A 68,210-nucleotide genomic window follows, 5' to 3' on the forward strand; every position below is an offset into this window, starting at 1 on the left:
AAAAAAAAGGCAAAAAAAAAAAAAGAGCACATTTTTTTGGTCTACTTTCTAATGCAAATATCTTAAAATAACAAAACTAACGTACAAGTAATTTTTCAGCAAGATAAATGTTTTGTTATACGTGAAATTATGATTAATTTTCTTAACATTTGTTGGGCTGGGAAGTGTGGGAAGCAGAGGTGCAAAAAGTGGGTGTGCAGTGTATGCAACGCATAGGGGCGCTGCACCAGAGGGGGCGTCAAAACCCCGTCTGGAGGCGGCGGCGCCCCGATGATGCCTTCGCATACACCTCACCGCGCCCTTACCCTCCTTCACCTCGCGCACATGTAAATATAAATGTAGCGAGTTTTACCTTTTCACATGTCTTCGTCTGGGGGGGAGGGGGCGTTAACATACGGTCGCTCATACGGATATAGAGCGACCGTATGTTTTCTACGCTCCTTCACCCTTATGTACCTTCCTTTGGGGGTTGGGAGGGCCATTTATGTTTTCGCATCCACCTGAATAATATGTAGTTGCGCCCCTGGTGGGAAGCAGCAGCATGTCAAACATGTCATTGATAAGATGGCGTCACTCTTGTGATGCAACGTGTCTCCATTGCAGTTTTGCAATGATACAACCGAAAAACCATGCTAGCGCAAAAACATTTTTTAGCTGACATTGTTGTTTTTCCCTGAAGCAAATTTATTTACGTAATTCCAATTTGGGCAATTTTATGGATAATGGAAACGAAGCTAGAGAATAAACACAAATTTTCCCCCTACAACTAAACATTAAGAGCCCTGGGGCTCCACAAGGTCGTGTGTTCAGCCCACTGCTGTTTACGTTGATGCCTCCACTCAGGACGTGAAACATGGATGAACGAGGAGGAAGTCGGGCAGCTGTAGGGTTCCTACATGGGAACAAAGTGAGGACGCTCTTCTCTCAGTGACTCCACTGGTATCGTGACACAAACCCGTCAGAGAAGTTCTGAGGAAACTGAAACAAGCGTCACTTCCAACTTCCCCACGGCTTTCCACAGAGTCTCGTAGTGACGAGCTGGATTTTACCGGGTTACTCCAGCTTTGAAATGTGAGGCGACCACTGCACTGCAAAAACACAAAACCTTAACAAGCAACTTTGGTCCAGTTTCTGTTGCAGATATCCCAGTACAAATAAGACAAAACTGACTCACACGTAACTTTTCAACAAGTCATTGGAGCTTAAGTCAATAATTTTATAACATTTTGTAAGTAAAATAATCTGCCAGTAGAACTAGTATTTTTACATGATATTAAGGAATTAACTTGGCTCCAATAGTGCGCTAAAAAGTTCCTTATTAGTTTTGTCTTATTTTATGTGCTCTAGGTTTTGTGTTTTTACAGTGCATATTTTGATTTCTCCGTGATTAGAAATAAACTTCAGATAGAAGAAAAATTACCTTAAAATCTCTGTAAATAAGTAAAAATATAAATAACTACAATGGATGCACAACATTGGAATCGGCCATGTTAGTCTTTATTATATTTATATAAATAGATACATTTTTAATTTATTCACCAAGTAATGCATACTGATCAACAAAAGAGATAACAGGCAATAAATAAGACAAATAAAACAACATATTCAGGATAAACACACGACCAAATGTTTATGTGGGTTAGAATATGTTTTTCCTTTATCAGTTATTTCCTGATTATTAATATTTCAGCCGATTTTGATGTCCGATACTAACTCTGCTGTTTTGGCCAATATTTGATTTTTTTATTTAATTACTCAACTAATCGTCAGAATAACTGATCCACTTTATTTTATTGTGTAAAATAATAAACTGTTTTTTGTCTCATTTATATTCTCCAGCTCATTAAACCAATTATGTCAAGCAAAAAAACACGCTGGGTAAATCCAAGTAAAGGTTTTTAAATGATGATTGGTTTTATTCGGGCATGTTAAAGCTGCGTGAGAAAAAGTTATTGCCCTCCAAGCCTTGTAAGAGCTTGTGCCATCCTCAGACGCAAAACATCGGCTATTAAATGTTTGTGACGCCTGGCGGTGAGCAGCTTACCGCCCTGCAGAGACGTTTCAGCCCAGGCTGCTGCAAAACGCCTTTAACTCAACCAGGGCGGCTTCCTGGGAGTCGGACGTCGACCCAGTTCGAGTTTAAGGTCACAAACGCAACAGTGTAGCCAAAAATTATCCAAGAAATTACTCTAGTGAGAGTAAAAAAGTGTTTGGTAAAAAGTTTAACCAAGGACTGAGTGACTGATCAAATCATCAATCATTTAATATTAAAAAATTACATCATCAGACAGATCAAAATACAAAAAGTCAAAAGGGGATTTTGGTATTTTAAGGACCAAAATGACAATAATTCATTTAAACAGCAAAAAATAACAAAATCAGGCAACAGAAAATGTCTCCAAATCAGTTTCTTTGAATGAAAAAATTTAGAAACTTTAACAGAAACTGCAGGTGTGTTTCTGTGTCTGGTGGATTTCTGGTTAAAACACATTTGTTTTTCATTCAGTGAGGAGAAAATCCAGAGATTTTACTGAAGTGAGAGCAGAAATACTTCAAAATAAAAGTAAAAATACTCCTAAAGGTACATTTTTCCAAAAAGATGCTAAAGTACATGTAACTAGTTACTAACTCTGTTTTCCTCATTCGGCATCAAGTAACTGATGCCAAATTTATTAGAGTAGTAAAAGAATAAATAGTTTTATACACTTAAGAAACATTTAAAACAGATTTTAAAAAAGAGAACAGCAGTAAAACATATTGAAATGTTGAAAGGTACCAACTTGTTCTTACAGCCACTACAGCATCGTTTAACACAGTACTATTCATGTTACTCTGGTTCCATTTTCATCCATAACTCATATTTACATTTCACACCTTTCCAGTTTTACCTCAGCAGTCGCATTAGTTTGGTTTTTTCTCTGCCCTGTGTATCGTTTTTATTCCTGAATGAACACAGACCTTTTACTGCTCCATAATGTGGCACCAGGCCGGCGTTGCTTGGTTCCACTTTATGGAGCCATAAAAGAGCCGGCGGTGGAGTCCTGCAGCCTGCAGCGCCTCAAGGCTCACCGCCGCTCCAGGTTTCCTCCATCTGCGGCTCTCGCTGCGGTTCGCCGGAGTCCAAACCCTTAGAAACGACTTCACACGCCGGCCCAGGCTGATGGCAACGTGGCTCCTCGTCTGTCCTTCAGTTGCTTTAGATCAGAGACGATAAGTTGCTGTTTGAGGTATTTGTAGCTGTTTAAGGGATTCGTTTTGGTTCTCACAGTAATGAGAGTTGGCACTGAACTCTTTCTGCAACATAATCACAGCTAATTAAGACAGATTTATATGATGGAGTATTAGGGCCAAAAAAATAAAAACAATTAGATTACGAGAGTAAAGTCATATTATGACTTTACTCTCGTGGACAGACAGAGGGCTTTTTGGGGGGGTTTTTGGATTGCGAACTCTTGATTTTCAGAAACGGTAGAATTCATCTTTTACTGAGACATATGTCTCAGTAACTTCATTACTGAAGTTCATTCTATTTTATTTTGACTTCTTATAGTATTTTGATTTTATTCTTGTAATATTCAGACTTTCTTCTCGCAATATTCCGACTTTCTTCTCGCAATATTCCGACTTTATTCTCGTAATATTCCGACATTATCCTCGTAATATTCCGACATTATCTTCGTAATATTCCGACATTATCCTCGTAATATTCCGACATTATCCTCGTAATATTCCGACTTTCTTCACGCAATACTCCCACTTTCTCCTCGTAATATTCCAACTTTATTCTTGTGATTTTATGACTTTGGTGTCTTTATAGTCTGTTCTTGTAGTATTTTTTTCAGTGTGGTCCTAATACTCCGTGGTAAATTTAGTAACGGCGACAGTCATATTTTCTATATTTACTCAGAGGCTCATGTTGGTGTAAATATAGAAAAATGCAAACATGCATCAAAGCTGCAGGCAAATCAGCATCAGCGGCTCATTTTCCCATTTCCTCGGTTTTGTAGAGTTAACTCTTGAATGGTCCAATGAGCGCCATCAGAGTGTAATGAAGCATAAAAAGAGTGTCAGTCAGAGGCTTCTTCAAATTTACTGTAACACAGACTGCTACAGGAGGCTCACAAACATCAGCATCTCCGACAAGTTACAACATTTCATTCTCTTTAGCAGAGTATTTTTAAATTAAATCTGCTAGTAGGAAAAAACAGTTTAACTGCACCACTGTATATATTTTGTTATCTGGTTCACATTTACTGCCGGGCAATAAATCAACTGTAAATGCCAGAGCAGGAGAGTTTATTATCTTATAAACTCTGTTTCTGTTTCACTACAAAATAATTTATGCAAAAAAGCAGAAACTGAAACCCACTCAACTTACAACCCAGCTCGACTAATTTCAATGTCATTTGTTAAAGATTAAGCTTTGAATTTGCATTAAGTAAATTATTTCTGCAGTGAAGGTTTTTTTATCTGAATGTGTAATTTAAAAGCATGTGAATGTGTCTGTGGATGCAGGCAAACGGAGAACTGCTGCGTCAGGAGTTTGTACATCGACTTCAGGAAAGATCTGGGCTGGAAATGGATACACAAGCCCACAGGCTACCTGGCCAACTACTGCATGGGGTCATGCACGTACATCTGGAACGCCGAAAACAAATATTCCCAGGTAGGAACTAAATATGAAAATCACAAGAACAATCATTTTTAGGCTTATAAGCAGGCTTTACATCACGAAGAGCCAATGTTGGGTTTATAAGCTGCTCTAAGTAAATCAGATAAACAGCAGAGGCTCATCTGGCCTGTTCTTGTTCATTCATTCACATTTAATTCATTTTTTCAATAAAACTTTACAGATTAGCTTTGCAAAGAAGCCTTAAAAAGTGACTGAGTTAGTGCTTTAGCAGCCTAAAAAAATCGTACAAACCAATTGTTTAATTCCCAAATTTGGTAAACTTGTTTGATTACTTGTTGAAATGTTTTAGTTTTATCAAAGGATAAATTGGCTACAATTTTATTAATTTTGGGTGATCAGCAATTAGTGAAAATCAGGATCGGCGGGTCAGACTTTTTAAAGATCGGTGATCGGACAGGAAGCTGCGGCCGGCAGGGTGAGGCGGACGGACACATCTTCATCTTTAGAGCTAAATATTTTACAGATAAATATTTAACAGATTGATTAACAATGATTCTGCTTTCTTCTTGGCTTTGGAGCAACTAGAACCATAGATATCAACCCACTTTTACTCAAACAAGAAAATAAGTTAGAAACTGTCAGTCCTTCTTGTAACACAATCGTGCAAAACCTACAATCATTAAACGTTGTTCCTGTTTATTATTGAGCAGATTAACTTAAAAAAAAGAATCCAAAGAGTTTTTTTTATTATTTTTGTGGCCCTGAAGTTCTTTAATTTGGCCCTGATGGCAAACAGTTTGGATTAACAGGAGCTGCTGATCTGTTCATGTTTTTGTGTTCAGCAGGTTCATTTAAACTTTTTTGTGGGATTCCTGAGATTGTGTTTCTGTTTGTTTTGCAGATTTTGGCCCTGTACAAACATCACAACCCCGGCGCGTCCGCCCAGCCGTGCTGCGTTCCCCAGACGCTGGAGCCGCTGCCCATCCTCTACTACGTGGGAAGGCAACACAAGGTATCAATACGGCGGGTATTTTTAGATGTTTACGGAAAGTTACGAGGTGATTTACGGTTTATTTCTGCCTACAGGTGGAGCAGCTGTCCAACATGATTGTTAAGTCCTGCAAGTGCAGCTAAAAATACGCGGTGGCACAACGCTCTGCGTCTTCTGGAAACAAACAACAATGGAGAATGTTGTTTCGATGCCCCAGAAAGGACAATGTGATCGTTTGAAGTGGATCTCCAGCGCTTTTTTTAAAGACTTTCTATTAAAATAATCAATATTTTTTCTGTATTTCTATTCAGAAATAAACAACAAAAAAAGATTTCCCCTACTAGCATAATTTAATTTATTTGTTGTAGAACTGTCTCAGCTGGAGATGAAAAATGACTTCTTACTCAAAGTTTGAACAGGAAAAACAAGAAAAGCACAGAAGGACCAAAAATAACCCTGATGGAAGAAGTTCTGTTTTCACAGATGGGACATTTCCATTTGTCACAGCAGCTTCCAGAGGTAACGGCAAAACGTGCCAAAGCCCAGGTGGAAAGCAGAGGTTGTTTGGGAATTTCCTGGAAGATAATACTGCTGCCAGTGCTTTCCATAAAAGAGAAGAAAAACCCAAAGGGATTGTCCATCCTGGGAAAACTCCCTGTGCCTGAAAGGCCGGGCCAGTCGGACAGCATTTCAGAGGAGCTGTCCATCTGTTACGTCATGATATTTGTTTTTTCAACATGTACAGCGTTCCCACCACCTCCCTGCGTTGTCAGGAAGTTTCTGCCAATAGCTTCCTGGTCCGTGAAGGTGACGGGTGTGAGAGCGATGACACCGTGTGGCGCAGCGTTTAAGACTTACAGTCTGCATGTTCGCTTTAGATGAAGAGGCTCAGGTTAGAGAAGCCATGCAGGCTTGTTTTGTTCATTCAGTCGTCAAGGTAAATTATTGCCTTTTTGTAGTTTGGAAGTTTTCATGTTCTTCTGAAATGTAAGTGTTTTTAAAGAGTTTATTCTCTGTTTTGCTTTGATTTAGCGATAAAAACATATTTTTCACTTTTCTGTGTTTTTACATATGAAAAACTGTTTGCAAATAGTAATTGAAAAAACAAATAAACTTTTTAAATTATGGCATTGACTGTATGAGGATTTTGTAAAAACTTCATCATATTCCAGTGATACGTAAACATGTGCATATCACATGTTCCTCAGAAATCTGAGGAAATGAAAAAAGGAATCCGGAGAAGAAAAATCTGAATTCTGGGAAAATACGTGGAAATCGGGGAGAAAAATGATCAGAATCCTAAGAAGAAAAATCTGAATCTTGAGAGGGGGAAAAAAAGATTTCTGGGGGGAAAAAGTCAGAATGATAAGGAAAAACATCAGAATATTAAAGAAAAAACAAAATTCTGAAAAAAAAAAAAAAAAATCAAAATTGTTAGAAAAAGTCAGAATTCTGGGGGGAAAAATCTGAATAATGAGAACCCCCCACCTCCCCCCAAAAAAACAAAAAAACAACAAAAAACTGAATTCTCAGGGAAAAAATTCAGAAACACGACTAAAGAAAAGAATCAGAATTCTGAGAGGGAAAAAAATCCAAAATTGAGAAAAAAGTCATTCTTTTCAGTGGCCCTACAATGAAAAAAAAAGGATTGCTGCTGTCAACAATTAGAAATGCAGTTCAGTGTTGCACTGGAACTTTTAATCTGGTTAGTTTGCAATAATGTTTCCAATAAACCTTAATAAAAACAAAGTGAACTCTATAATGCTTCTTTAAGAACAATTTTATTAGCTCTTACTGTCCTTAAAATGCCCTCTTGATGTTTCTTGGGAATACAAAACCAGTTCGCTGACACTGAATCTAATGTCTTCCATTGGAAAATCCGATTCTGACTTCTTTTCAGGAAAATTCAGCATTGCTTTGGAAACGTTGGATTTACTTAGGAAGAGCGAATGCTGTTGGACAGAAGCGAACTGAGAAAAACAAAACGTGCAGCTCAGTTCCTGGCACTGCCTCTCCCTGAAGGGATTCATGCCATCCCAACATTTTTTTCCCCATCCGTGCATCTCTTCCACCCCCACCCTGCCAGCCTCTCCTCCCCAGCCCTCTGTACTCAGAGGATTACTGTCAGCCCATGGAGCTGGATTGGGAAAGAAGCGAGCAGGTCCAGACCCGTTTGTAAGTCCCAGACTTAAGGGCAGTGACTGCATGGAAAATTAAACACTCACACTGTACACATGAAAACACAGAACCCACTGACACACAGCCGCGGCTCCACCGCTGCACCATTAAAAGGTGTTATATGTCAGCCAGTAGCTGCCTGTCCATCGGCCGTAAAATCTCGCCAAGTTCGAATTACAGAGATAAATTCACTTAATGGAAACACGGCAATTAAAAAAAAAAAGTTTTTTCAATACGTTTTTATGATGATGTGGTTTTTCAACTGTATTTAAATTGGTGTATTTTGCAAAACTGCAATGGAAACTCTTTGCATCACACGAATCATAAGATCAACAAAGAAAACTACAGGAAGTAATAAGAAGGGAATGGCCCAGCATAAACAAACTTCAACAAACGTATTCATTTGTAATTTTAAATGCTTTTCTTATTTAATGGAAACACTACAATTACAAAATTGTATTTTTTTGTGAAATATCAACAAAGTTTTGCACAAAGTTATAAAGTAAATGCAGATAATGAGTGGCATTAGATGTAGCATTAGACTTTGAGAAATATTTATTTTAATGTAAAAAATTATACTGTAATAATACTGCGGGCTGTTTATTTTTTATATATTTAAATAAAATATTCTCACATGGACGTCGCCATGTTGCTTACGCTGCAATGCATTCTGGGTAAATTAAGTATGCTAGCTCCGTCCAGCCAAAACAGCGATGAGCAATGTCGTTAAACCGTTTCAAATTGAACCGGAGCCGGTGGAAATTGATGGGAATGTAGATATCACCAGAAGAAATGAAGATGAAGAAAACCAAACGGAGGAAGAGGAACGAGCTGGCCTAAGAAGTTGCAGGTGTTTGTGCTGCTGCTGCTGCTAACTTCAGCTTCATAAACAAAACAATGAATGATACGTACCTCTGGTGGGACTGCGTGATCCGGTAAGTGGTTCTGTAGCTCTATGTCCGGTTCGGTAAAAGCTGTTATGGTTTCACATTCTACACCAGCGGTAGTAGCATTAGCTCCGTTAGCATTTCAAAGAGCTCCCAGTCTTCCGCTCACTTCGGTGTTTCGGCGCAACATCGGTTTGCGCGTGCGCATTTCCACAAGGTAGAATGGATTGTTGGGTAGCACAGGTAGTCAGAACACCGGCGGCGGAGTTTAGGAGCTTTGTCGGCACGGTTAGCTCGTTAAGGTAACCATCACCTGTTAGATCCTGCATCAGTTTTGTACGTACAAATGTAGAGAGAATGTAGAAACTCAAATAGGCTCTTCGGAAGTTGTGTCCGGCTCTTTCCCACTGCGCTCTTCTTCTTCTTGTGGGAAGCGATCCAGAATCACCTCATTTATTTTTTATTTACAGCCAATAGCGACACAGTGTGGCATTATTAAAAATTACACCATTCAAATGTAATATCATAAGTAATAACTCAAAAAGTTAGCCTTCCTGTGTTTACTCTGTAGATTCCAGTACGGCATGCTGGGTCATGAACCCAGCATGCTTTGCGCAGCTGAAAAAATGGCGACCTCCATGAGTGAAAAACAAAAGATAAATAAATAATTATGAGTTTTTAGTTAAAAGGAAAATTACAATATATTTAGGCCAACATGTTCAACTAATTGTGGATCCTGTTAAGCTGAGTTTCCACCGACCATAAAATTCTGCAAATTGGAATTATGGAAATAAATATTCTTAATGGAAACAAAGCCACGTTTTCTGATAAAAAGTTTTTGTGCTAGCATGAGGTGTTTTTTTGGTTGTATTGAAATTAGTGCAATGGAAGATGAAGAGGACAGGAAGTGGTAGGAGGATGATGGCGTTGCACGATTTTTAATGACTTATTGCATGAATAAACATATTCGCGTGATTTTAATTGTGTGTCTTATTTAATGGAAACACCACAATTGAAAAATAGTTTTTTCAAGATTTGTATAACGTTAGCTGCGTTTCCATTTCAAATGTGCACAAAATTTTAGTATTATTCTGATCATGTCTGAAAAACACAATTTCACAGTTGTGATGTTTCCATTAAATATGAAACACAATTAAAACGTGAATAAGTTTGTTCATGCGATAAGCCATTAAAATCACGCAGTGCCATCATCCTTCAACCACTTCCTGTCGTCTTCTTTGTATTTTCCAGCAGTAGTAACATCTGGTTGTTGATCACGTGACTTGTGTGACGCGAAATAGGTTTACATTTCAGTTTAGCTTAATAAACACATTTTCAAACAGCAGAAAAACCACCTCATCCAAGCGCAAAAACATCAGTTTTTTAAGATCGGTGTGTTTCATTCAGCTAATTTATTTAAATTTGCGTATTTTTAAGTGAAACCAAAGTGTTGTACATGTGGAAACGCAGCCAGAGAGTGTCATGGAGGTCGCTTTGTGTTGATCCTGTATCTTTGGGGTCATGTTACCACTAAATTAGGGTAATTTTCCTCCCACTTGGTGCTTGTGGTGAATGTTCCTTTTGGGCAGATAAATGAAGACGGATGAAACAATTTTCTTAATTTTTTTGACAGATGGGTTGCCAGTTTGAGATTTGTTATTGTTGTAAAAGCACACAGTGTGCTGCCATCTTGACGATCGGGATGTAATTGGTGAGATAAAGAGTTGTTTTTCCAAGAAAACAGGATCATTACCAAACCCCTAACAAGGAAAACACCAGTTTGATAGGAAGACCTCAGGATTACAGTTTTAAAAATGGCTGGACGCCCCCTCCGCCCTACCTCCCTTCTCTGGGAGAAAAAAGCAGAGCATAAAGGACAGGAGGGTCGTAAATCTTTCATGTTGTTCATCGTGCGCTCCCCGAGGGAAGGTAAACTCGAGTTGGCTCGTCCTTCCGACCAGTGTTCGTCTCTCAGCAGCTGCTTCCTCCCAGGCCCTGCAGCATTTCATGGGACCAAAACGAAATGCTGACTTGACATCTCCTCCCAGAAAAACGCACTCCGTCCAAAGAGAAGTAAAAGCAACACTTGCATTCACTAAAAACAAGAGAAAGAGGTAAAGTGCATGGATCTGGGGTCAAGCAGGTGCTCTCTCACCGCTAACGCAATCCACGTGCCGACTTTATACGACTACATGAGTAACCAGAAAATTATTCTGTTGTTGCTTTTCATCACTTTTGACATAATTGGTGCTTTAATTACCACCATGTGGCGTGTTTCATCTGGCTTTACCTACAAAACCTCAAAGGTTCAGTTCACATAATGACATCTGCACTGTAAAAACACAAAATATCACAAAGTATTTTTGTCCAGTTTCTAGTTCAAACATCTTAGTGCATTTGAAACAAGACAAAACTAACTTACAAGTAGCTTTTCAGCAAGATATAGGCGCATGTTTATAAGTATATAATTACTTAGCAACTACTTAATATTGATGAAAAGGTTCTAGATCCACTGGTAAAATATTCCACTGTTGCCTAGCAAGCCCAGCCCGTAACCTAGCAACCCAGTTCTAGTTCCACTGGTAAAATATTCCACTGTTGCCTAGCAACCCCAGCCAAGCCCAGCCCGTAACCTAGCAACCCAGTTCTAGTTCCACTGGCAGATTGTTTCATAACATGGGATAAATGTCTTGTTACAAGTCAAATAATTTGGCAATGAAACAGGTACTTTTTCATCAATTATTGACTTAAAACAAGCTCCAGTATCGCTCAGAAGTTACTCGTAAATTCGAACCCTGGACATAAAAGGAATCTAAGATATTTACTCTAGAAACTAGACCAAAATTACTTGGTAAGATTTTGTGTTTTTCAGCGTGAGTCTGTTTTTCGTTTGTTTTTTTGCAGTGCGGCTCTTTTACATGTTGACTCAGCAGCTCGATTCGGTTGCATGTAACCTGATTCGGTTTGTCAAACGCTGTTTTGGGTTCGGTCTTATTGCACCGTGCGTGACATTTCGCGGGTCTGGTGTAATTCCTGACTGATTTAATAACAGACGCTGGTGTCCTGCTGCTGCGCGGCTTTAAACACACACAGCTGCTCCGATCCATTGTTGTTCCAGGTGCACAGCGTCAACAAACACGCATTTCTGCTCCCAGTGACAACAGTCACACCGGGAGGAATCACCGGGAGAACTTCTTTTAGTATGTTTGAAACAAAGCACACAAAATGTTAGGCAAGAAAACTTTTGGTTTGTGTTTTCAGTAGCAGTGGATGAGGATTAGTACTCATTATACTGTCAGATGAAGCGGTGGCTGGTGAGGGCCGTTGAGGGCCTGATGTCATGTTGTCATGACAACAGGGTGTGGCCTCACGTTGCACCTGGATTCTGTCCAGGTGAACACCTGCACTTCAAAATACAGCAGGTAAAATACTGGGTGACAATTACAGAGTTATATTAGGGCCAGAAAAAAAACCCACAGGAGGAGTACATTTCCTGTCTAAAAAAACATGAACATTTTCAGACTGACTTCAAACATTTGCTAGGAAAAAACTCAAAAATTTTGAAGAAAAAAAGGAAATTTCTGAGACTAAAAAGTTGGAAATCTTAAGTCAAGTGTATTAAAATATTTGCACTGGGAACTAGACCAAAAATACTTGGTGATATTTTGTGTTTTTGCAGTGCAGGTGTTGTACGAACGCTCCTCCCGTTGTGAACTCTCCCACACAGGTGAGCCACAGAGGAAACAAAAGAAACTCACTTCAGAATCCATAAATAAAGTTTGAAGGGCGCGGGCAGATACTCTGCTCTCCACCTGCAGCTTCGCCGCCGTCCTGCAGCTGCAGGTTAAACTCTGATTTTATCACAACCTGAACCAGCAGAGCGGATCTCTTCTTTGTGTCTTTGCTCCCGTGTTTTACTAACCTGCCAGCTCTTTGAAGATTTACCCGCTTATTTTAGTTATAGTCCTGAAATAAACATGCGACATGAAAGGGGGAGACGACAGCCATGTGACAGAATGACATGTTAGATTACGGTTTCTACCTTATGATCGAACGTTAAGCAACATACTGATGACAAATGAATAATGTAAAAATGGCATTATGAGGAATAAAGTTGTACATGAAAAAAGTCACAGTATTATGAAAAATCCTGCTGAAATAAATACTAGACATAAATTCAGATTTTATTACAGGAATGAAGTAGAAATACTGCAAGAATAAATATGAAAATAAAGTGATGATATTATGAGAATAAAACCAAAATAATTTGAGAACAAAGTCATACAAAATGGTACTGCGGCTTTATTCCTGTAATATCCGGACTTTATTCTCGTAATTTCACCTTTTTACTACCTTAGCATGGCTCTAATACTCGTCATGCTACCTTCAACATTGTGGGGGAAAAAATCACGTCCAAATTGAGAATCTGAGGGGAAAAACCCAGCAGTGAATTGTTCATTTCCTCCTTGCCAGGTGGCGTCCGCGGCCTTTTGTCGTGGGAATAACCAGTAGCTAACATCACAGCAGATCAAAGGCGGACGGGGAAACTTAAGAAGCCCTTCAAAGTAAAAAACTACAAAGAGAAAGTATGATGCACCATGTGAGAGTGTCTGACTGTGCTTAAAAAGCTCGCAGCCTGATTCATTTTCTGGCCCTCTCTGAGAAATGTTTTCTAAAAAAAGAAAGGTACCAATTAAACCCCAGGACCGGCTCCTTCTCACGATAAGGCCCCACCGTTTCCTTCCTTCTCCGACTTTCTCCGAATCCCCAGACCCAGAGGGACGGATCCGACCCGGTAAACAGCTCCCTCGGTAATAAACAGAGCGCACAACAGAATAAATGCTGCTTGCTCTCCCTCAGACAAATATGCCTCTAAATAACTGTTTAATTCGAGAACGCAGTGGGAAACGACGACAGAGTTCAGCTTCACTGGAAACACAATCAGGAACAACTTCTTCTTTTGTGTGTTTAGTTAAAAATCATTTCATGTCACTCTAAGTCGTAAAAATTAAAGCCAAGAAAAGCGGCTTTATATGAAACCCAGTAAAAAGCTTCTGCTGCTAAATCTAACACAAACAAGGTGGAGATTTGGGATGTTAGCAAGAAGAAACGTTTGAGTTTAACCGAATTAAAGCAAACTCCTAAATCAGCTTTGTTTTTATCCAATTAGCCAAAATGTTTACCAAGTAAGAGTAAAAAGGTATTTGGTAAAAAGTTTCTTCAAGTTCTCAGTAACTGATCAGATTATCAATCATTTAATATTTAAAACTGACATCATCAGATGGGCCAAAATATTAAGTTAAGTGGAAATTTTAGTATTTAAAGAACCAAAATGACAATAATAGAGTTGAGTTTGACTTTATGTAATAAAGATTAAACAGTCATATACAAGCAAAATAAATTTAAAACAAAAGCAAACAATTTATTTAAATAACATTATTACAGACTATTAGCTAAGAAAATAAAATTTTATAATTACGAGAATAAACTTTTACAGAAATAAAGTCATAATATTCCTACTTTATTCTCTGATTATTTCAAGTTTATTTTTGTAACATTACAACTTGATTTTCGTAATTTAACTTTTTTGTTTTTATATAAATTTCTTACTATGGCCCTAATGCTCCATTGAACAAAATAATGTAATGAGGCAAAGGAAAACATTTTCCAAATAAATTTCTTTCTATATCAAAGTATAAAGTAAGTAAGAGAAGCAATACTTCATAATAAAATTACTCAAGTAAAAGTAGAAAGTACAGCGTAGTCAAAATACTCCTAAAATACTCCCCCCCCTAAAAGTTACTAAAGTAAACGTAACTGGTTACATCTCTGGTTTGTGTTCAACTTGAAAAGTTTCCTCTTTTTAGATCTTCTTGTTGATTCTGATGCAAAAGCGGTGAATTTATTGTTTTTGAATTAATCGATGGACAGAGAAGACGCTTCAATGGAAGCAGAGTCAGTAATTTGCAACCATTGACAAGAATCTGGCAGCTGAGGTGCGTTTCTGCTGCTGCTGTTTGTCAGGTTGGTTCACATCTTTTATTTTGGCAGGAAAAAAACAGAAAGGAGGAAAAGAGAATAAAGTGATGTGGAAATAAAAGTATTAAATGACAGAAACAGAACCACCATGAAAAACTCTGGAGGAGCAACAAACTGTGGGAAACAGGTAACAATAGAAAAATGTATGGGAGACGATTAGGGCCAGAATTGTACGACGGAATACAAGGAAAAATTAGAGGAGTAAATTTTCGCAAAAAAATCTATGAAAGTCATATTTGCTTGAAAATTTGCAAGAGCAAAAGATGTGATATTTACGGCTGCGTATCAGGGCCATTGTAGAGAAAAAGAAAAAGAAGAGGAGCACATTCCTGTCGAAAAATATGAGACTAATCTCAGAAATGTTCTATACAAAACAAGAAAATTCCCGATTTTGAAAAGCCAAAAATTTACTAGAAAGAATTCTGAAATTTGCAAGAGAAAAACATGAAAATTTCTGAGTTTTTAAAAGTCAGTTTTTGACTTTTGGAATTTTTTTTTTTTCCAGTTTCAGAAATCAACAATTTTTACCTTTTGAAACTCTGAAATTTCCAAGTTTTTCTCTAAAAATTTCTGAGATTTTTTTTGCCAGGACATGTACAATTTTTTTATTCATCTATCTAAAACTGTTGTGCACTCTCATAGATTTCTTAATGTTTTCTCATAGTTGAAACATTAATCTCATAATTATGAATTGTTTCTCATAATTCCAACTATAATCTCTGAATTCTGACTTTTTCCTCACAATTTTGACTGTTTTCTCAAAACTCTCAAAAGTCTCACAATTATAAAATTTTTCTCAGAATGTTGACTTTTTACTCATAATTCTCACTTTTCTCATAGTTCCAACTTTAATCTCAGAATTCCTTTTTCTTTTCTTTCAAAATTTCGATTTTAATCTTCTGAGATCAAAAGTCAGAATTCTTTGAGGTTTTTTGTTTTTTTCATTGGCCCTAATCCTCGTTCGTAAGAATCCCACATGGAGCGTTGAAAATATAAAGTGTATTAAACTGAATGCGCTGCAGATGTGTGGGGATCTTGACTGGAGACAAATAACAGAAGAACAAACCCGGATGACTAACTGAAGTCAGACTTCATAGGATCGTGTCATTCGGGCACAATGAGCAGATTACCAGCAGGTGTTTGGAAGCGTCGGCAGGATCGGCTCCAAACAGCAAATTGGTGCATCATGGAAGGCAACTGGAGCTGCAGGTGTGAGACCTTCCTGCCTAACCTCTGCTGCTCATGGACTCTCTGATCCTTTGGGTTTTATCTCAGGCAGTGGTGGGCGATGTTAGCTAACCAGTTAGTTGTGCTAGTCATAAAACACTAATCATGAACATTTGTTCCCCTAACGAACAGCAGCTAACACTAAAGCTCTAGTTTCAACCATGTTGATACCCAGCAATGAGTCAATAACATGTTTACTTACAACAGAAACTTTCACTCTTAGTTTTATAGTTGTTGAATTTTGCTAATTTGCTAACTGAGCTCCAGTTCCAAAGCACGCAAAACCTCAGGAGAGTAATTTTAGATTTTTTTCAGGTCAGAAATTTTCACATTTTTTTATTCAGAGAAATTTCTGAGTTTAATTTCAAAATTTCTGAGATTTTCCTGGCGGATTTTAGACTTTTTAAACTCAGAAATATTCATATTTTTTTTCTAGAACATTTCTGAGATTAATTTCAAAATTTCTGAGTTTTTTCTATCAAATTTTCATTTTCAGAACTTTTCACATTTCTCCTCCCCAAAAATTCAGAATTTTTTCCAGTAAATTTTTAACTTTGCAAGCTCAAAAATAGTAAGTTTTTTTTCTAGAAACATTCTGAGATGAATCTCAAAATGTTTGAGTTTTTTTTTCTTGCAATTTTGGAACTTTTCAAGCTGAGAAAGTTTTAGCTTTTTCTGGAGAATTTATGAGATTAATCTCAAAATCTGAGTTTTTTCATGCTATTTTTTTGACTGTTCAAGCTCCAAAATATTCATGTTGTTTTTTTCTAGAGAATTTATGACATTAATCTCAAAATGTGAGTTTTTTCTAGGAAATTTTAAGGTTCAGAAGTTTTCACGTTTTTTCCCCCAAAGAATTTCTGAATTTTTTCTAGCAAATTTTCAACTTTCAGGCTCAGAAATATTCATGTTTTTCTCTAGAACACTTCTGAGGTTTTTTTTGACCTTTTCAAACCCAGAAATTTAATTTTTTCCTATAAAATTGACAGTTTGATGGAAATTTACTCCATTTTTGACCCTAATATGCTGCCGTACACAACTGATGCTTTCGCACAATATAGATTCCCCCAGCCTTTGCTTAGCCGAGCTACTACTTATTTTTTGCCCCAACATTTAATGGCCTGTGTGTTTCATTGTGCTCTGAGTCCAGGCTTTTCCTCAGCACGCCATCCCTGCTGCAGTCTCTTCTCACCATCACCTGCAGCAGCAGCAGCAGGATCAACGTTCTGGTCACCAGCAGCACCAGTAGCCGCTTCCTCTTCCCCACCAGTAGCTTCCTTGCCACTTCCTTTGGGTTGCAGAGCTGCTCAGTGCCAGGGTCCTCTGCTCCATCTGCACATGCGCAGCCCAAGAGGGACTCATTCGGGGTTTCTACAGATCCTGGTGCCTATTCAGCACCAGTTTGATTGTTTCCACTGACTCACACTGTAGCTCTGATGTTGTAAAACTTCGGTTAAAAAAGTGCATCAGCCTTTTCTGCAAATTTTTCTTCGTCAGCATCTCCATCTCCATCATCATCATCATCTTCTTCTTCATCCTCTCTAGTATAGAGTAAAAATTAACAAGAATAATAAATGATATATAATATTCATACCATTTAGGATATTCTACACACAAGCTTTATTTCCATCAAACACAAAATTGTGCAAATTCAAATGACAAAAATAAATGTGATTAATAGAAACAAGCTAATTTCTAAAAATCAAACATAAAATACAAAACTCACATTTTCTATCTCGTTACATACAAATGAGGCTAATATTGTCCGTCCAACATCGCCCTCTAGAGGGGATACAGAATGACACCAATTTTGAAAAAATCTTACGGTTTTGCGCTGAAGTGGCGTTTCAGCAATATCGAAACACTTTTTTCGCATCACACGAGTCACATGATCAACAGCCGGATGTTACTTACTACTGGTGGAAACCACGAAGAAGACGACAGGAAGTGGTAGCAGGATGATGGTTTGATTTTGTTTTTTTTGGCTCCACCAGTGTTCTCACAGCAAAACAGTTCAAAAAAAGTTGTGTCATTTCAAAATGTTGAGTCCATAGATCTTCTGTAATACGGCAGACTACAATTTCTCCAAAATATACGAAACTGCTCCCAAGTAAGCGTTGTCCTTCCAACTCATGAATAAGACGCTGACATCTCTTCTGGTGGCTGATAGATGATGAGATTAACCTCAGAGGTTTTTGAGAAAATAACTGATATTTTTCCAGCAAATTTTATTCTTTTCAAGCTCAGAAATGTACTTGTTTTTTTTCTAGAAAATTTCTGAGGGTGTAGCTGCGCTTCTTTTACCAATGTGTGCAAATCTTTGTTGATATTCCATTGATGTCGGGGGGAAAAAAAAACAATTGCTGTGTTTCAATTAAATAAGAAACACAATTAAAATCACACACATTAAAAATACACGCCATCATCCTTCCTCCACTTCCTACTGTCTTCTTCTTTGTGGTTTCCAGCAGTAGTAACATCCGGTTATTGATCATGTGATTCCTGTGATGCGAACAAATGTGTTTCAATTTCATCTATTTTGACATGGCTGATTTAGCACAAAAACTACATTTCAAAAAACTTGTTTTATACATATGCATAAATTAGTGTTTCCATTGATCAAATTTATTTTCACAACTGCTGTGATTCCATTAAGTATGAACTGCAATTAAAATCACACGGAAATAGCGTTGCTCACCTAATAAACCATTAAAAAACATGCTGCGCCATCATCCTCCCACCACTTCCTGTTGTCTTTCTTCTTCGTGGTTTCCAGCAGCAGTAACATCCTGTTGTTGATCATGTGACTCCTGTGATGTGAAAATAAGTGCTTCAGTTTCAGTTTTAGGAAAAACATCTATTTCAATAAGGTTGATTTGGCATAAAAACATCTTATAAAAAAGTTTTTTTTTTTTAAATTAACGTGTTTTAATCAAATTTATTTTTGTAATTTCAAACCTGCAGACTTTTATGGTTAATTTAACGCAGGTTGTGTCACTAGTCAGGTAGACTTTAACACTAAGCACAGGCAGGCAGTCGCCTCATGTTTACACCTAATATTCAGGTTTTGGGGGTTTGATGGAGCTCAGGGTCTGTTTTACGTTAGTCAGCCATGATCTGTGGCCTCCGGTGTCAGCGGCGCTCCCTGCCGTATTGATGGGTGAAAGGGTTATGACAGCAGAGAGAAAGCCTCTCCTCCCCTGCCTTCATTCAGAGGGACATTAGGGTCAGCACAGCCCTCCCTTTCTTCCCCTCCACCAGCTCTGAATTCCCCAATGAACAACACATTCCTCCCTCCCAGTCCTGTTTATGACATCCATCCTTTGAAGCTGCATGTGAGTTTTTTTGTGTACGTGCACGGCTGCATGAGTGTGTGCTGTCTCCGAGCAAATTAACGCCAAAGTTTCAGCGCCGCACACGTGCGCTGGAGCATCGCCTGCAATCGTGCACACCTGCGTGGATTTGATAAGGATGCACAGCTGTGTGGCAGCTGTTTCTCGCTTTGCAAAAATGGAGGCTATTCGGGTTGCAGAGAGGGAGAGTTTATGAAGGGTGGAGGAGAAAGCTGTGACTCATCCGCAAAACTTGGGATGCACTCCTAAAAAATTACAGAGTAAGGGTGTCGAGACAAAGGAAAAAGTATGTTTTCTTTGTAATTAAAGTTGACCTAAAGAGGGTGGAGGTCTGTTGCACTGCAAAAACACAAAATCTTACCAAATATTTTTTGGTCCAGTTTCAACTGCAAGTATCTTAGCAGACTTGAAATAAGACAAAACTAACATACAAGTAACTGTTCAGCAAAAGAGTGGAGCTTGTTTTAAGTCAATAACGCCTTAATACTGATGAAAAGGTTCTAGTTCCACTGGCAGATTATTCACTTAAAACATGGAAAAAATGTCTTGTTATAAGTGAAATGATGGGTCAATATTGATTTTTAAATCAATATTAAAGGGGAGATATCATGCCAAATTCACATTTTGCATGTTTTTGTGTTTCACTTTGGGTTTCTTCTGATTCTAAAAACAAAAAGTGCTTAAAAAACACACAGTCGTTTTTGGAAATAAATTGATGTTTTTTGGTGCCTTGAAAATGAGTTGTTAAAAAACCTTCAGATTTTAAAGTTACAAGTCAGCAGGCACAGCCCCGTTACCTAGCAACCCCAGCAGAGTTCCGCCCGTTACCTAGCAACCCTAATAAAGCCCCGGCACGTTTGGTCAGCTGGTTTTGTGTGCTGTACAGTGGCTGCTGGAAAAGACAAATGTTTTATCGTTGAATTATGATTCAGAAACCACTTGCTGCATTCATTTTGGCTGTGGAGAAGGCTACACTAATGCTTTTCTCAAAGATGTACGTTTATACAATTGCGCATCTGTTTGCAACCATTTTCAGGTGCGAGTGTAAACAATGAGTTGGGGGGGGAGCGTGGCCACAATGCAGCTTATTTGGATTTAAAATGACAAGGCGCCCTAAAACAGTTGAAAATAGGCAGAGATGAGCAGATTAAAACCTCATCCTCTAAGAATGATTTCTGTGCCAAAAATGTAGTAAACACATTTTTATAACCCATAGATCTATTCTAACCTGCTCAAGGAAGCATAATATGTCACCTTTAAGGAATTACCTACTTAAAACAAGCTCCTATATCTTACTGAAAAGTTACTTAAAAGTCAGTTTTGTCTTAGTTCAAGTGTTGTAAGATGTTGTTAATAGAAACTAGACAAAAATATTTGGTAATATTTTGGTGTTTTTGCAGGGTGGGGAGGTGGAGCAGCGGCAGAGGTCAAAGCTAGCTGAGTCATTCCTTTACACCCATTTCCTGTGACTGGGGCACGTTGGGTGAAGTTCTGGGTTTGGTTTATGTAACCTTTCTGATGCACGCCCTTCCTACAGAGGCACGCATTGTTATGCATATGTGTGTCGCATGAACTCATCAACCTGCTGTTTATTTCAATTTAAAATAAATCAGTGAGGCTATGTCGAAAACAGAAAAATAAGTCCTAAATCAAACGTCTTGTGTATCTACATAAAAACCACTTTGCAGTGAATAAAGATATAATTCTGTGTTTGGTGATGGATTCAATAACATTTGAACTGTCTAAATATTCTTCCTTACAATTTTTCCTGCATACTTATATTGAATCTGGCCCTGCGGTCGATTCAACATGCAGAGACCTCCAACTTTCCATGTAGGAGTTCTGACTTCAGGGGATGTTCAGTTAAGTTTTTCCAACTTGGGATTCGGAAAAATATAATATCTTCCCCCGTTTGGAGTTGCCAGCTAAAATATTTTTGGGAGTGATCACTTTAATGGGGGAAAAAGAGGGAAAAAAAGTCAACTTCCTGTTTGCAGGCATGCTAACAACAACCACTGCACAACTTGCTGCTACTTTTAAATTTGCAATGAAAAGAACTGAGAGTCCAAATGATAAGAAGACGTTTCCACTGATATCTCCGTCATCCAGATCGCACAAATAAAAATAAAGTTATCAAGTGTTTGCTGAGGGAATTAACTTTTATCTGATTAAAAATCCAAATTATGATTTGAAAAGTTATCAAATGAGAAACCAGGACATCATGGTGTAAAATAAGGCATTTAACTGAGCAGCAAGTTCAAATGAGGTAGAAATAAAATGAGTTAAAATCAAATCGGATTCAAACAAGTGAAATTAACTTCATTAAATTAATTCTGATTTCTTTTACTAGAGTTGATGGTTTCAACATTTTGCAGTTTGAGTCTCACACCAGTCGTCAACTGGAAGGAGATGAAGATCTGTGGCACAGACTAACAGTTGTCTTAATTAGTTAGCATTAGCTTCTGCTAGTTTTTTTATGTGCTTTGTAATTTAGCATTTGCAGAGCTAAGAGTCATACTTAGCCAATATGTGGTTACTGAAACTGTTTGGTTAGCAGTGTCCACCATTAGCAGTAAATTCAGCTGATTTTATTGCCATTGCAACCATGGCGACCATTTTCAAACATAAAAAGATTATTGTCTGATCTTCATCTTTAGAAATGGCCGCCATCTTGATCTTTTCAGTGGCTAACAGGGTTTGTTGTTGTTTTTAACAAAGCAAACCCCTGGGGACAATAACTGGTATTTCCATTGTATTCCAGTCTGTCCTAACTGGAAAAACGTGGAATTTTGCAAAGGAAAACGGAGCAATATTGCCACAACACTGATTTATAACCATAAACTTTTATGACAAACAGTGGTTAGCCAGAGAATTATCACTGTAAAAAAATACAAAATGGATCAGGCAGTTGTTTCTGGATGGCTCACAAAAAACAATCATCATCATCATCATGATCATCATCATGATCATCATCATCATCCAGTAGCATTAGCCCATCTCACAATGTTTTTCTGAAATGAGTGATTGTGGAGACAGACAGAGGGAGAGATCCTTCTCCGTGTGTCAGGGAAAAGGCACGCTTTGGTCTGGCATTCAGGATCCTGAAAGCATGATTTGTAGCCGTAATTGAATGTTTTGCTAACGTGGTTTTGCTGCTTTAATTTAGATCAATCATCTTAAATACTTGCTCAACCACTGATTTCCATCATGCTTACTTTCTGTATGTAATAGTTTTGCTTTCGGGTTCTTTTTCCTGCGCTTCAAGGCGTTGAACAGATAAATCAGACTTGACAACAGCTTCCACATGGATTTAAAAATAAAAAAGGAGGGAATAGTAAAACAAAACCTGGATTTTGACAGTATAATTAACTCACAAATTTGCTTTTCCCCTTTAAAACCGGACTCAGTTAAGTTGAATGTTTGCCACTGTGGTCCAGTGAAACAAAAGAGGGTGATATCTGCTTCTTTTTTCTGTAACGACACCTGAAGAACAGATGTTTCATCACCTCGTGTGGTCCTCGTTTTCTCCGCACCTACGCGTGGATCTGGAGCTTTCTCCTCAGCCTGGCCACCCAGGAGAGCAGGATATGAACTAATACTTTACAGTAAGGAACTCCACTCCCTAGAGATAAAAACCGAGGCGCCCGGTGATGAGTCTGGAAGGTACCCAAAGGTCTACCAACAGTCAGAGCTAACCTACAGGAAAGTCCACCAGCAAAAGCAACAGGAAAAGGAAACTCTCCCCCCACAACATCCTGGATGTATTTGTGCTCCACAGCTAGAATTGGCATGCTTCGTTTAGGACACAAAAACAGCTGCGTTCCAGTTTCTCTAAGTGTGAAATTATTTGACAGTTGGGAAAGTAACGGCTTCAAAAACACAAAATCTTACCAAGTATTTTTGTCTGGTCTCTAGTGCAAATGTTTTAACTTGAAATCAGACTAAACTGACTTGCAAGTAACTTTTCAGCTAAATATAGGAGCTAATGTATTAATATTAAAACACTTACAACATGAGAAAAATGCCTTGGCATAAGTAAAATAATCTACCAGTGAATCATTCATTAAAACAAGCTCCAATATCTTGCTGATAGGTTGGGATTACTTATTTTCATAAACATTGACTTTTAAAAAATCAACATAAAGTAATTATTGACTTATTATATTGTCTTTTCATCAATGCAGATGAAACAAAAACGTTTTCATCAATATTAAGGAATTATTCACTTAAAACAAGCTCCTATATCTTACTGAAATTTTTATTTAAGAGTTTGTTTAGTCTTGTTTCAAGTGTAATAAAATATTTGTGATAGAAACTAGACCAGAAATATTTGGTAAGATTTTGTGTTTTAAACATGCAGTTGAAGAATTGTCTTTTAAAACATAAAATTTTTACTGTAGATTTTGTTCCTGTAAAATGTTTGATTCTGAGATTTTAGCTTTTCTTACTTAAAAACTTTGAGACTTTCATTCTACAAATTACTTCGGTATAAAGCAAAAACTAAAAATTTTACTTGGTATTTTTAGTCTAGTTTTAAGTGAAAATATCTTAATACACTTCAGATTAGGGATGGACAAAATGGCTGAAAAATGGATTACAATACAAGCATTTCATATCAGTGGATATCGATAAATATTTATTCATTTTTTTGTTTTAAATATCTGAAATACCGCCAAGCCTTTCCTGTTTTATCCAGTTTTCACTCTACGCCGTTGTTTTTTACTTTTAAGCAGTTAAGAGACACAGTGGGGAAACATTAAACTGCTTCTGCGTCAGTTACTCAACAGGCTGTTGCTAGGTAACCAAAGAGTGAGCGAGTTGCTAGGTAACCAAAGAGTGAGCGTGTCAGTTGGTGCCACCAACCTAGCTTAGCTAGCCGTGAGAGGCTGAGCTGTTAAAGTACATCTCCCCGTCTGGATCGGAGTTCAGTGAATATTCTATAATATTCTATATGTATTATCTATTGATATTGATCACATTGTCTATCGCTATAGATATTGTGATTGATTTATTGCCCAGTCTTACTTGAAAGTTTCCAGCAAAATATAAGAGCTTGCTTTAAGTCAGCAATTCCTTAATATTGATGGAAAAGAACTAGTTTTACCGGCAGATTGGTTTCCCACTTATAAAAAGACATTTTCCCCATGTTGTAAGTGAAATAATCGTCCATATTTGCATCACTATTAAGGAATTACTGACTTAAAACAAGATCTATATCTTGCTGAAAACTTACTTATAAGTTAATACACTTGAAAAATGACAAAACTAAGACATTTTCACTGGAAACACAAGAATAATTAGTAAAATGTCGTGTTTTTGTCATGTAAAGCTTGTTTCGAACCCTAGTCTGGCCTGTTGATGTCTCACCGCATCATATTTGAGCTTCTCACACCATTTCAGACGATTTTTCCTGCCATCGTTCTCTCTAAAAACTGTCTGCAGGGTCGTATCTTTCTTTCATGTCCAACAGTCATGAAATGGTCAGAGTGTGTCGAACCAGACAGCCTGAGTCACTCATGATGCTGTGTTTGCTTTTTGTGGGAAATCTTGACCATGTGTTGTTCATTGCTCATAAACAGGAGAAACAGAGGCTGTGAAGTAAAATAAACTGGCCACAACATGTCGCCGCTACTGTCAACTGCTAAACGGGAAAAAAAAACAGGCCAGATGAAAGGAGAGCGGCTTCTCTGCAGACTCAAGGTGGGCGTTTCTAAAGAGCAAACACTGATTGGATCGTTCCAGCAGCAGAAACTTACAGAAATCACTCTTCTGCTGTGACTGCAGTAAAAAGTTACGGTTATGGTTACACTTTCTTTGTCTCATGGCAAGTTTAAGAGACTTTATTTTTGCACTTTTGTATAATTTTATCACGTTTTTGTTCCTTTTTAACTACTTATGTCAGTCTTATATTATTTCAATAACCAAAACTGACTTTGTTTTTAATGTAATGGTAAAGTATCAACATTTAGGCCTCCTTATAAGCCTTTAGATATTAAAACAGTACAACAAAATATTAGGGGAAAACTAACAAAATAAAATGTAGAAAGTATTACGAGAATAAAGTCCTGGTTTTATTAGATATTAAGACATTTTGCTCATATTATTACAACAGCATATTAGGAATTTATTCTTGTAATCCTATGACCTTATTATTTTTATTTTTTTCTTGGTATGGACATAATACTTTGTCACGGAACAGTGTTATTTACGTTGATGCTTTTATTTTGAAATGTAACCGGACGTTGTCCGTTTTAGAGGCGGGAAGAGAAGCTAATGTCGGACAAGCTAACACGATCTGTCGGCCGTTATTATATCTAAGTTTAACTTACCCACAAGTCTTCCTACACCACTGGTTACAACAGCAAGAGCAAACAGATAAATCAAAGTTTGATGCCATATAAGTGAGCTAGCAATATTTAAAAAGAGAAAGAACCGAATGACAGCCGTTATTTCGTTCGGATGAAAAGGCTGCCGCTCTGTTTATGTGCCACTGTCACTTTGATAAATAATCCTCCTGATTCATGGGCTCAGCCGCTGGACGGCTCTACCTCTCTAGCATGCTAGCACAGCTGTAGGATGTGGGAGTGACACGGAGTTTGTTACCTCCAGGTGAGATTAACGCAGTTTTAAAGAAACACTGAATACAAAACTATCAATCAAAAGCCTGTTAATGTTGGAGCTGAAAAGGGTAGAAAGAACATCTTGGGTTATGCAACAGCGGCCACCCATGATGCAGCTTTTTAATGCTTTCTGGCAAAAGAAATCACAAATTAATCCAAAAATTACGGACACTTCCGTCTGATCTAACATCATATTTTATAATTGGATACAAAGTGCTGCCAAAAAGTGTAAAAACCTCTAACTCTTTCATTTAATGCATTTTATTGGGATTTTATGTGATGGAACAACACAAGTAGAGAATACAGATGCCTTTTTGGCTAACTTTGGAATATGTTGTACTATGTATTGTACATTTTGAAATAAATAAACAATAACACCAACAAGCATGTAGATGATGAAAAGGAGAGGACTTAGGATGGAACCTTGGGGAACTCCGCATATAATTATATTCAGCCTAGATGTGCAGTTACCTACAGATACAGAAAAGGGTATTTTTTAAAGGTCTTTTTTTTAACAGTAAAACACTACAAAACCACCATAATTTCAGTGCAAAAACATAATCCTACCAAGTATTTTTAGTTTCTACTTTAAGCATCTTACTACACTTGATATAAGACAAAACTTACTTACAAGTAACTTTTCAGCAAGATACAGTAACTGTTTTAAGTCAATAATTTCTTAGTACTTGTTCCACTCGCACATTATTTGACTTACAACAAAATGTCTAGTTGTAAGTGAAATAATCTGCTAGTGAAACCAGTACTTTTTTCATAAATATAAAAAAATTATTGACTTATATTAGGTTAATATTTCATACTGAAAATTACTTGTAAGTTAGTTTTGCCTTATTTCAAGTGTACTAAGATATTTACACTAGAAACTAAAGTAAAATACTTGGTGAGATTTTGTGTTTTTGCAGTGCTGTCCGTACAAAATGATTAATGTTCTCCTTACACTGCAAAAACACAAAATCTTAGCAAGAATTTTTAGTCTCCTTTCTAGTGCAAGTATCTTCTTACACTTGAAGTAAGTCAAAACTAACTGACAAGAATCTTTTCAGCAAGATAAAGGACCTTGATTTTAAGTCAATAATTCATTAATATTGACATCTTCATGGCAGGAGTGGCCATGAAGATGGATCATGTTACCAAGTGGGAGGATGAATAGGCGGGAATCAAGCACTGAACCTTGGGGAACACCCTGGTGTGGATGGGCTACAGTTTACAACGATAAACTGTTACCGGTTTATGAGGTAGAGCTAATATGGAGCTAAATTGGGGCCATAAAATTTGTTCAAAAGAAAAAAGAATCAAAATTTAAAAATTATTTTGAAACAGGAAAAAAAATATCTTAAAAGTAGTTTTGAAAATTTCTTTCAGTTTCCAAACTTTTGTTTTTATGTTTAAATTTTTTTTTTTCAGTTTCAAAAATAATTTTTTAGATTATTTTTTCTTATTTTGACTAAACTTTATGGCCACAATGTAGCTCCATAGAATAAAACCAAGACAGCAGTTTTAAGTATAAAAATACTAATTCAACTGGCTTTTTATAAGTACCAATAGAACTAGTATTTTTTAATCAATATTAAGGAATTATTGACTTAAAACAAGCTCCTATCTCTTTCTGAAAAGTAAAATTTTAAGTTAGTTTTGTCTGATTTCAAGTGTACATAGATATTTGCAAATATATCTTGTAAAATTCTGTGTTTTTGCAGTGTATTTCTAGATTGAGATTAAACTACCCGCAGTTGGACTCTACGTTACTAACCTTAAAAGGAACTTGGTTGGACTAGATTTTATGAGAGGAATCAGGTTAAATGCATGCCACACTTTTTAGATTGGCCTATCTCAGGGATTCCCAACTCCAGTTCTTTAATTCTCCAACACACCTGCATTAAATGGCTGAATTCATTCGTTCAGCTTTGTTGACGCTGTGTAATGAGCCGTTCATTTGATTCATGTTCTCATAAAATTATAACAAAATACATGGAGGTGTGTGATTGTAATGTGACAAATTGTGGAAAAGTTCCACACATTTTGGAAGGGAGTGTACAAGTGGTTCTGAAAAACAATGTGAGATCATTGGAAATGTTTGCTATTCTTGGATTAATTCGGGTGTTTGTTGTCGCAGGGAAATGAAGAGTTGCATCGTGGGTGGCCGCTGTCTATTAATACATCCCGGATGTCACCATCTTTCTTTCCTTGTGCCCACACATGTCAGCCTTTTCAACTTGAACGTTTACAGCTTCTTGATTCATGCCGTCTATTTCACATCCTCCAGTTCCGTCTATCTGCTGTCCTTCGTAAAAGGTTCTGTCGTTCTCTCTCCAACCACACAGGCATGGGTTTGCTTGCCTGAATTTCTCATTTCCTGTTTGGGGCGTGTATCCCATCCCTTGTTCTCATGCCCAGCACACATCAAACACAAAACTGCTGCTGGACAAAAAAGAGAAGAAAGAAAAAGGCAGCAGAGGATATGCTAAAGGCATATAGCTCTGAGAATGATGGCTAAATAAGATGTGATGGTGTGAGTGGTGGATCAGAAAATCTTGACCAATGACACACAGAAAAAGACAAAACAAAAGAAAGTGGAAAAAGGAGGTCATAAATGCAAGGTGGTTATTTACTTACAAAGTCCAAATAAGGCAAAAAAAATCTGCAGAAAAGATGAGCTCATCCTGCAAGATGGCTTTTTTATCCTTATCTAACTTTTGAGGAATGTGGGCTGATTTCACTTCCCATTGTAATCTGCTTTTATTTCGTGTAATTATCTGTTCAGCCGGTTCTTTTTTTAAATTTCCTGTGGTGCCAGTCGGTTGGATGAGAGAGCTGCTTGAAGTTCAACAGCCCAGAAACTTTGTCCTCCGGTCTGCTTCACATTTTCACCATGAAGAATCATTTGCAGTCGGGCTGTGTGTGGGCTCAGAATCAAATATGGAGTCATGGCTTAAGAGGCTAACATAATTATCCTTGCTTTATTAGTTCAAGAGTCCTCTTGACTACTTCTTTGGGAGGGAAAAAGGGATTTTTAAAGCATTTAATCATCCTAGTGACTAAATAAACTGAATGAAATCCACTTGAATTGATTGATAAGAAATGTATAATGCTGGATCATAAGTTTATATGGACCAAATAAAAATATATTTTTTTCGAACTATATGAAGTTAAATCAGACTAAACTTTTCTTGTTTTCGGTTAGTTAAAATCACCAAAATTATCTCTATTTGCTAATTGCCAGAAAACCTTGCAAAAGGATTATTTTATAGATATTTTCTGTGACTTATTATTAAAAAACATGAAGCATCATCATCCTCCAACTACTTCCTGTCGTCTTCTTCTCTGTGGTTCCACCGGTGGCAACATCCGGTTGTTGATCATGTGACTTCTGGGATGCGAAAGAAAAGGTGTTTCCATTGCATTTTTGCAAAAAAAAAAAAAACAACACCTCAATCTACTGCCATTTTTTTTAATCTAAAAATGAATGTTTTCTACAAAATTGCTGTGTTTCCTTTAGGCAAATTTATTTCCGAAATGTCAAATTGTGCAGTTATTTGGTCAATAGGTACACGTTTGAGTTAATTGGTTACGCAAGAACTTTGAGTTTGCTGTCTATGTCACCTGTAGCTTGGGAAAAATGACTTGTTATAAATGAAATAATCTGCCAGTGGAACTAGAACTGGGTTGCTAGGTAACGGGCTGGGCTTGGCTGGGGTTGCTAGGTAACGGTGCAGTGGAATAGTCGAGCAATGTGTAGGGCTTATTGACTTAAAGCTAATTTTTTTTGCTTGAAAGTTACTTTTAAGTTAGTTTCGTCTCAATTCAAGTGTACTAAGATAGCTAGACTGAAACTACTTTGGAAGATTTTGTGTTTTTGCAGCGTTGCTTTTCCAATATGATACTGCTGATTCTCTCCTTTTGCTGCAAAAACACATTTCACCAAGTAGTTTTAGTCTAATTTCTATTGCAAGTATATTAGTAAACTAGCTTACAAATAACTTTTCAGCAAGGTATAGGATCTTGTTTTAAGAAATAATTCCTAAATACTGATGAAAATGTACTTCTACTGGGAGATAATTTCCCTTATAACAAGACATTTCCCTATAAGTCAAATAAGCTGCCAACATATTTGCACTAGGAACCAGGTCAAAAATATTTTGTGAGATTTTCTGCTTTTAATGTCAGTAAAAATTAAACACTTCCAGTTTCAGTTAGCTGCTTTTATTGCGTGAACTCGAGGTACCGACCTTATTTTAAACCCCCAACAGCCCTGCAGGAAATGTAAACAGAAGCTGAGCAAAACGTAAACATGAACGCTTTCTATACGCTCGTCACATCCCCGCCCTAACCGCTCTGCTTCCAAGACACACAGGGCTTTTAATGTGGAAAGGTAAAACGGCAGCAGGTATGCATCACGTTTCTTTTTCCACTGACATAAAGTTTCCAGCTCCTCGTTCTGCTGACTGAACCCCTCCGTGTGTCGTGTTAACGCCGACGGAGGCTAACGCCGATCGCTGGAACACAGACATGGGATTTTGTAACAGCGCAGAGCTTGAGCAACCGCTGCAATTTGTGAGTCAGAAACAATTGGACGTAAACGCTGGATTACTTTTGAACTTGTAAACGCAGTAAAGAAGAGGGTGGAGTCCTTTTTTTTAATTCAGATTTATCTTTCGTTTGGCTTTGAAATCTCTGCCCTGCCTCTAAGAAAAACATGTGGTTCAGATAAGTGCAACCCCCCCCATGCAGATTCCCTGAAGTCAAGCACTCATTAGTGAATTACTTGGACAGTTGGGAGGGAGGCAGAGGAGATTGTTGCTATCTCTGCCAGGATGAAGCAACATTTAAAAGGGTGGAGGAAAAGAATTAGGGGCAGTTTCCTCAGTACTGAGAACTTAAAACTCTTACAGATCCTTACAAAAGTCTACATGCTAATAAAACCTTTTCAAATGTTGCCAAAACAACAAATTCACCGTATTTTATTGGGTTTTTTTTAAACAGATATGTGGTTTTAAAAGGATTTTAAAAGTTAAGTACCTGACTCAGACTTTTGTTTGTCTTAAACTGAATCAAATCCAGAAGTACACTGCAAAAATACAAAATCTTAACAAGTATTTTTGGTCCATTTTCAAGTGCAAATATCTTGGTACACTTGAAATAAGACAAAACTAACTTACAAATAACTTTTTAGCAACATATACAAGCTTGTTTTAAGTAAATAATTCTTGAATATTGATTAAAAAATAAGTATTAGTTCCGCTTTCAGATTATTTCAGTTATGACATGGGAAAAATGTCTTCTTATATACCAATTTTTTGGACTAGTTTTCATAGTGTGTAATTAAAAAAAAACTTCATCCAGATTTTAATGTTAGTTTGTGGTCAGTTTGGCAGTGGGTGAGGGGTGAGGAGTGGATATTAGGGTTTATGTGTTTATCATCTGCACAGAAGAGGAAATGGAGGCCAAATAGCAGAGGACCGAACACTCAACCTAGAGGAACACCCTGGGATAGAGGAGCTATGGACGAGGAGCAGCGGCTGATGTCGATAAACTGTTGCCAGCTCATGAAGTAACACTAATATGGAGCTAACTTGAGACCATAAATTTGTTCAAAAGAAAAAAGTTTGAAACTGAAAAAACCTTGAATCTGGAAAGAAGTTTTGACATTTTTTTCAGTTTCACATCCTGTTTTTCAGTTTAATTTTTTTCTTTTAAACAAACTTTTTGGTCCTAATTTTGCTCCATAGACTAAAGCCAAGACAAGTATCAAAGCTCAAGGTCCACTGGCTTGTTATAAGTGGAAAAATCTGCCAGTGGCACTAATACTTTTTTTGTCAATATCAAGGAATTATTAGTTCCTGTGTGCTGCTGAAAAGTTACCTGTAATATAGTTTTGTCTTATTTCCAGGGTAAGAAGATATTTGCACATGAAAATAGACAAAAATACGATTTAGTGTTTTTGCAGTGTAAATTTCTCTAGTTTAATGTTCTGTATTTATTTATTATTAAAATCCTGAATGCATTTATGGCAGGAATGTCCATAGTGTGGCTATGGGCTGTTTGAGGCCCTTTGGATAATTTTGTTTGGTCCATAATCCAAAAATGGTGTGAATTTGTGAATAATCCGAGATTTTTACAGAAAAATTAAATCTTAAACATTTATTTATTTAGAAAGACAAAGTATTTTCCTGTATTAGCAATGTTTCTGTTTTCGTTTATTTCACTTTGCTAAAACCAACAAATGCTGTACAACTGTGGTTACAAAAGTTTAAAGAAAATTGAAAAAACAAAGTCAATAAACCTCAAAAAAATCTTTGGATGTCATTTAATACAGCAACTGTGCAAGACCATGTGTATATTTAGGGCCAACAATGATTAATAGATTCCAAATTAAACTACTTTGCTTTATTTAAATAGTAAAGATTTAGTCTATTCTTGAAGAGATGAAAACAACAACTGTCTTAAGAAATAAATCTTTAATTTAAAAAACGAAATGTTGTCCTGGAGTACTCTCTGCTTGACAGTTTTGACCCCAATGGCCACAAGTTTGGGCACCACTGATTTAGGGGACAGAATACAAAAGCACTCCGCACCTTTCAGTATCATTTTCATGATTCTGTGTTCTCACGCAAAGTCCCAATAAAATTAATGTAAGTTTGTGGTTCTAACATGACAAAATGTGGCGAAGTTCAAGGGTCATGAATACTTTTGCAACCTACAGTAAGATAATACATAGTAGAAAGGTCTGGAACGAGCCCATGTAACCGAATCCTCCAGACTCTCTGAGACTTCATCATTCACTGGCCCTGGAATGCCACTCACGTTCACCCTGACCTTCATCTGCTTCTTTCTCTGGTTGCTCGTATATCTCCGTTCGTGTTTGTTTTAACTTTCTCAGGACCCCTCCAAGGCCCATGCGTCGCCCCCCCGTGAGGACAGCCCTCCCCGGAGCCCCTCTGCTTGCTATCCGCCAGCCAGATTTCCTCTGCCAATCCCCCTCCCACACCGTCTCACCCACTCACTGTCTGCGTTTACCGAGGCTGGGACGTCAGCTCGATCCCAGCCGACCTTGTTGTGTTTTCCTTCCTCCCACCGCCTCCCTCTGTGCTCTATGGCAGGCCGTTATAGCATAAAATATGCTGCACTGCGTTTACGTTCTTAAGGTGGTGGATTAGGGACATAGAAGAAAACAGGAGAGGTAAATTTATGCCAAAAACAAGATTAATATCAGAAATTTTCTAGACAAAAACTTGAAAATTTCTGAGTCTTCAAAATTTAAAGTTTGCAAGAAATCATAGAAATGTTCAGATAAATCTCAGAAATAAAATTGGAAATTTCAGTTTAAAAAGTTGAAAATGTTCTCTCTCTCTCTCCCTCTCTCTCTCTCAAAAAAAGATTAGATTAGATTAATCTCACATTTTCTAGAAAAATTGAGGAAATTTCTGAGTTTGAAAAGTTGAAAATTTGCTCAAAAAGACAGATTTCTTTAGATTAATCACAAAAATTTTCTAGAAAAAACTCAGAAATTTCTTGATTAATCTCAGAAAATTTTATTAAAAAAAGCTCAAAAATTTCTGAGCGCCAAAAGTTAAAACTTTTCAAGAATAAATATCACAGTATTTCAAGAATAGTCATAGTATTACGATGTTATTCTTGTATTACTTAAACTTTTTTCTCGTAATAATGTGGCTTTATTTTTGTAATATTATGACTTATTTCTTGCAATACTATGACTTTATTCTCCAAATAATGACTTTATTCTTGCATATTCACTTTTTTCTTGTAAATCTATGTCTTTATTCTCAAATTAATTTGACTGTAATCTTGTGATTTTATTTTATTTTCCTAATATGGCCCTAATATTCTGTCATAATTACGTTATTCAGATAAATTACTTTCATTTTGGTCCCTAAAATACAAAAAAAAAAAAAAAACGTTGCAAAAATAAATAAATAATAAAACCGTTGTAAATTACAGATTGCTAGACAAAACCGATTTTATGTTAAAACAGCCTGCCATACAATGGCTACTAGTAAAAGCATGACAGAATTACAAGCTGCGCGGCTCAGAAAGAGTGACGAGTCAGGGGCCACTCGCAGCGAGAGAAAGTGGACTCACTCTCTGGGTTAGCTTTCCTACGACAGGCTTCGCAGTGAGTCACTCCGGTTTTCGCTGTTTACACAGTGACATCTCACTGGTGAGTCACTGGACGAGACTGGACTGGACAGCATCCTCTGTGACACACACACACTCCTCTGGAGCGTGTTTCATCGTTTGAACTTCTAACCCTAATCACAAAAATACACTAAAACCACAAAACCCAAAATCTGCAGAAGGCATGTCTGGATTCTGACGCCACAGAATGTTTGACAACAATATCTGAGGGATAAAAAGAAGCAGCTTGTCAAGGCTGAATGTGTTTCTTCTTAAGGTTGCGTGATGTCTTTGCTAACCAGTAATGAGAGGCTGGATGTGCGTCAGAAGCCATGTATGGGTGAGTAAAGTCGTGCACCTGTGCCACGGCTACTTTCTGGTTTTATTTGTCGCTTACGCTGGGAAATTTCCACGCAAACATCTTACAACATTGGAGGTTTTTAAAAGACGAACAAAGTGAAACTGAGACCCAGTGTGACATGAAACACAGTTTTTAGTAGCAGAAATTTGTGGCTCTTGGCCTGATTTTAAGTGGTTAGTCCAGGGGTGTCCAAACTTTTACCACACAGGCCAAAAATGTTCAGGGAAAAGTAGCAGCAGGCCAAGAAATAAAAATTAACCAAAATCACACAAATAAAGTCGTCCAACTTTATTATTTTCTAGAAAATTGATTTTATTCATAGTAGAGCCAAAAAGAACAAGGTTTTTTCTGTATCGAAAATACAGACACAGGCTAACCCGTAGCATCTGCAGTATAGGATTATGCTTATGGGTGCCAGCTATCCAGGGGCGCCATAAAAGGGGCAGGCAAGAAAAAAAGTACTTTAACTATTCTTTCTATTAAAGATTCAACACCAACTTAACTGAACAACAAAGAATATTATTTTTAATAATATGTATTAATAATATTAATAATAATAAGTGCGTTGGTTGGTTCCTTCCAACTAAGCCAGTCCTATAGCTTAAAATTTAAGTTGTTGCAGTTAGTTAATCAGGTGACAGTGGTTTGTATAGATAAGTTAATCTGGTGCCTCTCCAGCCAACGTTCTGGGCGAGAGGCGGGGTCACCTGGACAGGTCGCCAGTCTGTCGCAGGGCAACATAGAGACAAACAACCATGCAAACACTCACAGGGGCAATTTGGAGAGGCCAATTAACCTGACAGTCATGTTTTTGTGGGAGGAAACCGGAGTACCTGGAAAAAACCCACACATGCACAGGGAGAACATACAAACTCCATGCAGAAAGGCTGGGGCTGGGAATCGAACCCAGAACCTTCTTGCTGCAAGGCAACAGCTCTACTAACTGCACCACAGCCCAGATAAATTAATCATAAAAGGGGAATAGGGAGAGAATAATCGAGAAGAACTGATCTAGCTGCTTCTAACTTTGGTTATTTGTTTGGCTTTGTATTTCTTTATTGTTCAGTAAAATGTCCCATCACTATTTTATGTTGTTAGCCAAATAAAATCTCATCTATTGCTCCAAAGAGATGCCAATTGAGACTTTTTATTTATAATCAGAGTAAAATTATAATTTCCCTACCATTGAACATATTGAGTACAACACAAAGTTTTTGTCATTTTATAACCAAGCTTTTATAATTAGGAGACTTTAATTGAAAAGTATTTTCTAATTTATTAAACTTGGATAATATAGCAAGCATTTTGAAAGAAAGGAACCAAATCCTGTTATTATTATTTATTCCTAATAAATTTGTTCAAATTGAGAACTAGATGCTTTCTTTTACCACACCAAACGTACAAAATGATTTTTGGATCTAAATGAATAACATCCTTTTAAAAAAACAAACAAAATAAAAACATAAAATACGATTCGAACTGAAATTTGTTGCTGAAAAGGTACTATATAAATAAGACTTCTTCTTCTACAATCAGACTACTTTATTTACTCAATTTTAGTTTTATTTTCTTGGCCTGCTAATACTTGTCAATTTTGGAAAGTTTGGACACCCCTATTCTAGAATATAGTTGGAGAAAATCACGGGTGTAATTCCAGACATGCCTGTTCATAATTCACTCTACCTCATAATCGGCTTCTAATGATGAACACGTAACACGTTCAAACACTTAATAGTATGTGTCATCGCCTTAATCTTTTCCTCGTAACTTCCCATGAATGCAGCTTACATTATAAGGATGACTAAAAGCTTAAACTGCTTAATTACACGGGTATTTCCAGGGACATTGTTGGGCTATAAATAATCACCTGACGCCTTTATAGTGGGGTGTATACTGACCCCTGGTGGTTGAAAAAGTTTTTTTCAAATGGAAAATAATTGACATATCAGTAAATTGAACTCAACACATTTGTTTTTCAACTTGAATTGGGACTTTGTATGAATAAACAGAAAATGTCTTAAAAATGTAACGTAAAAAGCAAAGCAAACAACTGCAAACAATATTTTAAAACTTTTCCCACGTTTGTATTAATAAAAGTGTCTTGCCCACATTTTATAGCTTTCGTTTTTACAGTTGAGAAAGTTTAGATCACATGGGGGGAAACAAAATAGAAACAAACGCCTTCGTTTACGACCTTTGCGACCATCGGAATACGGCAGTGAGAAGAAGATGGCGGAGGTAACAAATGAAGCAGAGCTACTCAAGGAGAAGGCAAATAAGTTCTTCAAAGGTAAATCGCAGGACCTGTCAAGTCTGGGATTTATTACAGGAGATTCCCACCGACTACCACGTCACAATCATTTATTTTTCTGCTCTAATTTTACGTCATTTTCCCTCAATCGCAGACGGGTTCAGATGTTACGCAAAGCTAACGCTCACTTTAAACTCCATTCATTCGAACAGCGGTTAGCCGTTAGCTCCGTAGCTGTCAGCGTGTTCTGGTGAAACACGCTGCAACCGGGTTAGATTTAGAACCTGAAGGGAACTGATGCTCACCTCGGACTTGGGGTTGAGAGCAGATGCGTGAATAGAGGCAGTGTTGCGGGGTTTAGTTGCGTTTAGAGGGAGACAAAAAGGGAAAAACTGCTAGAATGTTCTGGTAGCCATCGCGTGTTTATAAAGCGGGGGATTGTCGAGCCTTCCTAACTTCTTGCCAGTACTCTGTTGTCAATGAAGCATTGTCATTTTCTTACAATGTAAGCTTTAATTGGGCTGACTTGTCATTATTACACAGTAGTAGAGAAAATGTCAGTTTGGACACTGCTTCTAAGTCACAGATTTCTGATTTCCTGATTATCAGAGTTGGTTTTTGCGCTTTAACTTGCTTATAAAGTGGCTTCTTTGACTAACAAAACAAGTCAAAGTCCTACACTGAATCCTTGAACTGCTGACACTTTTCTGCAACTTTACTTAAAAACATAGTTGGGTAATAATTAGTGGCATTTACCTGAGTAAAAAAATACTAACATGAGTAGGTTTACTACTATGTACGTTTTACTTTTACTTCAGTAACATTGTATCGCTACTCTTACCTTAGTAAAATTTCTAAACACTTTACCCACTGAGTAACTTCTCTGAATGAAAAACAAATATGTTTGAACCAGACAAAAGCCTACAATTAATATTAAAGTTTGTGCTATTTTCTATCTGCTCAGCCATTTGAAAGTACTTTAACCTGTTCTAACACACACATAAAATCTACTAGAGAATATGGTTTCATAAGTGTTATGCAACAGAAAAATTATTTCATTTGGAAAAGTACATTGCACATGACCTACTTAAGAGTCACCTTTTTTTTTTGCATTTTATTAGAGGGATACTTTTTACTTGGGTAAAAAAATCTCTGCTGCTTTCTACCAGTGCATATTGTGATTTTGGGCAGTAACTCTACATGTTTAAAGTCTTTCAATGGACTTTGGACTGATTATAATTCCTGATCACCAGCTCGAGTGTTTCTGTTTTTCACTTAGTCAACCTCCAGAGTGACTAACTCAAAAGATCACCCTGACAAACACATAAAAACCCTGTTCAGTGGGTAGAGAATCCAGAAGTTTTACTCAAGTAAAAGTAAAAAGTGCAGCGTAGTAAAAATACTCCTAAAAATACTTTTTTTTTTTCAAAAAAGTTAGTCAAGTAAATGCAACTGAGTAAATGTAGCTAGTTACTAACCAAACTCTGCAATTATTGCATTGCAAACAATCCTTTGTTGTTTGAATATGACACACACTGATATTGCATTGATGACATATTTGTTATATTCCTTGAAAACAACCCACTACTACATTTACATCAGACTTTTAAGAGATCCCATCACAATTTCATTCAGTTTTGATGTTTTGAAACTAATATTGGTGCCCTGTGTTTACCATGAACTACATTTTATCTCTCATTGTTTATCTAACCAACATTATGATTCCTGTTTTTCCAGAAAAAGACTATGAAAATGCTATCAAGTACTACTCAGAGGCCCTGGAGCTCAATCCATCCAATGCCATCTACTACAGCAACCGTAGCTTGGCGTATCTGCGTACGGAGTGCTATGGCTACGCCCTGGCAGACGCTACGAAGGCCCTGGAGGTAGACAAGAACTACATAAAGGGATATTACCGCCGCGCCACCTCCAACATGGCGCTGGGCAAATTCAAAGCTGCACTTAAGGACTATGAAACGGTAAGAAACTAAACATTATCATCATGTTTGGGCTGTACACAATAAAAAATTGTCCCAGAAGTTATCGCGATAAACGATAATATTGTTTTGAGACCATTTTCAATTATGTAACGTAATAACACAAGGACATTTTCAAATATCAGTAAGTGTTATCTCCCAAAGCTCTATACCTTTGAGACCCTCAGAGCTGGGCTTGTTGGTGTGCTTCATGAGTTTATGGTTGACGATCATGAACGCCAATGCACAGCTTCAGTTATTACAACTAGACTCAGACCTGAACATTCAGAGACACATAGAGATAGTTACAAAGTCAGTCTTCTGTCACCTGAAGAAGATTTTTAGGATTAAAGGAGTAAGATTTAGAAAAACTCATCTGTGTGTTTATCTGTAGGTGGATTGATTACTGCAATAGATGGAGCACATCACCCAGTTCTGAAGTCCTTACACGGGCTCCCTGCAGCTCAGAGAATAGACTTTAAAATACTGTTGTTAGTTAATACATAACTGAACGGGTTAGCACCACAATACATTAAAGGTCTGCTGTTGTTGTATCAACCGTCTGGACCTCTCCTGTCCTCTAATTCTGGTCTGGTCTGCATCCCCAGAACCAAACATGGAGAAGCAGCATTCAGCTTCTATGCACCACAAATCTGTAACAAACTCCCAGAAAACTGCAAAACAGCTGAAACACAGAGTGTCTTTAAATCTAGACTAAGAACCCAGCTGGTTATAGTTGCTTTTGAACCATAATAGACGTGTTCAATGTGTGTGATGATTTTGATGATGGCACTCGTCAAAATGTATTATTTGTCACAATTGTTGAATGTTTTGTTGTCATGATTTATTATTCTTGTGTTTTTATGACGTGAAGCATTTAAAACTGCTTTGTTGCTGAAATAAACTTGATTAACTGATTGATTGAACTTCCAGAAAACTGCAAAAAAAGCCAAAATACAGAGTTCCTTTAAATTAACTGTAACTGAAATCAAGGTCAATGGGAGAAATCCAAGACAGCGCTCTGAGGAGAGATGAGAATTGAATGGAATTGCATATGAAAACAAAAGCCAACCTAAAGCAAGTTAATTATAGAAAATGATAAATATTTTATATAATTTCCTTGTTTTAATGACAGGTAGTCCGGGTTCGACCGAATGACAAGGATGCAAGAATGAAGTACCAAGAATGCAACAAGATTGTGAAGCAGAAGGCGTTCGAGAGAGCCATCGCAAGTGATGACAAAAAGAAATCAGTCGTCGACTCTCTGGACATAGAAAGCATGAGTAAGTTTTCTGTCCCAAAATGCGAAATGGATTCAACATTTAAAATTATGAACAAGTCAGTCAAAGCTGATTTTACTCCTGCAGCCATCGAGGACGACTACGTAGGGCCCAAACTTGAAGATGGGAAGGTGACGTTGCAGTTCATGAAAGACATGATGGATTGGTTCAAAGACCAGAAGAAGCTGCATAGAAAATGTGCTTATCAGGTAAACGCACTCGTTCACTGATACCAAACAGCTTCAGCCTGGATTTAACTCGTCCCACTCACCTTCACTGTATTCCTACAGATTTTAGTACAAGTAAAGGACGTTCTGTCAAAGCTACCAAGTCTGGTTGAAATCACAATAAAAGAGGTAAGATTAGGCTGATTTAACTTCGCAGGGAACATAGAGGATTAGGACCATGGAAAAATAATTCACTTTAATCTCAGAATTTGGGCTTTAACCTCAGATTTCTGACTTTAAACTCAGAATTGTAGCTTTAATCCTATAGTTCTGACATTAATCTAATAATATTGAGTTTACTCGCGTAATTCTGATTTGAATCTCAGAATTTGAACATTTTCTTATCAGAATTTAGACTTTTTCCCCCAAAAATTCTGATTTTAATCTCAGAATAAGTGAGAATTTCTAGGTTTGAAGTCACAATTCTGAGAAGAAAGTAACAGTTCTGAGATTGAAGGCATAATTCTGAGAAAAAGTCAGACTTCTTTTTTGGTAGTGACCCTAATCCTCGTGTGTTATTTGGTGTCTACATAATATTTTGCTTTTCCACCAACAGACAGACAAACTAACTATTTGTGGGGACACCCACGGTCAGTACTACGACCTCCTCAACATCTTTGAGTTGAACGGTTTACCCTCAGAGACCAACCCTTACGTATCCTTTCCTTTAAAAAAACACAAACAGATCATGTTTTCTATTCATACAGTGGTTTTTCCTGGTTTGATCTATTTTGGTCGAAAATGCGTCAGGAGCCTCAGAAGTTGTGCGTCACTGACCTTAACCACAGCTTCCAGCTCTTCAATGGCGACTTTGTGGACCGAGGCTCCTTCTCTGTTGAGGTCATTCTCACCCTGTTTGGCTTCAAGCTGCTCTACCCAGACCACTTCCACTTGCTCCGAGGTGACAGCAGCTGTAACAACAACTCCACCGCTTTAATGGCTGCGTCCAATATTCAAGTGTTTAAGGCAGTGTTTCTCAAACCTTTTCAGGCTAAGAACCACTTAACCCAAACACTCACAGACCACCTAACTTGAAATTGCAATAACAGCATGTTAATATGTACAACCTGAAATGAAAATCTTAGTCTCTTAATTTGCTTGTTGTTGTTTTCTTTGTTAATCAGTGCTCTGACTGGCAAAGGAATGAACACGTTCATTTGGGTCATTTTGAGTTATTTGCAGATTCTGAAAGTTAACATTTTAGGGCTATTTGTAATTTAGAAGCACAGTAGAAGAAAAATATAATTGAGTTGCTCTGCCAGAAACAAAAAATACTCTTCTGTACTATTAAATATAAAATAATCCATCCATTTGAATCAATTGTATTTATCTATCGTATTTAATTAATTTAAGCATTTTAGTTAGTAAAAATAACAATAGCCTTTGAAGTGTGAGCAGAGCATTACAAGCAAGCAAAGAACAGTTCTCACCAGCTGAGACTGGAACCGTTCACGACATAGAGCCGTTGAAAAGAATCGAGTCGCTTGCGAACGACTCAATACTCTCAGTAGGTCTGACTCGGCTTCCTCTGATATAAATAGTCCGGACGTTGTTTTCTTTCCTCTGGTATGTTTAGTTTTTCTTTAGAGTCACCCGGTTTTAAGCCACGTATCCATTATTCTTTTTAGCTAAGCTAACTGTAGCGTCGCACTTTGACCTCACGTCTCGGCAAATGCAGTACCCTCCGGACCACTAGGGGGGGCAGGGTTCCCACAGTTTGAGAAAGGCTGGTTTAAGGCGAAAACAGGAAATAAACTGATGTTTGTACCTGCAGGGAACCATGAGACGGACAACATGAACCAGATGTACGGGTTTGAAGGCGAGGTCAAAGCCAAATACACAGCCCAGATGTTCCAGCTGTTCAGTGAGGTCTTCCAGTGGCTTCCTCTTGCTCAGTGCATCAACAACAAAGTACTGGTAGGAAGTCATAAATGTTTCAGTTTCACTGGATTATTATTATTATTCAGTTTGATTTAGGCTTATTTTATGTTTTAATTAAGTGCGTCTGAGGTTCAGAGTGTTTTTTGGTGTTAAGTTCTTTCTTATTCATTTTAGAAAAGTTTTCTCACTACAAAAAAAACAAAAACAAAATGTTACCAAGTATTTTGGTCTAGTTTCTAGTTCCACTGGTAGGATATTCTGCTGTGCTGTTACCTAGCAACCCCAGCCAAGCCCAGCCCGTAACCTAGCAACCCATTTCACTGGCAGATTATTTCACATATAACATGGGAAAATGTCTTGTTATAATTAAAATAATCTGCCACTGGAACTAGAACGTTTTCACCAATATAAAGGAATTATTTACTTTAAACAAGCTCCTATAACTTTCTTAAAGGTTGCTTGTAAGTTAGTTTTCTGTTATTTCAACTGAAATAAGATATTTATACTAGAAACTAGACCGAAAATACTTGATAAGATTTTGTGTTTTTGCAGGGATGTTATCAAAGTTTGCCGTACGTCACCAAACCAGATACATTTCTCAGTCAGTAACAGAAATTAAATTTAATTTATAATCATTTGTTGCATTTCTCATCCTTTAGCTGTTGTCTGGTGATAAAACCAAAATATTACAGATGTTTAAAAACAGATACTGGAGGCTTTGATGTGAAAATAACTTTAAAATAACTCTGACACTTTGCTTTTAAAACTCCCAGGGTTGGAATAATAATTTTTAAATAATAAACTTAATGCTTATGTTTGATAATTAGCATCAGTTGGATTGTATTTAAGACCGAATTGAAATTATAATTTTTTTTCTAAATTAATGCAATATAAATTAACTGAATTGAATACAGTAGCCACTACTTGCAAACAATTGATAACTACTCTCTACTGCCCCCTTCTGTCCAAACTGGGCATCCTGTTTGGACCGAACAGGCTGCATAAAAACAGCAAGAAAACTGCAATTGGTGCGCCTCTAATTTAGATTATAATGTATAATTTAATTTTAAATATTCAGTGAAACAGCTTAATTTTAAATCAATCTCCTGTTTTGAAATTAATTCAGGATTTTAACAGTAGTTTAAAAGAATACATTTTAAACAATTCATATGAAGACATCTTCAGCTTTTAGATCCCAATAACTGCTAATGTTTTGATAATGTTGCTCTCAGGTCATGCATGGAGGACTTTTCAGCGAAGACGGTGTCACATTGGAGGATCTGAGGAAGATTGATAGGAACAGACAGCCGCCGGACTCAGGTACGGCCAAACTCCAGCATTCGTTATGAAACGTCTAAAACACCTCAGAAAGTTTTCTACAAGCACTTTGTATTTCCTTTGTGGTTAAAATGTGCTGTATGAATAAAATTACCTTTAACCTTTACGGCGGCGTATCACAGCCATTGTAGACGGAGCAGAAAAGCAGTACAAAATTCAGAGTTTTTTCTTGCATATTTTCTACTTCTCAAACTCAGACATTTCCAAATTTTTTTGAGAAAATTTCTGTGATGAATCTAAAAATGTGTTTCTTCTTGCAAATGTTTTACTTTTGAAATGTAGTCATTTTTGAGATTAATCTAAACATTTCTGAGCTTTTTTTCCCAAATTTTTGATTGTTCAAACTCAGAAATGTCCAAGATTGTTTCTAGAACATTTCTGAGATCAATCTCAAAATTCTCTGGCAGAAATGAACTCGTCCTTTTTGTCTTCTTTTCTGTCTACGGCTGCCCAACACGCTGTCATAATTATCACACCGTCTGCTCCCCTTTCACCAGGGCCGATGTGCGACCTCCTGTGGTCCGATCCACAGCCTCAGGTGAGTTTGCCTCCGTCATCAACATGGAGTCTCCCTTCTCTCCTGTTACTGAGTTATTATTTTGTGTCTGGAGCAGAACGGCCGGTCGATCAGCAAGCGAGGCGTGAGCTGTCAGTTTGGTCCCGATGTGACGCAGCACTTCCTGGAACAGAACAAGTTGGACTACATCGTGCGAAGTCATGAGGTCAAAGCTGAGGGTTACGAGGTCACTCACTCAGGGAAGTGCATCACCGTGTTCTCAGCACCCAACTACTGGTACGTTGTGGAACATTTGGCCTTTCATACTGGACATGCAGAGTCTAGTCTTCTATTTGGAAAAACCTTTGATTTAGGGGGAAACACTTTTTGTCTGTTTTGACTTGAGATGTGACAAAAAGTTTGGCCAACCCTGGAATAAACACTGCTGCTTGCTTCATTTGTCTGTTTCGCTGCTGTCCAACAGTGATCAGATGGGAAACAAAGGAGCATACATCCACCTCAGGGGGTCAGACCTCAAACCTGAATTTCACCAGTTCACTGCTGTGGTCAGTATATTCTCTGATTTTTATGTTTTCTACAATACAATCATCAATTCTTCTTGTTGTCAGAACTTTCCCCAAGATTTATCTTTCTGATTCTCTGCTTCCACAGCCTCATCCGAATGTCAAGCCGATGGCGTACGCCAACACGCTAATGCAGCTGGGGATGATGTAGAGGCTGCGCGCGCGGCGATGACCTGCAGTCGCTCCCTTCCCTCCCAGCTCAGCCGCTCCGGGGCTCGGTCATGTCGTCGTTCCTGCTTAGTCTAAGGGGTCTCTCTCCCACACAAACGTCAGCTAGTTGTTGTGCAGAAATCGAGGCGTAGTTCTGATGGGAAGAGAGCGACCTTAGACGAGCCCAGTCCAGATTTCCTTTTTATTCCTTCACGTTGTTTTTTTTTCCTGGAGAATTTCCGTTGTCCATTTGCCTGCTTCATGCGTGCCATTACTGAGTTACGAACCAACACTGCAAAAACACCAGATATTACCAAGTACTTTTGTCTAGTTTCTAGTGAAAATATCTTATTACTATTGAAATAAGATTAAACTAACTTACAAAATTAACTTTTTAGTAAGATATAGTAGCGTGTTTTAAGTAAATAATTCCTTAATTTAGATTAATAATACTAATTCCACAGCAGATTATTTCACTTTTATCACAGTAAAAATATCTTGTTAGAAGTAAATTAATCTAAAATTGGAGCCAATATTTTTCATTGATATAAAGGAATTATTTTCCTAAAACAAGCTCCTACATGTTGCTAAAAGTTATTTGTAAATTAGTTTTCTTATTGCTAGCGTACTAAGATATTTGCAGATGGAAGAGACTTGGTAAGATTTAGCATTTCTGTAGTGAAGATCTGTGGTTTTTAAAACTCCTGATTCGCTCAGCAGATGGCTCGAATTAGCTGGTTTGTACCAAAGATACGTAATGAAAATGATTGTTCAGTTTTAGCAAGAGGACTCTGGATATTAGCATCGCAACGTTGGCCTGCATTCACAGTTAAGCAGTTTGTAAAACGGTTTAAGGAGCCGCATGTCTGTCAGTGTTTCTCAAACCAACTTACAGTATGTTCCACTTTATTTCAAGAATACAAAATTGAACTCTTTGTGATCTAAAAAAAAAAAACACTCTGGGTACACTTTTAAAGGTGCTGTTTGCCATTAGTGATGTATTTTGCTGGTACCGTTTATTTTGCACTTCTGCATTGCTTCCTGCTGGGGAAGGTACCGCCGCTCCATGTTTTCATCCTTCATCGTTATCGTGCCACTGACTCTGCAGCTCCTGCACAGTCCGCTCATCCATCTAGCTAGCTAGCAAACACTGATGGCACTCTAGTCTTCAATTCATATTCAGGCTTATTATCCCATGTGTGAATTACTACATTACACAAAAACGTCCAGAATACAATCCTGTCGTGAAACGCACAGCTATACTGTCTAACGGCCCTGAACTTTTTAGATAAATGAATACACTTTAGTGTATGTATATATACTGTATCATTTAAAGATTCTGTGTAATGTTTGGAGAAAATTATTGAATTAAAAAAAGACAGTCCAGTGATTTTTGAAACAAACTGGTGTCTTTGTTTATAGAATGCTGTTGTTTCCCGTGTTTGAAATGTTTGTAGGGCTGCAGAGTGGAGCAGGTTCAGCAACACCACAAGGAAAACCAGGTACAGTGGATGGATGAACAAAGATATTTACACACATTGTGTTTCCTGATGGCTTGGTGTCATTTTGACAGCAAGACATAATCAAAGTCTGGCCTTAGATTCACAATGAGCTTAACATGAAACTGTTTGACTTTAAATATTTGGAAAAACAACCAAAAGAACCTGCAAATTGCAAATCAACTGCTGATTTGATTTATTAAAGGGGCAGTTTCATGTAAAATTCACTTTATTGAGCTTTAAATCACGTTACCATGTTGTTCCCTCGTTAAAAACGGTGTGTGTCAGGCATGTTTGAGAAATCCTTTAATTGCTGTGCAAAACGTCTTGGTGGGCCTAGCTCCGCCTTCAAGAAACGGCTCCTCCCCCTTCAGCTCTTTCAGACTCGCCAGCAGCAATTAGCAGACATCTGGAGGAAATGCATATCAGCTGAGCTCATTCTAGGAGCTACTTTGTGAAATGCTGGTAAAAAAAAAAAGAAGTTTTTAAAGGGTTAATAGAGGAGCCATGTTGTGATGACTTCCTGAAGGCAGAGTTCTTAAAGAGACAGAGGCCCAATTTCAAGCTGTTAAATTAAAATGACCATTTTTTTAAAAGTCGTATTTGATGTATAAGGCATTTTTATGACAACTGAAGGTAACGGTTACTTTATTTTTATAAAACTGCACTACAGACCTGGAAAATACACGATACTGCTTCTTTAAGGCTTAGATATTTAAGTCTTCCATTAAATATCTACAAAACACCACTTTACCAATCAAATATACTGTCAGCTAACATAAGGTGAAGTGATAATATATTTTAATGTGTCCTTTTGACCTTCAATTGGCGCAAGCAGATAGAAAATAACATCAGATCAAAGCTTGTGAATGAACAAATGGTCTCATTTAAACATAAACGGTTCAGGAAAAGTAAGCAATTTCCCCCAAAAAAGTTAATCAAGTAACTGTATCTAGTTACTATCTATATCTGTTCATATCTCAAACTAACTAATGTCCCAATACACTTGCGTTTCAGCCTTTTTCTCATTTGGTTTCTGTTGGACAAGATTAAAACATTTTTAACGAGAAGCTTATTTTAAAAGCTTTACTGTTACAATGACTCTTCACAGTGTTTGTTGTTTTTAGAATTTTTTAAATTGTAAAGCAGATAACGGCTTATTCAATCAAGGTTTAAATCCATAAGAGCGTTTCGAACCGACGTTACTACCTGTAAACTAGCGCCGCTTCGTCTTGTTTACGAACCGACATTTTCGAATCTTCGTGACGTAATCGGTCGCGAAGCAACCAATCAGAGTCGAGCGGAGCGTCTCGCAACGTGACAGGTCGCAGGTATTTGACGTGTCCCGTTTTGTAAACCAGCTGATCCTTCGTTCGTCAGTCGAGCGCCGTGAATTGACAACACGCACGACACGAGTTAAAGCAGACGTATCACTACAGGAAGGGAAGGACTTTGGTTTCACCTTGTAATGAATCCGGCTGGGTAGGAGAAGAGAAGAATCCCGGAGCAATGCCGAAGTACTGCTCGGTTCCGAACTGCAGGAGCGACTCCGCGAACAGCAGCGAGAGGAAGAGCTTTTACAAGTTAGTAAGGCTCTTTTGTTTTGTTGTTTTTAACCTTCGAAAACGGTTGATTCAAATTCGCTGGTAGAGATGGCGTCTAAACTTACATCCAGCGAAGACACGCGGTCTACGTTTATATTTTTATATATTAATGACGCTAGTATTATTAATGTAGACTTTATTTTGAAGTTCTTCCGGAATATTACATGTGAAGATTTCACTGCGATACTAATCTAAAAGTAATGTTTACATTAATTATTTATTTATAATTTCATCCAAAACTGGTTGACTTTTCTGTTACGACAGAATCAGATTATGCATTTTTGATGTCAAAAAGTTTTTCTTTAATTTTCTGTGAGATATTTGTTCAACCACGTGACATTTACCTGCGAGTCATCATACAACTGCAAACTCAAAGCAGTGACTGCAACCCATAGAAAATAATGTAAATCTATTTTCATTCGTATTTACAGAAAAGTGCAGCTTTGGTCTACGTTTTATTTACCGTAAGAAGCTGATTTTTACCGACATGGTTGAGTATAATGTGCTCAAACAGACGCTGGACAGAAATGAACCCTGTCCTTATGAAATGATTTAACTGAAAAAACAACTTGTGCCTTGAGAAAATTATCTGATCTACGTCAGACTTAATTTTCCCCACAACTAATATTAAAACCAGGATATTCTGAGATTATGAAGCGATTATGACAGAGCATATCGTTGTTTTAATATTGCAAATGTTTGCTTTTAAATTTAATTGTGAAAAATTTTATTTTTATCTCTACTTAAGCTCCTTCATTTTACTGGGTTTGTAAAAATATCGAATCAAATCTCAAGACAAACAAGGGTGTTCAAAGTGAGGCCCGGGGGCCATTTGTGGCACTTGAAATGATTTTGTTCGGCCCTAGAAAAAAAAGTCACAAATGATAAAAAATATTTTTTGTTTGTTTTTTAATGATTATCATGTGCTTTATTGATTAATTTCTTATTGCGACAGGCTCATCCATAAAACCTTGATAAATATAATACATGCCTGCTTCATATATTCCTCTTTCTGTCATTAAAACACAGTTAGTCTTCTGTTAACTTCTGTTTTCAGCAGAAGTTGTTTTAATCAGCAGAACAACCTGCAGCTGAGAAAGAAGTCGGATCAAATCACAGCTTAGAAACCGAGAGCAGAAGCTAAAACTTGATGACTCTGTTGGTTTCGGCTCATAATGAACTCTGATTCTTTCTGCTTCCATGAACCACTGTGAGGTTTGCTGTAAACCTGAGCCGTGTTTCCCCAGGTTCCCGCTCCAGGACCCGGCCCGGCTGCAGCAGTGGGTGAGGAATATGGGCCGGGAGAACTGGACTCCTTCCCGACACCAGTACATCTGCCACGAACATTTCTCCCCGTCGTGCTTCAAGGTGCGCTGGGGGATCCGCTACCTCGACGCTGACGCCGTGCCGACGGTCTTCCCGGATACCGAGGTAATGGAAATAAAACCCTTTTAGATTAGATTCACTTTTTTCACATTTTTGTTCTTCCACTTGGGTTTCTGCTGCTTCTAAAAAAAAAACAAAAAACCAAGTCAATGTTCTTTGGTGTTTGGACAACAATCTGTGGGCACGCCCCTCGTTACCTAGCAACCTAAGCGGAGCTCCGCCCACTTTATTATTAGAAGACCAGGACTATTGTCCAGCTGATTTTATCCACCAAGAGTTTTGTTGTTTACTTTCTATCCAGAAACCACTTGCTGGATTCTTGTTGGTTGTGCAGGAGGCTCCACTTCTGCTTTTCAAAGCTGCACAGCTTTACAGTTGTGCAACTGTTTGTAGCCATTAAGCATAGAGTTCTTAGCAATACAAAGAAGCTTTTTTTGTAAATAAGTTTTTAATATTAATTTTAAAAAATTAGTTCCATCGGCAGATAAACTTATAAAAAACATTTTTACCATGATAAAAGTGAAATAATTCAACAATGTCCAGGAATTATTGACTTAAAACAAGCTCCTATATCTTGCTGAAAAGTTACTGGTAATTTAATTTTGTTTTATTTCAAGATATTTCCTCTAGAACTGGACAAGAATACTCAAGATTTGATATTTTTTTTCCATTATAGGCAGCTGAAATCTCATTATCTCAGAAGATTCCGTAGATTTATGATAACTTGTTTAAAAGGAAGCTTAAAGAGCAACAACCTCTTCCAGTGCTTACAGCAGGTCTTGAATTCTGTTTTTATCCTGTTTCATCCTGTTATTTCTTGTTTAAATGTTTTCTTTTGTTTTTTTTTTATCCTTTTAATAAAATGTTTTCTGTCCTGTGAATTGTTGCTAAGTTGTTTTATTTGTGCTAATTTCTGCATATTTGATTATTCTGCTCAAATTAAATAAGTTAAACTAAACTGACGGACTTTATTTTTCACGTTCAGAAACGGAAAGCATCGGACGACAGCGAGAGGAAGGCGAAACGCCTGAGAGCCCAAAGCTTCACCGTGTCGGCGGACGGGACCACGGCCGACCAGACGGTCCGCCTGCTTGAGCTCGCCGCCGCCGCGTCGCCGCATGGAGAAACCGGTCCGATGGAGGCGAGCGTGGGTTCTCTGCAGACAGGAGTGGACCAGGCCGATGGAGTCGCGTCGGGTTTGAACTTTCCACTGACTCTCTACCAGACAGCAGACGGCCTGATGAGCGATGCAGGCGCCGCGGAGCTGCTGATGATGTCAGAAGGCGCCGCAGAGGACGGCCAGGTGGAGCTGGTGAACGGAATCACGGCTGCCATCTTAAGCCAGGGCGGCGTGCTGGTCCTCAACGAGGCGGCGCCCGATCCGGACCTCGCGTCCTTCGCAGGCGAAGACGTCCCGCAGGAAGTGGTGGCTTACTTTGAGACGGTACCCAACGTTCTCCCCGGCGGGACGTCGACCCGGGTCACCTCCCCCCCCGACACGGTGCTGTCGCCGGCGCTGAGCTCCAAGCCCATCTCGTCCACTCTGCCCATCGTGTCCAAACACGTCCCAACATTGCCACCGCCGCCGCCATCGCTCGTCCTCACGCTGGAGCGGCTGGACGAAGCGGAGGACGGGGACGCTATGACGGACACGGAGGAGACGGAGAGGGACGACCAGCAGCTGGAGGAGCACTGGTGAGGACAGATACCTGTTTACCTCACCATCAACAGCTGGATGCTCTGAAAATGGCATCCAAATATAATCACAATACTTTGTTTAATTCTGCACCTAAAAATGAGCCAAAATGTGGACAAACTAAACTACTGCTATAATAAAAGCTAAACATTTAACTAATATAAAGTATCAAACACACCATAACTAATTAATTTGTTTCCTAATTAGTTTTCAGCTAAAAATTGTTTGCAAAACTAATTTTATCAAATAAATAATAAAAAATATTGCAAAAAATTTAATTTTTTTTTTTTATGTTTTTGGCTTTTACACAAACTAAAACATTTTAGTGTACTGTTTATATAATTAATAGCATATTTAACTAATAAATTGGCCAAATAAAACTGTTCACTAGCTTTACAAACTAATATTAGCAAACAAAGTTTTAGTACATTTGTTGCTAAAAAAATTAGCAAAAAGTTTTTGGCAAAATTTTACATAAAAACTTTCACTTTAGTTTTTATAGAGCTAATAAACATTTAACTAATTAAAACTAGCAAAACGCTAAAAACTAAAAGAATTAGGCTAAAAGTCAGTGAAATAAAACTAAAACATAAAGAAAAACTCCAAACTATTAGAAGCCACATCCATCGTGGCTTTGACCATTTTTAACTGGTAGCTAATTTGTGTTCATACATGCTAGAGGTTCATGGGTAAATTAAATTCCTTAATTTTAGACAATCAGCCAATACTTGCATGAGAAATCGATCTTATCCGCCAATATTTTCTGAATCTGCAAACGTCTGAAAATCAGCCACTGTCGAAAAATCGGATTCGGTCCAACCAGGAATCGGCAGGTCAGGCGTTTTAAAGGTGACATTATGCTTCCTTGAACAGCTTTGAAAGAAAACACTGTCTGGTTTTTTTTTTTTTTTAAGTCGACATTCTTACGTGGTTCCTTGGAAGCATAAAAACAACAGTTTGCTCAGATCTTTTCCTCATGTGTAATCGCAGTTTTCACGTCTTGTGTGTCTTTGTGACGTGAGCAGCTACCACAAGAACAGCTTGAGTAAGGAGCAGCTGGAGGCGATCGTGGCCGAGCTGCAGAAGAAGGTGAAGGTGCTGCAGCAGCGGCACCGCCGGCACCTGGAGAAGCTGCTGGGGCTGGAGAACACCGTGAGCCAGCTGAGGCAGAGCAACATGCTCAACGAGGAGCGGCTGCAGCTGCTGGAGAGGGTATTTATCCAAACACCTCACTCACTCAAACTCAAGGCTCGGGGGCCGAATCTGGCCCACCATAGCTATTTTATGTGGTCCTCTAGACTACATGAGCCAAGTTACATCAGTTAGTCCCTCCAGTTTTTCACCCGTTATGCTTCTTTAAACAGGTTAGGTTGGGTCTGTGGCCTATGCAAAACATTTTCATTACATATTTTGCTCAAACTCATTCTTAGATATTGAGATTTTAGTCAGTTCTGCCTATTTAGAGCTATTTTAGGGCGTCTTGTCCCTTTAAATCCAAGTAAGCTGCTGCTGGCCACGCCCCCTCCAACTCAACGTTTACACTTTTATGCAAACAGATGCAACATTATTCAGTCAACAAGAATATTGCAGCAAGTGGTTTCTAGATGCTAAGTCAACAACAAAACAGTTGTCTTCTCCAGCAGCCATTATACAGTGTATATACTGCAAAAACACACAATCTTAATGAGTATTTTTTGTTTAGTTTCCATTGTAAATATTGAAGTACACTTTAAAAAGACAAAAAATCAATTAAAGTAACTTTAGCAAGATGTTGGAGCTTGTTTTAAGTCAATAATCCTTTAGTATAGCTAAGAAGTGCTAGTTCCACTTGCAGATTATTCCAGTTTAAACAAGACAAAACATTTTTCACAAGTAACAACTGACATAATCCGCTAGTGAAACTATAATATTTTCATCAGTAGTAAGAAATTATTGAGCTAAAAAATGACCCTTTATCTTGGTGAAAAGTTACTTGTAAGTTACTTTTGTCTTATTTCAAGTGTATTAAAAATATTTGCACTAGAAACTAGACCAAAAATACTTTGTAAGTTTTGTCCAAACGTGCTGGAACTCTGCTTGGGTTGCTAAGTAACGATCTGGGCTTTGCAAGGGTTGCTAGGCAACGGGTAGTGCCTGCTGATTGGAGAGGTTACATTCCAGAAGGTTTTTAGAAACGGCTCATTTTCCAGATACCAAAGAACATCAACTTCTTGCCAAAAAAAAATAAAGGTTTTGTGTGGCAGTGTTAAAAAGTCCTTTTTACTTAAAGGACTTTTAAGGCTGTTTTTTTAAAGCAGTAGAGACTTAAATGGAAGTACAAAAACCTGGAAAATGTGAATTTTGTTTAATTTTCCCCCATTTATGTAATACTTGGTCCCACCTTCAGGGGGCAGCATTTCTTACTTTTATGACTGTTGCCTCAGCCTTACTTGTCAATTTATAGTCTGTAAAGTCACACTTAGCTTCATACACAAGCACAGATGTAAATCAGAAAAACAATCACAAAATGTTGTTCAATATTATTAAACTTTAAGAAGCACTTATTGAATGCAGGCCCAGATATTTATTAATATTTTAACAGATTAATGGGTTTTATCGATACATTCTGGCACAACCAGAATTCATAATCTTAATTTAGATCAAAATAAAAATGAGCTTGACGCTCCGGCAGTAGAGTTATCATTCTTATGTTTTCTCTGCTGGTTCTCCACCAGGCGTATTTGCAGACGAGTGCATCTGTGTCGGACGCCGGTGAGACTGTCGCCATCATCTACGGAGACGACGACGCTGCGTACTTTTACACTCCACTGAGCGACGATGCAGGGGTGGCGTTGAATACAGACGAGAAATGAAATGACTGGATATTCTGTTTGTGTCTGTGCCAAACAATTAACTAAAGGGGCTAATTTTGTTGTTTTCCATAATCAGAACTTTATACATGATCAAAATAAGGTGACTTCTTCCTTCTGCTGTGAATAATGAATAACGGGGCAATACTGAATGTTTTTGTTACGGTCTTTGCTTTCTACTCCAGCTCTTGTTTGACTTTTCTTTGCTTATTAATTTATTTTTCTTTATGAAAATGTACAGACCATTAAAAATAAATTTACAAAAAGTCTGAAGCTTCTGGTCTGCGTTAAACTGTCACCACAAATCAGTGAACTGCACTTTCTGCATGTGGATAGTTTGAAATGATGCATCATAACATTCACAGATAGGAACAAAATCTGCAAATATGGTTAAAATTTAGGTTTATGAATGATGGAGCCTGTTGGAAATATCTCAGAAAATCGTTTAGTTTAAATGAAAAGTGGTGATGCAGATTATTTATGATGCACATTTAGAGGTTTTAAGGCTTTCACATTAGTTCTTCTGTATTTTATGTCTTTCCACTAGAGGGCAGTAGAGTCCGCTGCGTCCAAATGAGTTAATCACTGAAAGATTGGACCTGAAACAACTGAGACCCGATCCAACACCTAAATGTTATACACATAACATTCCCATACATTATATGAATAAATGCTCACAATTTATCATTTAATTTAAGTTTCTGAAGAATACTTGTAGCGTAAACAGACGAGTGGAGCTTCCTGCTGAGTGCTGCAAATTTTCCTGTTAAAGAGAAAATGCCAAATGTTTTTTTTTTCTTTTTTTTACAAACATTTACAGACTGAATCCTTTATTGGTTGTTGTTCATTTTGATTGGCAGGTGGACCAGCAAATGGATTTTAATAAACACATTGACAAATGTGTTAACAAATGTTTTTCATAACGTCTGTCCAGATCAGATCACCAGTCTTCCCCAGTAATGGTGACCTGCACGTTAGTTAGGCGCTAGGAAAGTGTAATTGGACAATTGATGGATTAGCAATAATTTTATTTTCGTTTTGAGGTTTTAAAATATATCACATAAAAATATACACCTTTTATATGTCCGTAATCTGGCTACAATCCCGCTCGATTTTAATCTCCCATTTACTTTGATTTCTCCGGTAGAATTTCAACCAGGCCAATCAGCGAACGGAAGGAGAGACGGAACGATGACGTCGATTTTCTGCGCTACCTGTAGCTTTAGCAATGGCGTCAGAGGAGGTGAACAAATGAGTCCGTGTAGGCTATGCTTCCAAACATGGAATTAACATCAACAGCCATCTTGTTCGGCTCGCTACTTCTCTCTTTGCAGTGGAGGATGGTTGTTTACAACGCAGGCAATTTCCGGTAAGCTTCATAGCATCGAACTAACTCATTATATGACGTTATGGTCAAATGATCAGCGATTATTTCACTGAGCCAGGCGCGGATCTATGGGGGAGGCTGAGGGGGGCGGCTGCCCCCTGGCCCGTCTGGTCTTCAAGTTGCTTTAATGTCTGATAATAGACGGAGAAAGTGCGCCCTCGCCTGAAGCTCCTGTTCAGAAAGGTTTATGTAATGTTACAGTTGCTGTCCCTCAATGTAATATATAGTAGTCAGTCCCAGTGACTGTTTCACTCACGGTTTAGCCAATGTGCTTCCTGGGTAAAAATCAAACGAAAAACGCGGCCCAAACCGCAAGAAAACAGAGTTGGTTAGTAACTAGTTACATTTACTTAGCTACATTTATTTGAGTAACTTTTTGGGAAAAGTGTACTATTAGCAGTACTTGAGTACTTATCTCTACTCTTACTTGAGTCAAATTTCTGGATTTTCTACCCATTGAATGAAAAACATGTTTTAACCAAAAATTCAGCAGACACAGATTTTAACAAAACCTGCAGGTTTTGTTAAAATTTCATTTTGAAATTTGGACAATGTTTTCTTTTGCCTGGTTTTGTTGTTTTGTGTGATGGAGTATTAGGGCTATAGCAATAAAAAAGTACTATTATGACAATAACGTATTGCATGAGTAAAGTCGAAAGTGATAGTTTTACGATAAAGTTATGATATTTTTTAGTGTGGCCCTTATACTCTGTCATAATTTTGTAATTATATTAGTTATATAAATTATTTTCATTTTGGTCCTCAAAATACAAAAACATCCACATAACTTTAAATGTTGGTCCTTCTAATGATGTAATTTTTAAATATTAATTGATTGAAGTTTTGATCAGTTTCTTGAGTCGTGTTTTTACCGAATACTGTTTTACACTTGAGTAATTTCTTGGAAGGCCACTTTTTACTTTTTCTTGAGTAAAAATATGTTAAAGTAGTTCTACTCTGGCCACTCTACCCTCTGAAAACAAATAGTTAAAACCTTAACTCTACCAGAAGGATGAGTTTCTGTTCCCACTGAGTGGACACAGTGAGTCTGTGTTAGTCTCAGGCGGGGGCTGAGTTTTCCTCCTCTACCTTCAGGGTCCAGGCCGCCTCCCTGCCCTTCACATTCCCCAGTATCAGTCACGTGAGCAGAGTTTGGCCAGAACCAACTGAGCACGACAAGACATGCTCACAGAACCTCCTTTCTTCTCTTTTCCTGCAGCCGTCCAGGTATGTGATGAGATACTGTTTCATCGGAGCCTCGGGGGTTTTGGTCAGCATTCACCAACTTTCCTTTGTGTTTGATTCAAAACGACCTGAACCTGCTGGTCTCGTTGGAAATTATTCACATCAAGAAAAGGGGGTTGTTTCCTGGATTTAACATGCAAATCAGAGATCCAGTGATTAGTTTAGCAATGACCAAACATGCCTGAAGGTCTTTAGCAAGTCAGTGGAATAGGAAATTATCTTACACTGCAGCAAAAACACAAAATCTTATCAAGAAGTTTTGATCCAGTTTAAAGTGTAAATATCGAAGCACACTAGGAATCAACTCTTCAGCAACGTAAAGGATCTTATTTTAAGTCAGTAATTCATTAATATTGGTGATAAAGTTCTAATTCCACTAGTAGAATATTCCACTCCGCCGTTACCTAGCAACCCCAGCCAAGCCCAGGCCGTTACCTAGCAACTCAATTCTAGTTCCACTGGCAGATTATTCCACTTATAGGAAAAATGTTTTGTTATAAGTGAAATGACCTGCCAGTGTAACTTTTCTGAAAAAGTATTTTTTCAAGTTGAATTATGAATTTAATCAATATTAGGAAATTATTGAGTTAAAAGAAGCTCCCATGTTGCTGAAAAGTTCCTTATTTACAATATTTCAACTTTGTCATCAATATTAAGGAATTATTGACTTAAAACAAGCTACTATATTTCGCTAAAAAGTTACTAAGTTATTTTCCTCAAATTTCAAGTGTACTAAGATATTTGCTATAAAATCTAGACAAAAGTACTTGGTAAGATTTTGTGTTTTTGGAGTGCAGTTGTTTTAACACAATAGTTGTGTTGGTTTATTTCAGAAACATGAAACCTTTACAAACCGAAGAGCCATTTTTGCCCTCAGTTCGGCTTAATGAAACTTATTTAGAACAATTTATAATTTTGATGAACATCTACTGCAGGAAATGCATTGTCATTCTTAGATAACCACTATTTTATTTAGATTTCTGTGTTTTAGAATAAAATAGAACATTTAAAAAAAAAAAAAAAAATGCAAAAAGAGGATGAATAAATTTTCTTTAGTGGGTTGTTGATTTTTCTGGAGAATATTAGAGACAGTTTTCAACCCAATGACAAGAAAAATAGATTTAAAAACATGTTGCTGATAAAGTATAAGGGCCATACTAGGAAAAATACATTAATAAAAAATAAAATTACGACAATAAAGTTGCAATTTTGACTTTATTTTTGAAGTGTGACCTTATTCTCACATTACCACTATCATGGTTATTCTTATAAAATTATGACTTTTTATTTTATTTTTCTTAGCATCACCATAATACGCTGTCATGTCTTTTAATGCAATTATGCCATGAAAAAACATTGTAAAACCTGGATTTGTTATTATATCTCTATTTAAAAATATTAATCGGTTTATTATTTTTACCCATGTTAAAAAGAACCATGGTGGAAAGCAGACCAGTGGTTTATTTTTGTTCTATTATTAGATTTAAGCCTTATATTTATCAGAAATCGCAGGAATTTGCAGGATTATTGCTAATTCAGATTGTGAACAATAGGCTCCCTGCCCCCTGCTGTGCAGTTTGTTACAGTAAAATGTCTCCTAATCTGTAGTTACTGTAACCTCCCGTCTGGTGGCGGTGACACCGATATGAGTAACCTGATATGGAATCAAGCACCTCTCCCACATTTACTGTGAAATGCTCATCAATTTTTCATTTCTCTGCCTCTGAAACCATTCTGCAACAATTTAAAATGTGTCCACATCTGAAAACTGAAGCTTCAGTGTAAAAAGTTTGAGTAACTCGACTCGCCTCCCTTGGTGCTCCTTCTTCTCACCCCTGCCTGTAAAACCGATCTTGTGGCTAATCGCTAACAGCCGCGTTGCCACCTTGACGTAACGCCGTCCTCGGGGATTGAATGTCGAGGTTTTGTCTTATGAAGCTTCGGCGCACGCTCCATCATCTCTGATAAACGCCGAGGTCATTTTCTCACCTGGACTCGCTGCAGAAAGCTTCAACTTTTAACACAAAACCAGACAAATAAGCAGCTAGAGACACTTTTATAAAAAAAAAAAACCCAACATAAACATCACAGGAGTGAGTGTCTAAGACCTCAAGGTGATTCACTGTAAATTAATACGTAATGTCTGGAAACACCATAATCTCTCTTCACCACAACAAACTAGCAGTTGTGTTGAATACAGTTATTATCTGTGTTTGTTTCTACTGCTGGTATTTACAACTCTGGAGCTCCGTTTACTGGAAATTCAACCGTGTTTTTATTTAAAGTGGGTTTTGGTGATAAAAATCAGACATCAGTTTTCAGTTGCAAACATTAAAAAGCTACAATCTTATAAAAGGAACTGATTTTTACAGTGAAAGGCTCTTAAAATGACAGTGCACAAAGAAATTTGAATAAACGTGCTATTTGTATAAACAGTTTCAACACTATAAAAACACTACATTTCACCAAGTATTTTTTTCCCAGATTTTAGCAAATATCTCATTACACTTAAAATAGACAAAACTAACTTTCAAGTAACTTTTCAGTAAGATATAGGAGCTTGTTTTAAGTAATTAATTTCTTCATATTGATCAATTAAATTCTGGAAATCAATGACTTGATGCAATCTGCTTCGATGGAAACTTTTAATATTATTTTGAAGAAATAATTGAATTAATTGTTTTATATTTTGTACTTATGGAAGAATGTTTTTCTGGTACTAGCAGAGCTAGTACTTTTTAAAATCTAGTTTCTAGTGCAAATAAATTATTACACTTGAAATAAGACTAAACTAACTTACAAGTAATTGATTAGTAAGATATAGGAGTTTGTCCTGAACCAATATTTTATTATCATCACCAAATTATTTCACTTATAACAAGATATTTTCCACAGTGTTTTAAGTTATATAATCTGCCAGTACGTTTTCCATCGAAATTATTTAGTAAAACAAGCTCCAGAAAAATCACTTGAGTTAGTTTTGTTCTATTTTAAGTGTACTGAGATATTTGCACTAGAAAATAGACACAAAAAAAATACTTGGTAAGATTTTATGTTTTTGCAGTGTAGTTCCACTGGTAGATTTTTTTTAACGTTTGGGAAAAATGTCTTGCTGTAAAGAGGAACTAGTATTTTTTTAAATCAGTATTTAAGCAATATTGACTTAAAACAAGCTGCTGAAGAGTTACTTGTTAGTTTTGTCTTTTTTCAGGAGGATATTTGCAGATAAAACTCTTGGCAAAGTTTTGTTTTTGCAGTGAAACTCTTGTTTTCTTCAAGTCCCTTCCCCTCCGGACTCAGTGTTCCTGTGGGATCCGGTCATGTTTGACCTCCACTCATACGTAGTCCTTCCTCTCTAAAACCGGGCCGCCCGCGGACCGGGCTGAGTACGCCATCCTGGAGTTGTTGTACCGTGTCTCCCGAGGCGGACAGGAGCAGCAGAGAAGTCCTCCTCCGAGCACCAGGAGAGCGGCGGCGCCCCAGCCGACGTACAGCGCCGCCCCCAGCTCCCGCCGCTGGGCGTCGGTCAGCAGCGGGTTGTAGAAGTCCCTGATGATGGTGTGGGCCGACCAGGAAACGGGGATGAGCTGCATGGCGCCAGAAACGATGAATAGCACCCCGGATACGATGATCACCTTGGCCTTGGAGGCCTCGTCGTCGATGCAGTTGGTGCACTTTGCCCCGGCGATGGCCACCAGCACGGCCAGGATGGCCAGCAGGATGGAGATGACGGTGAGCGCGCGGGCCGCCTGGAGGTCCGGCGACAGCGCCAGCATGGAGTCGTACACCTTGCACTGCATCTGGCCGGTGCTCTGCACCACGCAGCTCATCCACAGGCCCTCCCAGATGATCTGCGCCGTCACGATGTTGCTGCCGATGAACGCCGTCACCCGCCACATGGGCAGGGCGCACGCCACGATGGCGATGATCCATCCCAGGATGCACAGGGAGATGCCAATCAGCTCCAGTCCTATAGACATACTGGCTGCTGATGTCGCCCAGTTAGTGTTAGTGAGTGTGTGATGATCTGTTACCTGGACTGGTAAAGTATCCGTTTTATACCAGTGGGTTGGAGCAGGGGAGGAGTCTGGGATGGAGGTGACATCACTAGGAGGAGAGGAAGGACCTGGGGACTCTCAGGACTCTCTGCTATCGGCTTACAGGGCCAGCACCACAAAGGGCCCGGCCACAAAGAGGCTCTTTACAGCCGAAAGGCCGTACACTGCAAAAACACGTCTCAACAAGAGTTTTTGGCCTAGTTTTAGTTAAAATATCTTCATACATTTAAATAAAACAAAACTGATTTAGAAGTGGCTTTTCAGCAAAATAGGAGCTTTTTCTAAGCCAATAACTACTTAATACTGATGAAAAGGTTGTAGTTCCACTGGCAGATTCTTTTACTTAAAAGTGAAATAAACTGCCAGTGGAACTAGAGCGTTTTATTGATTTAGAACAAGCTCCTATATCTTGCTGAAGACATATTGGTAAGTTAGATATTTGCACTAGAAACCAGACTAAAAATGTTTTTCAAATGAAAAACACAAAACCTTATTTTTGATCAGTTTGTAGTGGAAATATTGTAGAACAAGTGAAATACGGAACTTTTCAGCAACTGCAATAATAATTCAAATTCAGAAACGCTTTTTAAAAAAAGTACTAGTTCCACTGGCAGATTATTTTACTTATAACAAAACATTTTTTCCATGTTATGAGTGAAATAATCTGCCGGTGGAACTAGAACTGAGTTGCTAGGTAACGGGCTGGGCTTGGCTGGGGTTGCTAGGCAACGCGCAGTGGAACATTCTACTGGTGGAAGTAGAACTTTTTTAAATCAATATTAAGGATTTATTTACTTTAAACAAGCTACTGTATCTTGCTGAAAAGTTAGGTTTGTCGTATTTCAAGTGTACTAAGACATTTGTACTAGAAACTAAACCAAAAATACTTTGGGAGATTTTGTATTTTTGCAGTGAAACACGTCTTTTTGTACCCAAAGACATTTTGCATGCAGATTTTGTTCACAGAAATAGAAAAAGGTTCCTAGAAAGTGTTCATTTGTGACTAATTTGTTGATAAAATCGTTGCTTACTTCAAACTTTTCATCTTTCTTGCTACAAATTACTTTGGTACACTGCAAAAACACAAAGTCTTATATTGTTGGTTTGGTTTTAGTACTTTAGTACACTTGAAATAAAATAAATCTAACTTGAAAATGACTTTTCAGCATAATAAAGAAACTTGTTTTAAGTTAGTAATTCCTTAATATTAATGAAAGATTTATGGCAGATTTTTACTTCAAGAAAAATGGGGGGAACATTTTAAGAGTGAAAACGTCACATATTTTGCTGAAAAGTTACTTGTAAGTTTTTTTTTCCTTTTTTTCAAACTTCTATTGTACTAAGATATTTGTGCTGGAAACTAAACCAAAAATACTTAATGCGATTTTCTGTCTTTGCAGTGTGGGCTCCAGGGATTCAATGTAATGACTTATCAGTTAGAATGGTCTAGTCAAAGTCAAGACATGAGTCAGAATTGAGAAACTAGGGCTAGACGTACAAATTGTTGTTCTTTGTTGTTTCTATTTAAGGTTTCAGTCTTTCTATTTTATTGGAGTCTTTTATATAGAAATGTAAAAAAACATATGTGAAAGTTTGCAGTTTTAATGTTGAAAACTGTGAATAGTTTTATGATTCACTTCAGTAAAGAAAACATCAGATTCCTGCAGCTGCAGTGAAGTTAGCGGTGGACTGTGGGGGATTTCGATGAGTCTGTCTGTATCCAGAGCTTCTCTGGGGTCTGGACAGTTTCCAGAGGAATGCTGCCGTTCCCCAGCCTCCCTCTGCTGACTGAAACCAAACAAGATGGCTGCCTCCTGACCAGTTATCACAAAGTCAACTCATGGATGAGGAAGGTGGACGTCCCACACTGTAGGTCTGGGCTTGCAGAAAGAAATTCACTTCTCCTTTTACCTTTTCGAAGCAGCGGCGTCAAAATAATGCAAAATAAAGTTATTTCCTCTGATTTTTAACTCTGGAAAAAGTTCTAGTTCCACTGGTAGATTATTTTACTTAAAAAAGATTTTTTTCCCCCCTGGTATAAATGAAATAATCTGCCAATGAAACTAAGACTTTTAGTTTAGTCTTATTTCAAATGTACTAAGATGTTTAAGTTTTAAACCAAAATTACTTGGTAAGATTCTGGGATTTTGCAGTGCAGACCTTTTTGCTGCATAGCCACCAACATTTCAGCTTGTAGGGCAAGATAATTATGTTTAATAATTATTAAACATAATTATTAAAATTATGTTTAACAATTTTATGTTTAAGTTATTAAACATAAAATTACAATTCCAGAGGACAACTTGAGAAAACTAAAACCTTTCATTTAAATGATTTAACTCTAGAATAATGTTGTTGTTTAAAGGGTTTGCCAAGCAGTTTGGATTTCCGGGTATCTTACATCTTTAGTACAATAAAAATATAACTAATATATTTAAATGTTCTCTGCTGCTCAGTTAGTTTTTAGCTCTAGCATTTAGCAACAAGAATTACTGCACTGCAGTCTTATGACATGCTTAGCTGGTTTGGTGGTTTTCCAATCAGCATCTCCTCCTGATCAAACTGGAGCATTAATACATTTACACAACAATTATTTATTCAAAGTTCTTTATTGTTTAGAATTGTGGTAAGTAAAACTACAAATTTCTACAATCGATTTTAAATGTAAAATAAGTAGAGCCACCATAAAGGATTGATTTGGGCTCAAAAATGCATGTTTTACATATAAAAAGGGCAATAAGTGCAACATGTAAAATATTTCTACTGAAATACAAACCAAATTAAAAACATCAATCAGCTCCTTAAAACATTACAAATACTTAGGATTATTCTCTATCAGCACTTCATTAAGCCAACAACATTTAAAAATGCAGACATTCCAGATGAGCTAATTAAAAATGTAATTTTTTTGTTTTCTTTTGGATGCAAAACATTAACAAACGTTCTAAACTACTTTAAAAGAAACTAATGAAATCACTAATTCTACCATATGTAACTCACAATATTTACTCAGTGCTTCCAATGTAACACAGAAAAGTAAGAAAGAAAACTATGGTGCAGGATTTTTACTGAACAGAGAGAAAGTCTCATTTTTATGGTTTTTCTTGGTGGCAAAAACTACTTGACCCAGTGTGAGTAAGTGAAAAACAAAGTTTGAAAAGCAAAAATACAAAATATACCCAAGTAGTTTTAGCTGAATTTCTAGTGGAAATTTTCTAGTACACTTAAAATAAGGCAAAAGTAACATGAAAGTCATTTTCCAGCAAGAAATAGTTTGATTTAAGTCAATAATTCCTTAATCTTGATGAAAAGCTCCACTTCCACTGGCAGATTATTTCACTTATATCCCCATGTTGTAATTTAAATGGAATTAAACCTTTTTAAAACCAATATTAAGGAATTATTTACAGCTCTTGTATCTTGGTGAAAAGTTACTTGTAAATTAGTTTTGTCTTATTTCAAGGTTTTTTTTTTTTTAGATATTTGCACTAGAAACTAGACAAAAATACTTGGTAAGGTTTTGTGTTTTTTTTTCAGTTTTTAGATGTTTTTGTCCTTTTCAGTTCTGCTTCCGGAGTCTTTGATGAGCTTGCAGATGTTGGTCGGCGCGTGAGAGCGGAGCAGATGTTGCTTCAGACGTAGTCTCTCCTGTCATAGCCGCTCGGTACCACCGATCTGGTTTGGGAGTATGGCGTTCTGTACCTTTTCTCCGGCCCCCGAGGGCAGCTGGAGGACAGGATGCCGCCTCCGATGAGCAGGAAGGCGGCGGCGGCCCAACCCAAATACAGAGCAGCACCAATCTCCCTCTTCTGCGCCTCTGGTATGGCCAGACTGTAGAACTCCATGATGATGGTGTGAGCGGACCAGGACACGGGGATTATCTGGGTGAGGGAGGCCAGAACGAAAGCCCCTCCGGAGGTGATCATCACCCGCGCTTTAGCCGCCTCTTCGTCCACGCAGTTGGTACACTTTGCCCCCATGACGGACATCAGGAGTCCCAGAACCCCCAACACAATGGAGATGACGGTGAGGGCGCGGGCGGCCTGAAGGTCGGCGCTCAGAGCCAGCATGGAGTCGTAGACCTTGCACTGCATCTGTCCGGTGCTCTGGACCACGCAGCTCATCCAGATGCCCTCCCAGATGGTCTGCGCCGTCACGATGTTCACCCCGATGAACGCCGACACTCTCCACATGGGCAGAGCGCAGGAAACGATGGCGGAGATCCATCCCAGCAGAGCCAGAGTCACGCCTAGTATCTCAAATCCCGCTGACGGCATGTCTGAAGAAATCCCCTCCACGATCAGCACCCACCGACGGATCGAGTGAGCGTCCAGCAGGTTGAACTTCCAGATAAGCAGCAGGTTGCTTTGAGGGAGGAATCGAAGGCGGAACCTCTTGATTATTGGAGAATTCAAATTCTCTCTCGTTTGAACAGTGGAAAGCTCGGCCTTGGAATGTAAACAGCTCCAGTTTAATCATTCAACTCCCACAGAGCCAGTAGCTCTCCCACCTGTTTGGGTGAGGGGCGTAAACAGGTGGAGAGTGGTTAAAACCTAACAGAGAATGAATGACTGAAAGCAGGCAGCAAACTAAAAGCCTCTGCTGCTGCTGAGAAGCACATTCAGTCATCTTAAAGGTGACCTAATACGCTTCCTAGAACAGGTCAGGTCAGGTCTTTGAGAAAAACAAAACATTCTCATGATCTCATTCTGAGACGATGATGTGATTTTAGTCTGCTCATTTCAGACTACTTTGAGCTGTTTTAGGGCCTCTGTGACTTTAATTTAGAATGTATTGCTCCTGGCCACGCCCCCAACTCAATGTTTACACTTGCATTTGAAAATAGCTGCAAACAGATACGTAATTATACAACCATACATCTTTGAAAAGCATTGGTGGAACCTCCTGCACAACCAACAAGAATGCAGCAAGTGGTTTGTGGATTGTAAGTCAACAACAAAACACTTGTCTTTTCCAGCAGCCATTGTACAGGGCACACACTCCAAAAATACAAAATCTTACCAAGTGTTTTTGGTCTATTTCTGTGGAAATATTTTAGTGCACTTGAACAAAGACAAACTACTTACAAGTAGCTTTCAGAAAAATACAGGAGCTTGTTTCAATTCAACAATGCTGTAAAACTGATTTAAAAAAATACTAATTTCATGTATTTTTGAAATGTTAAGTGAAAAAATCTGCCCAAAGAAGTCGTACTTTTTCATCATTTTTGACTTAAAACAAGCTCCTGTATCAAGCTTCAAACTTACTTGTAATTAGTTTTGTCTTATTTCAAGTGTATTAAGACATTTGGACTAAAAGCTAAACAAAAATACTTGGTAAGTTTTTGTTTTTGTAGCGTACGGCAGTAAAACCAGTTAATCAAACGTGCTAGAGCTCTGCTTGGGTTGCTAGGTAACGGACTGAGTTTGTGGGGTTGCTAGGTGACAGGCAGTGCCTGCTCATTTTCCCCTTATATTGAGAAGGCTTTTGAAATGACTTATTTCTGAAACTCCAAAAAAAGATGAACTTATTGCCAAAAACATCTGGGTATTTTTTAGAAGCAGTAGAGACCCAGACATATAGACACCATGGGGAAAATTCATGTCACAGCAGCAAAGAACAAAATTTCAATAAGCAACTAACAATGACAAGCAATCAAATCACAATGAAAAACAACACACAATATAAAATAATTAAAAACTACACACCAAGACAAAAAGTCTGGTAAACATTCTGTGAATAAACTACACTGTTGACACATCCGAAACCTACAAAATGCCAAAAAGCTAAATAAATGCAAGTCCCATAACTCCACACCGACGTGGGTCTGAAGGATTCCAAGGACAAGAACTGCAAATAGAGAATGAGCCGGTGTGGTGGAGGCTGATGAAACTCTGTGTGTGCACATAGTTGGGGGATGGGCTTATCACTTTCCCCTTCTCAGGTGAAACTTTTGAGTCTGCTAGTTTCAAAAATGCTCCGCAAGTTTCAGTCAAAAGGAGGGAAGTGAGTTAGACTGATAAGAAAATGATGAGCAGCTGAAGGGGAGTAAATGAGTGAGACAGAACAAAGACGGAGCCTAAACATTAATAACAGAAATAAATACTAAATCCAACAAACACATCTAATACTCAACAAGAAGGAGCAACTTCAACTAACAGAAGAAATAAACTCAAACAGGAAGATAAATGCAAAAGAACAAATCCAAAACTAAATATAAACTTAACATATTGCACAGTATTTTTGGTCTAGTTTCTCAGTACACTTAAAATATAGACAAAACTAACCTACAATGAACTTTTCAGCAAGATGGGAGCTTGTTTTAAGTCAACAATTCTTTAATATTGATGAAAAAAGCTGGCTTCACATGTAGATTATTTCACTTATAACAAGGGAAAACTGTCTTGTTCCGAATTAAATAATCTTCCAGTGGAACTAGTACTTTTTAAAATTAACATTAAGGAACTATTTACTTAAAACACTAACCTATATATTGCTGAAAAGTTAATTGTAAATTAGTTTTGTCTTACTTAAAGTGTACTAAGATATTTCCACTAGAAAGTAGACCAAAAATACTTGGTAAGATTTTGTGTTTTTGCAGTAAATAAACTTGGATAAGGGAAAAATAAATAGTCAATACAAGGAAATAACAGAACCAAAAGCCCAAAATGTTAGGGACTTTCCAGAGAGGTCGTACAGGGTAGAAATCTAATGTAGAAAACTGAAAGGGAGATGGTGGGGGCGGGAATGCAAAAATCATTTTGTCTACTCAAAGCGCTTTACGTGAGAGTCACCTTCACCCTTTCACAAACGCACACACATTTCTACACCGATACGCAGCTCGGTAAGCACATATACATAATATAAGGATAAAATATAAATAAAATGCTTATATTATGTCTGTGGGTAAGCAGTTTGGGGTCAGAGTCACATCAACATGTGGCAGGAGGAAACTGGAACCTACAACCTTCCGATCACAAGATGACTACTCAACCCACAGAGCCACAGATAAAAACAACTTTTTTTCATCATAAAACTTAATCTTTTTTAATCATTATTAAAATGACATATTATAGTTATATATAGCGAAACGAAATGTTTCCGTCAAGAAAAGGACAAAAGGAAGCGTCAGAAGCCCTGCTATGGAAGGCTACAAAAATCAGAAGGTAAACGACTAATAATTACTAAATAGTGAATAAAAGTGAGACAATATCATTCTAAAAGTCGATGTTTATTCACCTGTTTCGTAGTAATGGCCAGAAGCTAATGCTGTTCAGGGGGCCGTGGTTTATTCTATCCACGAAGCTGTATTTGTGTACACCTAACTAAGTGAGTAATATTTTAAAGTTTTATATTATTTGCTGATTATAATAACCAATAACTAAGTTGAGTTGGATTTAGCTAATTGCAAATAAGCTAAATTATCTTATTTGCAATTAGGAAATAAGCTAATTCGGAATTAGCTAAATGCAACTGTTGGCATGACAAATGCGGAAGGGGATTAATAGTTTGCTTATGTAAGCAGATCTTTAATATATTTTTTATTTAAGATATTGATTAAATTATGTACTACTTTTAATTCGTTACTAACAGTTGTGTTAGGTTCTGTGTTTTGAGTTCGAGTTTTTGTCTGTCTAGTCCTGTTTTCCCCTGAGTCTCTGTCTTGATTGATCCCAGCTGTGTGTCGTTCCTGTGATTACCCTCCCAGTGTATTTAGTCCCACCTGTTGTCAGTGTTCGTTGTCGGATCCTCGTCGTGTCTCACCCTCGTCTCACGTCTGTGTCTGTTCCTGTGCTGCCAGAGATTTTCCGTTGTTCCTCCTAGTTTATCATTAAATCATCTTTTCATCATGACTACCTGGGT

General features: G+C 37.7%; 6 protein-coding genes and 1 long non-coding RNA gene across 11 annotated transcripts in view; 4 read left to right on the forward strand and 3 right to left on the reverse strand.

Annotated features, from left to right (window-relative positions):
- tgfb1a (transforming growth factor, beta 1a) overlaps window positions 1-6,586 on the forward strand; it is a 21,078-nt gene extending 14,492 nt beyond the window's left edge. Inside the window, exons 4-6 of the mRNA XM_007552394.2 lie at window positions 4,516-4,666; window positions 5,535-5,645; window positions 5,720-6,586. Coding sequence (XP_007552456.1) covers window positions 4,516-4,666; window positions 5,535-5,645; window positions 5,720-5,767 — 310 coding nt within the window. The 3' untranslated portion in view covers window positions 5,768-6,586. The remainder of the gene's footprint in view (window positions 1-4,515; window positions 4,667-5,534; window positions 5,646-5,719) is intronic.
- Window positions 6,587-18,724: 12,138 nt separating this feature from the next.
- On the reverse strand, window positions 18,725-41,940 carry LOC103138267 (uncharacterized). Of its 3 annotated transcripts, none has more exons than XR_476272.2 (3): window positions 41,605-41,940; window positions 40,952-41,085; window positions 18,725-18,765 (listed from the first exon to the last, which is right to left on the reverse strand). It is a non-coding gene; the product is annotated as an uncharacterized LOC103138267 (long non-coding RNA). The 3 variants fall into 3 exon arrangements; XR_001662182.1 differs by lacking the exon at window positions 18,725-18,765 and adding an exon at window positions 26,179-26,399; XR_001662183.1 differs by lacking the exon at window positions 18,725-18,765 and adding an exon at window positions 29,282-29,313.
- On the forward strand, window positions 36,626-44,961 carry ppp5c (protein phosphatase 5, catalytic subunit). The gene is made up of 13 exons (XM_007552396.2): window positions 36,626-36,730; window positions 38,429-38,670; window positions 39,803-39,950; window positions 40,035-40,156; window positions 40,238-40,303; window positions 40,731-40,829; window positions 40,970-41,075; window positions 41,949-42,091; window positions 43,288-43,375; window positions 43,891-43,931; window positions 44,008-44,186; window positions 44,374-44,455; window positions 44,562-44,961. Exons 1-13 carry the CDS (start codon window positions 36,670-36,672, stop codon window positions 44,622-44,624), a joined length of 1,440 nt encoding a protein of 479 aa, XP_007552458.1. The 5' UTR covers window positions 36,626-36,669; the 3' UTR covers window positions 44,625-44,961.
- A 251-nt stretch (window positions 44,962-45,212) lies between these two features.
- LOC103138268 (THAP domain-containing protein 5-like) lies at window positions 45,213-53,926 on the forward strand. Of its 3 annotated transcripts, XM_016671684.1 has the most exons (6): window positions 47,453-47,705; window positions 48,974-49,157; window positions 50,098-50,263; window positions 50,309-50,807; window positions 51,834-52,020; window positions 53,523-53,926. In XM_016671684.1, exons 1-6 carry the CDS (start codon window positions 47,632-47,634, stop codon window positions 53,658-53,660), a joined length of 1,248 nt encoding a protein of 415 aa, XP_016527170.1. In that variant the 5' UTR covers window positions 47,453-47,631; the 3' UTR covers window positions 53,661-53,926. The 3 variants fall into 3 exon arrangements, with proteins under 3 accessions (XP_016527171.1, XP_016527170.1, XP_007552459.1); XM_016671685.1 differs by lacking the exon at window positions 47,453-47,705 and adding an exon at window positions 45,213-46,125 and having other exon boundaries at window positions 50,098-50,807; XM_007552397.2 differs by having other exon boundaries at window positions 50,098-50,807.
- A 5,531-nt stretch (window positions 53,927-59,457) lies between these two features.
- On the reverse strand, window positions 59,458-60,703 carry LOC103138269 (claudin-3-like). Its single transcript, XM_007552398.2, has one exon. It carries the CDS (start codon window positions 60,267-60,269, stop codon window positions 59,625-59,627), a length of 645 nt encoding a protein of 214 aa, XP_007552460.1. The 5' UTR covers window positions 60,270-60,703; the 3' UTR covers window positions 59,458-59,624.
- A 3,169-nt stretch (window positions 60,704-63,872) lies between these two features.
- Window positions 63,873-64,769, reverse strand: LOC103138270 (claudin-4-like). The gene has a single exon (XM_007552400.2). The coding sequence runs from the start codon at window positions 64,622-64,624 to the stop codon at window positions 63,980-63,982; it is 645 nt and encodes a 214-aa protein (XP_007552462.1). The 5' UTR covers window positions 64,625-64,769; the 3' UTR covers window positions 63,873-63,979.
- A 2,644-nt stretch (window positions 64,770-67,413) lies between these two features.
- Window positions 67,414-68,210, forward strand: part of cldnj (claudin j) — a 42,356-nt gene continuing 41,559 nt past the window's right edge. The window contains exons 1-2 of the mRNA XM_016671686.1: window positions 67,414-67,513; window positions 67,598-67,676. The gene's annotated coding sequence lies outside the window, so the exon portion shown is untranslated. The remainder of the gene's footprint in view (window positions 67,514-67,597; window positions 67,677-68,210) is intronic.

Source organism: Poecilia formosa, unplaced genomic scaffold (assembly GCF_000485575.1).
Source record: "Poecilia formosa unplaced genomic scaffold, Poecilia_formosa-5.1.2 Scaffold48, whole genome shotgun sequence".
NCBI lineage: Eukaryota > Metazoa > Chordata > Actinopteri > Cyprinodontiformes > Poeciliidae > Poecilia > Poecilia formosa.

Excerpts from the sequence above, each read along its gene's own strand:
- ppp5c (XM_007552396.2), top strand. The coding sequence starts at position 36,670 with ATGGCGGAGGTAACAAATGAAGCAGAGCTACTCAAGGAGAAGGCAAAT. Across the intron at positions 43,376-43,890 it reads CAGACAGCCGCCGGACTCAG|GGCCGATGTGCGACCTCCTG; the intron begins GTACGGCCAAAC and ends CCCTTTCACCAG. Across the intron at positions 44,187-44,373 it reads TTCTCAGCACCCAACTACTG|TGATCAGATGGGAAACAAAG; the intron begins GTACGTTGTGGA and ends GCTGTCCAACAG.
- LOC103138268 (XM_007552397.2), top strand. The coding sequence starts at position 47,632 with ATGCCGAAGTACTGCTCGGTTCCGAACTGCAGGAGCGACTCCGCGAAC. Across the intron at positions 49,158-50,097 it reads CGGTCTTCCCGGATACCGAG|AAACGGAAAGCATCGGACGA; the intron begins GTAATGGAAATA and ends TTTCACGTTCAG. Across the intron at positions 52,021-53,522 it reads GGCTGCAGCTGCTGGAGAGG|GCGTATTTGCAGACGAGTGC; the intron begins GTATTTATCCAA and ends GTTCTCCACCAG.
- LOC103138269 (XM_007552398.2), bottom strand. The coding sequence starts at position 60,269 with ATGTCTATAGGACTGGAGCTGATTGGCATCTCCCTGTGCATCCTGGGA.
- LOC103138270 (XM_007552400.2), bottom strand. The coding sequence starts at position 64,624 with ATGCCGTCAGCGGGATTTGAGATACTAGGCGTGACTCTGGCTCTGCTG.